Below are 72,089 nucleotides of genomic sequence, written 5' to 3'. Positions count from 1 at the left end.
TCATGCCATACACCAAGTATGCATACTATGTTTATCTATGATCTTTACTTTGTAAAATAGATCAATTGAACATCACTCCAATGATCCTCTTTTCACAGTCCCAAATCCTTACTGCAAATGCAAGAATTCCAAATTCATGCCATTTACTGAAATCTGTTAGATTCTAAACTTATATGCATTGATCCTCTTAATGATTATGCACAAAGTCAGAAAGACTTGACAACAATCATTACAGAGCATTCCAAAGGAGATCAGCTCCTTGGAAACATCCTTCTTTCATTAAGTTTCCTAATCTTACACAGATTGAATAATTTCTAACTTTGAAACATTTCCATATTCCATTTTGACTATCACTTCTGAACAAGAGTTACCTCCTTACAGATTATGTCAATATGGTCCTTCCAGAATTAACATTATACTTCCAACTGTCCTTGAGCAACCAATCTTTGGTAAACCTTAGATTGTCCTCGACAATTGCTTAATCATTTTTAGTCATATCCAATTCTAGACCTTTTCCCTTCATAATGCCCCAGGTATTTGGAAAATTTTAGAAGGGATGAATATAGCACATGTAATCGATCCTATATCGGAAGCATTTGAGACACGATTCATGATGTATCACATAAAGACTAAACCAGTCTTTTGCTATAATATTTCCATTTCAATTTGCCAAGTTCTCAAAAATTCAGATTATGAAAAGGGATGCCGTAATCATAATCGAATTTTAGAACGCAAATAATGGACCCATATATAGAATTTCCTTATGTTGAGCCATTCCAACATGAAATTCATATATATATATCCTTGATTAAATATGATTAAAATCTCAATCTAAGCTTTTAGAATTGAAATGAAGTATAATTTCCTCTCCCTTAATTATAGCAAAACAACTTTTTCAACCCCTGCAACCTCACGAATTGAAACTTTTGTTTTCTATAATTAACATTGCTAACTTGCAACCTTTGTCATAATTATCATGCTCCCACTAACATGATGATTATTAGCATAACACTTATGCTCCCACTAGCTTTGACATGTACTCAGAAATCAGCTGACTTTCTTACCAAAGTTCAGATTTCTGATACTAGATTGTTTTGATAAAACTTTATCAAAATCATACACCTCTCTTAGATAGCTCACATGTGTGTCTAAACAATTTTAGAACTATGAAAAGGGATGCCGTAATCATAGTCTCAATTGTTTAGACCTTTGCCACTTCTCACAAGTCCATGTTAGTGTGCCGGTAAACCACACACGCTCCACTAACGACTTTGAGAATGCAAATATCACAATTGCTATCTAGCTAAAATCTACTTAGTGAAAGTGTTTCCTCACCATCATTTTCATGAATCGGAGAGAAACCTTATGACACTTAGATTTAATAGTGTATGTGTTCTTATCCATGTGAATTTGTCAAAACCATAATCACAAGACAAGGTTAGTGACAAATCCAAACTCATATTGATTAAACTTGTGCAATCTTAAATTCTTGCCATTTGGCAGCTCAGGTGCCTGCCATTGCTTCCAAGTAGTTGTGCAACCAATTAAGAACTCTCAGAACTCCTATGCAAAGCGAACTTGAATAGGCACAAAAATTTCAACACGATAGGTTATAAACCTCAAGTCGTGTGCTAGTGAAGGACTTTAGGTTTTATTCTTGATTAAGTCTTGAACCTTTCAAGAGCTTTAAGACTCCCACTGTCCTCTTGACATATAAGACTCCCTTGTCAAATATTCAAGAGATAGTGCGGATTCTTTATCAAGACTAACACTTTACACAATTGGCCTAAGTTGGTCTCTGTTTTATCCAAAACATCACAACTTACCAATTTTAAATGTACAAGAGTAGATAACCTTTTAATCTTACATTTGACTAGTGTTAACAAACCCTCTTTAAGATATGTCACTCAAGTTACAATCTTGGAGTATGACTCTAAGAATTGTTTTGGAACGAAGTATGACTCATCTTTTTGATTTAACCATTTCAACAATTCATGACTCCTCTTCTTAGTCATAAGAATGCACTAAGATGACTTTAGAGGACCAATTGTGATTTGGTATCTTAATCATTAAGATGATCATAAACATGATACTAAAGTACTCTCCCATCTTTTCAGATTTGAGAAACTTTTATCTGTCTGCCTAATTTGATTCTTCCCATTCGTTCTGCCATACATTGAGACTTTTTCAATGTTTCAGAATTATACTTAAACTTGTAAGTATAACCATATTTACTAAAATTTAGTAAATCATGACGAATAGTCTTAACGAGCTTTGTGGTGGACTTGACCAGTGCACAAGAATGTGTACTCGATCCCTTTAGTCCTTAACTTGACTCACACATCCATGTGAACAAGTCTTAATTTTCCAATGCTTGAAAGTTCTCATTCATCATACTATTCAACTTGCATGATTCCAAGTTTCAATCCAACTGAAGCCTTGGGAATGAGAATCTTTCCTTATTTGGTAAATTATGACACTACCACAAATGAAAGAATCAAGTCCATTTTTTTTTCAAATATTGTTATCAATGGAATCATATAAACAACCATTTTTCACAAATGCCACTTGTAAGGATATTTAAAATAAATATAAAATTAAAACCTTTATTTTATTTCAAAACTTTGCGGGAAAAACTTATCCTTATAGTGCAAATGCATACGGAAAAACTTGTTGTTATCTATTCCTAAGCAATATATCATAACTCCTAAGTAACAACTTCAAAATTCTGATGCGATCGAAATCCACCTACGCGATCAGAATCAGCATATACTTCCTTTAATCTTTCTCTCTATTCTTTGATTCTTAAAACATCAACATGTGACCCAGTCACATCATGTAATGAGGATCTTAGAATAGAAACTTAATAGAGTTAGATAATGGGCTCTACCGGAAGTAGAGTCAGACTTATTGACTTTAACATCCTTAGGTAAACTTGGCAGCTTTGCAATCAACGCCCTTCCTTTGGCAAAATAAACATATGGACCCTTTGGTAATGGGACTATCTCAGACTTAGCCTTTCTCCTTACCATTTGGTCAACCGGGTTGACTATGGCCAATCCCTTTCCATTGGGAAGAGAATGTTTTTTCTGGATTTCCAGTGTCACCATTGTCACTGTCCATAAAGTTTTTGGGAAGTTGATCTTCTAATCAAATTTGCTTTACTATCGTTCCAAATCATTGCTGATTCAGCAGCACCAAGCAAATAGATATGATCATTAAGGTTCATGTCATAGTCTGTTTCATAGTAGTCCCAAAGGAACTCACTATGTGACTTAGAAAGTGATTGAACATCCAACTTTCTCAAGACTTTGACACCCAACTCTCCCAACTTGTCAATATGTGACTTCATCTCTAAGATGTGATCACACATAGACCTTGCTTGCCATTAGGGCTTGAGTGACCTTGAACTTGTGGGTTAGGGAGAATAATTGGAGGAGGTGGAGGAAGTAAAGTTCCAAGAGATTTGGGAAGATCATAGATGTCTGAACTAGACATCTTTTGGGAGATATTCAAGATAGTTGATCTAAAGTCCTTAATATAACACCCAATATGAAATATTAAGGCTAGGATCCAACAACCTATTTATAACTGGAAGAGGGATGCCGTAATCCGAGTTATAAAATAGTTGAAGGTAGGTAAATGACGATTTACCAATTTCCACCATGAAAAACGAAATAATGTAATTAGGTTTTTAATTGGATTTGAAACTCCTAGATCTTTTGAGATTCATTGAACTTTTCAATGACATGTTTCAATCTCGAGTGTGCCCTTCAGGTTTTGTGACTGGGATGCCGAGGATCACAAAACAAGGTGTGAAGTAACCATGCAAATATACTTGGTACCCTTAATATTTACCCCTCAATCGATGTGCCGGTTAACCACACGAGCTCCACCGATACTATGATAAATATTAAGTTACCCTTTGCCTACCTTGTTAAGTCCAGATTAGTGTGCCGGTTAACCACACATGCTCCACTAACGACTTAAGCAAAGTGCAAAGTGTAATTTCATGGGTTAGCACCAAATTCACATTTTCCTAAGTAACTAAGATTGGGTATTAATAAGAGTTTAGTTACTTAGTATTTATCATTAATACTTTTTAATGAAAGGAGAATTATAGTCCTTGTCCTACCCGTTCGGCTAACGACCCTCCACCAGTCAAGGAAGCGGTGGGTGAGAGTGGACACCCATTAAACTGCCATTTTATAGGCAGTAACCTTATACCCCCCTTATAGACCGGCTTCGTGAATGAGGCCTACTAACGGTAAGACTGACTTTACTCTTATACTTATATATAAATATTATTAACTTATAATATTATAAAGTATAAGGGTTGAATTTTAACTTTTAAAATTCTAAGGGCTAACTTGGAATTAAAGTATTCATAAGTGAAAACTTTTCAAATTCCAAAACTTGAGGGCAAGTTTTGAAACTATTCAAAAATAATTAATTCCATAACTTATGAGTTTAAAGTAGTTTTAATTAAAACTACTTTAAACTAATTAATAAAAAAAATAACTTTTTTTATTGTAACTTATGGAACTAATTAAGGTTACACTTTTTTTTTAATTTAATGAAGAGACTCTTGAACCTCCATAACTTGAGGACAAGTTATTGAGTCATAAAACCATTTAATTAGAACTAGACTCTTCATTTTGTAACCTTTGCCAACTTTTATGAGTTTTATGATTCTTAAATGTGACTTTTCATATAACTTGAGGACAAGTTACAAAAACACACTTTGGAATCAACTCTTAGATTAAAATGGATTAAAAACAACTATTTCACACAACTTTTCTATTAATCTAAGAACCTCATAAGAACAAGATAATTCAAATCATCAATCTTCAAGAAATTAGCATGAACATACAAACTAATACAAATCTTGAAATTATGACAATTATCTTAGAAATTGGATTAGCATGAACATTACCACATCAAAAACAAGTTTATAAGTCCAAAAACATCTTAGGGTAATGTTCCTAGTCCAATTCCAGCCAAAACAATCGAATATATGCATCCAACTCGATTTTTTCAGCTAATTTTGCAAGTATAATAAGAAAACAAGCCTAGGCTCTGATACCACTGTTGGGTTATGAGCATTCTAACACTCCTAAGTGTACATGCAACCCTAAATTCCTTGGATCTATGTTTTCTCTATTATACATACAATTATGAACATCCAAGGTATTATCCTAATCTAGCATACAAAATAATAAATATAACAAGATAGAATACATACCTCTTTGATGTAGAATGTCTTCATGAAGCTTGAGTGCCTAGTGCCCCAAGTGTGACACCTCAAATGGTTCACACAACACCAAATACACTTGGAATAACTTGAGAGAAACTTGAACACTCCTTGAAATCGTCTAGCCCTCACACTCACACATTAGTGCACGATTTCTTGAGCCATGGGATTCTTTTATATGGTGGCTATTAGGGTTACACCATGTAACTCATAACTTTACCCATTCCTTATGCTCCATGGATTTTAACCTCCATGGAGTATCCATGGGTCACCCCATGGACTTAGTCCAACATAAGGAATCTTGGATCACAAGCCCACATATATAAGAATGAATGATTTACACAATCAACCCATATATTTAATTAGTCTCCTTTTGATCACTTAATTAATTCCAAATTAATTCTTGATCAATACTAATTAAATAACCTTATTAATATATTAGAACTTATAATATATTAACCAACCTTAAGTGTTATTTCTCTCATTATAGTCTATCCAAATGCATGATGCCATGCAACCCAAATGGACCATGCCGGGTCGGGTCAAGTCTTACCAATTATAGTTATGGACTTAGACATTAATCCAACAATAAAAACGTAGTAAAAGTAATAATAATAATAATAATAATAATAACAGTAATAGTAATAATAATAATTATAATAATAATAATAATAATAATAATAATAGTAACACTAATAAAACATATAAACTCTTAAGTAATAAAGATAATATTTACGAAATTAGGACTTAGAAAAGCAAAAATGTTTTCAGCCTAGTAGTAGATGTCTTGTTTTCAGTAATGGCGGTAAGGCATCTGCGTTAAAATATCATACGTTGTGAGATCGATCCTCATTGTGCTGCTTTCGTTCATCAGATTTTTTTATTTTGCAAGAAAACAGTACTTGTTGACATGGCCGCCACATAAGCTGTCACCGACACATAAGCATCAAAGTCACCTAGAAACCGGGTATATGGAAAATATGAATAAAAGTTTGCAAATGTGAGGCATAAATGAACATAAAAATCAACTTTGCGTAAAATCGACAATTTGTTGCAAACTTAAGGGCTTTTGCGGCATTAACTAGACGTCTCCCCCTACTACGTACTCTAGGCTAATTCTTATTCCAACTATGAATATACACCATCATCAACAACATTCTTTATCTCTGGAACCTATCTTTTAAAGGATAATCACCAATCCAAATATTCTTCCATTACAAAGTGGTAGAGCGATCTCCAACCCGCTTCCTAATATGAGATTCATTATTTCAAATTTTTTGAAATAAGTTGACAAGTTATATATTTATGGTACAGTTAATGCACCGTTACATCCCAAAAATCTTAGAAATTTAAATTTTTCAAAAACAATCCACTAAACATAAAGTGTTTACAAAACCTTTGTTTCAAAAGTATAATCATAATCAGAATATCCCAAGATTCAATATCATAAAAATAGGAAGATATGCACGCTCATGCCTTCGCTTTCCTATGATCCTCTAAAGTATCTGAAACAATAAACTGAAACCGTAAGCAAAAGCTTAGTGAATTTCCTCAAAGTACCACCACACAACATAACAAACAACAAAATGCAAATATGAGTCTTCATCCTAACTGGACTACTTCACAGGGCCTACAACCTATCTGGACCGCTCTCTGGGCCTTCGGCCTGACTGGACCGCCTCGCAGGGCCTACAACCTATCCGGACTGCCGCAGTTGTGACATCCCCTAATTTCTCGGCCAGAAAAGACCGATTTAATTTATGCTTTTTAAAATAAAGTCAGAGAATCTTTTTAAAAGATGTTGCAGAATTGGTCCCCAAAAACAAAACATGATAAAAGTTTGTCAAAACCTTTCTTTAAGAAATATATAATTTCCTTTTATATCAAAACCTCGGGATGTCATGTTCCGATACAGATCAAAAGCATAAACAAGACATTATAAGCCTTACAACAGTTATTCATAACTACTGGCCTATAATCCATAAATCACTCATCATCATCATCCGACTATGCTCGGGGTCCACTACCTGTAATATAAAAAGCTGAGTGGGTCAGGCTTGGAAGCCTGGTGAGCATATAGAGTTTTCAACCCACAATACATAAATTTATTATGTTTAAACATCAATCAGTCAACCAAATTTCCCCAACCCCATTATCTTATTAATTTCTTAAGGGTTTACCCTAAGATTCAACTATCACTCCTTCCTAAGGATTCATCCTAAGGAATAGGCACGAAGTCACATCGTCACCTAGGTTTATACAATAGGCACTAAGTCCATAGCTCTTATTTATCGACAGTAGTATTGACAGTATTCACCCCTGTCATACATGTCAATGGGTTTTTAGAGTACACCTTATGAACATATAGTTCACCCACCTACAGGTTGCAAGCCTGCTAGTGTTCCACAGACCATCTAGAATAGTCCATGGTTGTCATCCATACTCTGTGGAATGACGGGGATCACCGTTTGGGTAAGGGCTTTTCTCATATTTCACCACTCACCCTCAACTTATGATCAATATTGCTGATCATCTCCTTTATCCAACTCACCTTTCATCACACACCCATTATTTCATCTACCCATGTTTTACCCAACATTTTTGTAGATAAAAATACATATACAGTTTAAATTATTTAAAAACATGTATAAATCACACCTTTAACATCCAACTCAAATAAACAAACAATAAATATTCACACAGCACGTATTTTATGTAAAATACTTCATATCTATGTGTAAGGTGAAAGTAACTACACACTCGCTTGATTTAATGAAAATCGTGCAACAATTTGTTTCCTAAAACGATCGTTTCTAATAAAACCGAGAGTTTTATTGAGAAATCGGGCTCTGCAAAGGGTCGGGCTTCGAAACCGAAAAGATAAATTTTCCGGGCTTCACGGGCACTTCGTGGCGTATTCCAGGGGTTATAATTGATACCGGGCCTTTGGGGGAAGTTAGAATGAAAGAAATATGAAATTTAGGGTGAAAGGTGGCAAATTTCCAAAGTTACCCGGGAAGGCTCGCAGCCTTCTGTTTATAGGGAGGAGCTTCTGATCGGACGGCTGAGAAGCCTCCAGGTGGCGAAGATCCGAAGCTCGCAGGACATAGGCTTGCACGTGGCTGCGCATGCGAGGGGGCTGCTGGCAGCCTCTGATTGGACCGAAGTCTGGATCCGAGGAGGGAAGCTCGTGGCTTCTGCGAGGGTTCGGACACAAGGAAAAGGGGGCACGCGTCGGATGACTCAACAACATTCCGGACACGCGTCGGATTCCTAGTGGACCCCTTCGGATGACTCAGCAGCTCGGATGACTCATCCAAATTTTGGACACGTGGCATGCTCTAAGCGAAGGTGACGTGGCCGAAGCCACCTATGCGAAATTTTTCGGTTTTCGCGCCAAAACTTCTAAAATCCATAACTTTCGCATACGAGCTCCGTTTTTGACGTTCTTTATATGCACGCGTAGGTAAAATTACGCTCTACAACTTTCGTTTAGACCTCGTCGGCTAATTTTGGCTTTAATTTTTATATTATTATTTTTAACAGACCGGGACAGGAAATCCGTTAAAAATTCATAACTTCTTCATCCGACGTCCATTTTCGTCAGACTTTTTTACCATTGTGCTACTAATGACGAGACCTTCGATTCTCATTTAGGTCGTGTCGGCTAAAAATCAATCGATCTAAAATTCGAGTTTTTAGCTGTCTACTGCTAAGCTGAAACTTCGAAAAATCATAACTTCCTCATACGAAGTCAGATTTGGGCGTTGTTTTTATACCTACTCTCGGTTTAACGAACACTACGAGTTTTGTTTAGATCACTAAGGCCAAAAAGTAGTTTATCAAAAACTCACTTTTTACGACATTCGGCACCGTGTCGATTTTGTCGCGAAACTTCGACAGATCATAACTTCTTCGTTATAACTCGGATTTCGGCATTCTTTATATATCTGTAATCCTTGTCACGCCCACTACAAGTTTCTTAATAGATATCGGCTTTATCTAAAATTTAATTTTTGACGCTCATTTTTATTCTTAATTAATTAAACCCTAATAATTAAGCATAAAACACATAAAACACATAATATTCACATAATTCCTTTTCATTTCTTCAAAATGAGTCACAAAGGTTAACCTAGACTATCATGTCAATATTAATGCCTAGCCTAGAAATACGGGCATTACATCGGGTATCTTGGCCTTCATCACAAAGCAAGACCGTCTCAACCCATCCACAATATGTTAACATATACAACAAATAAACATAAACACATATCCAAAAAATATAGGTAATCATACACATCTACTAATATATCATATAACTTGCAAACATCATCCTATATACCACGATACATAACCTAGTAGGTCGGCATTGGTGCCTTCGACCCACAAGTACAATGAGAAAAACTCACCTCTCAGTCTGAACAAATAGTTTAATACGTCTCTGCTTCGAATCTCAGCTCTACCCGTCACTTATTTATCAAATAGTGACCAATATCAACTACAACTCAAAATACCCTTAGGTCAAACATGGTCAAATCCTGGTCAAGGTCAAAAAGTCAAACTTGGTTAACAGAGCTGAGTACGCCTAACGTACTCAGCTGGTACGCATGGTGTACACGAAGCTTGACTAAAATGCAAGGAGTTGACCTCGTATGCCCAGCATACCTGGGTTACGCCCAACGTACGCGATGTGTTCCTTCTTTTCTTATTAAGAGCTTAATCCTTAAGCTCTATTGTCCATATTCCAGATCTAGCCCTAAAATAACATCCTTGACCATAAAGTTTCCAACTTTATGGTCTTGCATGGCCAATAAGTGCCCAATAACAAAAACCATAACTACTTAACTTATTAAGACCTTGTAACTCATGCATGGAAGGAAACTAACAATCAAGATTATATTTTATGCTTCTAAATGCTCCAAAATGTTTGAAAGGACAACTTATATGGACTAGAGTCATCCATACTCATAATACCAAGCTTATGGGACCAAAATAACACAATTTCATGGATAAACAAGATCTAATCAATGCTTCATCAAGTTCAGAGCTTTTTACCTTCAAATGGTGTCAAATGATGTTGTTATTTTGGATCCAAAGAGTTCCACTTCTCCAAGATGACCTTCTCTTCTTTCTTGCTACTTCAAAATCACAAAAACACACTAATGCTCTCAAATGGATTAGGGGTTGCAAGGGGGGTCAAAATGGGCTTGGAGGCTAATGAAAGGAAGAAGACTTGGGGGTTAAGGATGTTTAAATATGGTCCAAACTTTAAAAATTAGGGTTTGCACCCTGACCACGTACGCCCAGCGTACGCACCCCACTTCCAAAAATTATGAAAATGTCACTAACGGCCCAAAATGCAATTAATTCTCATACTTAGGGTTAAGATGGAAAGACCTCAATATCAAGATGTTACAATTGCACATACTTCAGTTTATCATAAAATGAACTAATTAACTTTGATTATAACCACTTAGCCAAGAGTACTACTAAAATTTGAAAGAAGTTTTTAAATAACAAATCAACATGTATTAAAACCTAATAAGAAGCTACACAATTATTACAAAAAAGACAGAGTTAAAGTTCAATTTTGCACCTATCCAACCTAGTTAACCTTTATTTTTTTTTGCTGCTGTAGAAAAAAGCCAAAAATGCAATTGTGTTACAGTTTTCTCCGATAAACAAAATTTTCTTGGATTTGGTAGATTAATTCAACCTAGCTAATGCCCTACTATAAGGAAATCTAGTCCAACCATACAAATATAAATGCTTCGTTCTCTACACATCTAATTCCTATGACACGTGTCCAAGACTATTTCCACTTTGTGGAAACATCTATAACCACAATAGAACCATATAAATTGTCTTGTGGAAGAATGTGAATACTCTTTGGTCGGCTCCAACTGGAAATTCCACCTATCTTTCTTGCACGAAAGTATAGTTGAATAAATAATGACCTTCAAATTACCAAAATTGAGCAGACTCAAGTCCCCCACGAGTAGGTCTACTCTAAACAAATCAGAAACTAACAGAAATACAAAATATCACAACATCAGCAGTTCTTATTAATCAAGAACTAGTTGGTTTTCAGAACTTACACAAAAACCTCACTACAATTCTCTCAAATCGGTCAATACATCAATTCTCACTACAACTCTCACCTATTCTACTCACACGTAGTCTAAAACAAGAACTTGTAGAAGAAGATAGAATAAGAACGATTGTGAACAAACCCTAATAAGAGAGAAACCCAAGTCTAGATTAAAGAGTGTTGGATAAAGTGTCTAAGTCTATAACTATATTTGGTATGTACTTGACCCGATTTAGCATGGTCCATTTGGGTTGCACTTCACCGGAACAATTTGGATTTTTGAGAAGAGGATAATTATGATTTATTAATATATTATAAGTTCTAATATATTAATATGAAATCATATTATTTAACTAGTATTGATCAAGAATTAATTTGGAATTAATTTTGTGATCAAAGGAGACTAATTAAATATATAGGGATTGATTGTGTAAATCATTCATTCTTATAAAGTGGGCTAATGATCCATGATTCCTTAAGTTGGGCTAAACCCATGTGGTGACCCATGGATACTCCATGGAGGTTAAAACCCATGGAGCACGAGGAATGTGGAAAGACATGCACATTAGGGTTTGCATGGTGTAACCCTAATGTAGCCACACTATATAAGAAACCCTTTGGTTAATGAAATTGGCACCTAAAGTCTTTGTAAGAGTGTGGCCGATTTTTGTGAGCTAAAGAGTCCTCTTCCAAGTTTCCAAGTGTTAGTGGTGATTTGTGATTCCACTTGAGGCATTCACATTATTGGTGCTAGGCTCTTGAAGCTCCAAGCAACAAGCTACAACAAAAGGTATGTTATCTACCTTGTTTTATTACCCAAGTATCAAAGTTTTTTTTATGCTAGTTAGGGTAATACCTTGGAAAATGAAATTTTGCATGTAGAATAGAGAAAACATAGATGAAAGGTATTTAGGGTTTCATGTACACCTTAGGAGTGTTAGAATGCTCAAAACCCATCAGCGGTATCAGAGCCTAGGCTTGTTTTCATTTATACTTGATGCTACTTGCTTGAAAATGCTTTAAAAATAAAAAATATGTTGTCTGGACAGTGGACTAGCCAAGTCCACTGGGGGACTCGCCGAGTCCCTTCACAAAACAGCCCAACTCGCCAAGTTTGTTCATACACTCGACGAGTCGGAGCCCCTGAGTGCAGATTTTATAGTTTTAAGGCTGGAATTGGACTAAGATCATTACCCTAAACTGTTTTTAAACTTATAAACCTGTTTTTGATGTGGTATTGATCATGCTTATCCAATTCAAAAGATAAATGTCAAAATTTCATGTTTTGTATTCGTTTATATGATTAGTCTAATTACATGGAATTTGTTTGATTTGAATTATCTTGTTCATATGAGTTTAATCAAGAACTTGAACATGCTTGTTAGTTTAATTGATGATCTTGATGATTTTAATGGGCTCCATAACTTGTCCTAAAGTTATGGAATTCCAAAAGTTTTTCATTTAAATGAATCATTAAAAGTCATAGGTTATAGAAAAATAAAGAGTCTCATTTTAAAAGAGCATTAAACTCATATGTTATGAAGTTGAAAATTTTTGAAGAGTTTCAAAACTTGCCATCAAGTTTTGGAATTTGTAAAGTCACACATTAATACTTTAATTCCAAACTCTAGAATTTTAAAAGTTTAAAATTCAACCCTTATACTATTATAATATTATAAGTTCAATAATATATATATATATATATATATATATATATATATATATATATATATAAGAAAAAGTCAGTTTTACCGTTAGTAGGCCTCATTCACGAAGTCGGTCTATAAGGGGGTATAAGGTTACTACCTATAAAATGGCAGTTTAATGGGTGTCCACTCTCACCCACCACTTCCTTGACTGGTGGAGGGTCGTTAGCCAAACGGGTAGGACAAAGACTATAATTCTCATTAAAAGTGTAATGATAGTAATAAAGTAACTAAACCTTTTATAAATTCCCATTCTTAGTTACTTTAGGAAAATGTGAAATTGATGCTAATCCATGAAATTACACTTTGCACCTTACCAAGTCATTGATGGAGCGTGTGTGGTTAACCGACACATTAACTTAGACTAGTAAGGGTGGCAAAGGGTAGCTTAATGTTTATCATAAGGTCAATGGAGTGTGTATGGTTTACCGGCACATCAGGATGGTCACTCGCTACGAGGACAAGGAATATGTCCTCGCCAAGGAGCTTAAGGAAATCGATGAGTCTGCTGCTACTCCTCAGGAGATTGCTGATTTCAGGTCACATGAGGAAGATGCCACCAAGGTAGCTTGTATCATGCTTGCCACCATGTCTCCTGAACTCCAAAAGTCCTATGAGGACTTATACCCTTTTGAGATGCACCAAGACCTGATGGAAAGATACCATCAGAGTGCTTGTCAAGAGCGGTATGAAATCATCTGCTCCATGATTACAACAAAGATGAAGGATGGTGAACCCATCACTGGCCACTTGTAGAAAATGCAAAGGTTTGTGGACCGTCTGCTCAAATTGAATGTGAACTTTGATGAGGAGCTGGCTATAGACATTATTCTACACTCCTTACCTCCATGTTATGATCATTTCCGCATGACATATCATATGAACAAGGAGGAAGTCCCCCTGAGCAAACTTCAGGGCCTTTTGAGGACTGCCGAAAGTGGTCTCAAAGGTAAATCTGTTGTAACACTCGTACTGCTAATGCCCCTGTTCTGGCAATTGGGCAAGGTAAGGGGAAGAAGAGGAAGGCTCCTTCCAAGAGCCGCAAGGGAAAGTCTCTTGATGGATCCTCTTCAAGTGGAACCAAATGAGGTTCTGCTACTCCCTCGGCCATCCCAAAAGAAATAGAGTGTTTCTATTGCCATAAAAAAGGGGCACTGGAAGCGAAGCTGCCCCAAGTACTTGCAGGATGTTAAGGATGGGAAGGTTAAACCCACCCATGCAGGTACTTATACTATTCTATCTAAAAACTCATCACATTATAACTCTTGGGTTCTTGACACAGGTTGTGGAATTCACATTTGTTCTGATGTGTAGGGCCTAAAAAGAAGTAAGGATGTGGAGCACGGGAAGATAAACTTGATCATGGGTAATAGGAAGGTTTCACCTGTCACCAAGATTGGAGTTTACACTTTATTGCTTAGTAGTGGGTTAGAAATAGATTTGAATAATTGCTGCTACTCGTCTGAAATGGCGAGAAATGTTATTTCTTTTCATGGTTTGTACAAACAAGGTTTCACATTTTCGTTTGATAATGAAATTGGTGCAATAAATGCTTATTATAATGGTATTTTTCATTTTAAAGCATTACCTTGTAATGGTGTATATGAAACTGTGATGGTTGTAGACAACTTAGGAAATAATATGTTGCATATCGATTCTTCTAATGATTTGGATAAGGCATCCTTGTGGCATTGTCGTCGTGGACATGTCAACAAGAAGCGCATAGGCCAACTCCAGAAGGCTGGAGTCTTGGATTCATTCGACTTAAGGTCGGATGACACTTGCGAGTCTTGTTTTCTTGGAAAAATGACTAAGTCACCCTTCATTGGTTCTTGTGAAAGGGGTGAGGGTTTGTTGGATCTCATACACACCGATGTGTGTGGGCCCTTCAGAACTGCCACATGGGATGCTAACCGCTTCTATGTGACTTTTACTGATGATTACAGCAAATATGGCTATATCTACTTAATCAAGCATAAGTCATAAACCTTTGAGAAATTCAAAGAGTTTAAGAAAGAAGTGGAGAATCAGCTGGGCGGGAAGATAAAGATGCTCCGATCCGATCGAGGTGGTAAGTATCTTAGTATTGAATTCCTGGACTATCTTAAGGAGTGTGGAATTGTTTCACAGTTGACGCCACCTAGTACTTTATAGATTATACTTTTAATCTGATTATGTACTATCGAACTCGTTCAACTAATAACCCTCCACCGCACAGGAGAGCGGTGGGTGAAAAGGACACCCATTGAACGGTTATTTTATAGATCGTTGCCTTATACTATCTTTCTAGCATGACTTCGTGAATGAGGCATACTAGCGGTTCAACTGACTTTTCTTATAAATAAAATAATTAATCTTATAATACATATATATATATATATATATATATATATATATATATATATATATATATATATATATATATATATATATATATATATATATATATATATATATATATATATATATATATACTAGTAGGCTACCCGCGCGATGCAACGGACGGCGATTAATTTCATTCCGGAGATTAGTAAATTTTTCCGAACAACGAATAATTTGCTTTCGATGTATTACGGGCTGTCTTGACCGTTTGTTTTTTGTACCGGTCTTTTTCCTGACTCATCTTTTTTTTTTTTGTGAAATCTATAGAAAAGTCTCAAACTTTTGTAAAAAATTTTAAAAAAATCCTAATTTTTTTAACAGAAAAGTCATATTATTTTGAGTAAATCACATAATATGTTATTTGTTGTTCAAATATAAAAAAGATCTTTTTAGTTAATTTGGTCAAATGTTAAATAATCAGGACTATAAAATTAGAACGAAAATAGTTTTTTCCGCAATTTGTTTTGTTTCGGAAACTTATTTCTAGAATATATTCTTATGTGCAATTAGTTTACTTTCGACCGGCAAAAGATTAGTAAATATGCATCGTTATTTTGGTTTTAAAATAAAATTGTGTTTTTTAGTTTTTAAATATACTTAAAATGAGGGCAATACAAATAGTTGAAATAATGGGTCCACAGATGGTAATTTTCATGTTTGATGATGTGTTACTTTGTAGTTGTAATCCAAATCCAAATACAAATTGTATAGTTGGATTTTGGATGAATATTAGATATACCTTATTATTTTGATTTAAAAGTAAAAATATGTTATTGTTTCATTTTTAAGTGTCAATAAGTTATTTTTGTGAGATGAAAAAAAATTGTATGTTTTCAATTAAAAATATAAATAATTTACTTTTTAAGTCACTGTTAAAAAATAATATTTTTTAGGTTAGCTAAATAACTTGTATAATAAACTATAATAGACGAACATATTTATTTTTATAAGTTTCTTCTAAAAAAAATCTAGACAAATCTATTATCTTAGTCTAATTTAAAAATAAATGATGATGATTATAGATTAGTAGGTAGAACTCAACTACTATATATAGGTTGAGTGTCTGACTTTAAAAGTTATCTTCCCCACATAAAATCTAGATGATTGATATGTATATATGATGATTAAAATTTCTAACTAAAAGTTTGATAATTTCTTATAAATTGTTTTAAGTTAAAATAGTATTATATGATTATAAAAAGATATAACTAAATACATTTAAAGTTATCAATTTATTTGGATGTTAAAATTCAATAAGTTAGAATTTTTTTAATTCGTTCATTTATTATCAAGAAAATAAGTGTGTTAGATATTTGGATAAAAATAGTACTTCAAAATCATTTTATTTTATTCAGAGATTGAAAAAACGAAAACTCTCTTCCAAAAAGAGTTATTAACCCATTATTTAAATATGAAATATCATAAAAAATATGTACAAAGTTATATAACATTTAATCACTTCTTTTCCTTATACATATCACTTTTTTTTTTTAAAAACTCACTTATTGTTTTTCACTTGTATTAATCTTTCAAGTGTTTATATTTTTGTGGTTTCTTCATTCTTAATAAATTTTGCAAAACAAAACCCATTAAAACAACATAATCATATATCTAGATATTCAAAAAAATTTAAAATATCTTGCATTAATATTATGTTAGTTTAACTTATAGTTTATATAACATTTTTTATGTTAGCATATTTATTTAGAGATAAATTTCTTTCAAATCATCCTAAACTGTTGTTTTTATAAAAACCAATTATTTATAAATTTAGATATACCTTATACATAATTGATTTCATTTTTTAAGATGAAAAGTCTTCTATTTTGCTATATTAATCGAAAGTTTTCTAATTAAATATAAACTAAATGTAAAATGAATAATACTATTAAAAATAAAAAATCATTTTTTAGTGAAAAGACGTATTTTACAAACCGATAAGACTTTTACCCTTCTTTTTCTTGTAAACCATGATATAGCCACCCTTCTATTTACAAACCTAATTTTTTTTTTGTTAAAACTGTTAGAATACCCAAAACTCTTTGTACCAATCGCAACATTTATGATAATCACCATATTTGAAAGAATCTTAACTCTTTTTACTTTGTTGCAACTCCATCTTTATCTTTGATTTTTTTTCCCTTATAATTCTGTTTACAAAAGTCATTTATTAATTTAGTTAATCATTTATTATCAGAAAACAGTTTTCCGTATTTAATATTACATACTCAAACATAATACTTTTTTTCTATAAACAAAATTTACAGCCTCTTAAAAATATATCCTTTGTTATGTATTTTTTGTCTCGAAAAATATTTTTTTTTTTGTAAATAGAATAGTTACAATATCTCATTCAACTTTTTTATATAAAAAGTATAACTCCAAATATTTAAAAATAGAAAGACTATTCTACACAAAAAAAAGGTAAACAAATTTTCTTGTTTAAGATCGTATATATAAAAATAAACAAATAATCCATTCTATACTAATACAAATAGATAGAATATACAAATCATACTAAATCATTGAACAACATTTTTTGCACCTTTAGGTTTTAACATCAAAACCTTACATCTAAAGAGAAAAACAAAAACCGGAAATTAGTTTTGTTGTGTTTTTATATCCTTCACTTGTGCATCTAAATATAAAATCATTAAAAATCTAGATGTAAAAATCAAACGTAAATAATGCAATACAAATCTTAATCTGTGACATACAGTTCCTAGTTCTTATTCCAAATCATTGAAATCCATTATACATATATAAATAATAATAAAAAAACATAGACCTAATTAATTCATTTATCTTTAAACAAAATATAGATACTTACAAAATACAACAAAAAACACATCTGAAACACATATTCACACGCTTTAAGTAACTAAGACCTACAAATATCTACAACAGATTATAAGAGATCCAGATCTGAAAATATGAAATATAAAACTCTTAGAACATTAAAATCGAAAATATATTAAACATAAATACACAAATTTATACATATAAACAGGTTTACATACATATAGATCCTTAAAACACACAAATAAAGATTTGAAATTTTTTATCCTACCCGTGTCTGAGAATGGAGGTGGCGTTGAAGAAAGAGAGAGGGAGAATGTAATGAGCAACTCCATTGTTGGTGTGGGGGTTTGATGGCGGTAAGATAATGGCGAATGGGTTAGCAGTAAGTAAAGGTAAGGATGACATTGATCTCCAGGGTCGTTAATGGAGAAGATGGTGATGAGATTCTAGAGAGACGACAATGCGAGAAGATGAGAAATGTGATTTTAAATGAAAGGTGATTTTTTTCCATGTAAATAAAGAAGGCACAACACTTTAAATACGGAAGACATAAACTTTAAGGAATTGAAAATCCAAAATACTTATTTGTGATTGGTTTAAACATGTTTACTTGGATCACCAACAACAATATAATCTCCACCATTCAATAAAAATCTAAGGTCAAAATTAACTCCCCTTGTTTTTAAGACTTTGTCTTAAATTTGATGGTCCCCACCAAGATGTATGCATTATAAAGTAGTAAGATATATATATATATATATATATATATATATATATATATATATATATATATATATATATATATATATATATATATATATAGCTAGGTTCAAATGTGGAATGACATCTATTGTGCGGATGTGTGTACATTGTTATTCTGTACGAATGACAAAGAAAATATTGTGTTTGATAATGTGAATACGTTCAATATTACATAACTATTGTCATTATCACATATTCTCACTAATTAAATCGTCAATAAGGTTATTATATACTTTTTATTATTATTCTCATTCTGTAAGAATGTTGTCAGAATGTTTATTGAGTCGTATCCTGTAAGAATGAAAATGAATAAGAATTAGTGAGAATGCATGAAAATGACGATAGTTGTGTGAGGTTGAACGTATTCACATTAGCAAACAACATATTCTCTTAGTAATTCTCATAGAATGTCATTGTCCACACGTCCGCACAATAGTTGTCCATCCACATTATAACCTAGCCCTATATATATATATATATATATATATATATATATATATATATATATATATATATATATATATATATAAGGGCGTATTTTAAAGCTTTAAAATACTAGATTTAAGATTAATTATCTGAATTAATTGATTATTTAATTAAACATTTAAACATTTAAAACTAATTATTTAAATCAATAAATTAATTAGTCATTTAAACCATTTATGCATTTATAATGATCTTTTAATTAGTCTTATAATTGAACTAATCATTTAGATCCATTAGGATAATATTAATCAAGCTCATAAATCAAATTAGACAGAAAATCCCGAAAATATGGATTTGAGTTATGTTCACGTCGTGATAGAGCCTGTGTCACGTCGTGATCTCAGTCTGACAGAAAAAAAAATTGTTCAATTTAACTAATGTACTTTCAATGTTAGACACACCAACTAGACCCTGAAACCACTGATGGGTTTATTAGGTTACCACAAAATGTTCAATGTGGAAAACCACTTAACAATTAAGAAGGGCACATGCAACCTAAAAGGATCTAGGTCTTCACATTAAGGCAACATACTTTGAATAACAAAACCTAATATGCATCCTTGTAATTTCAAAACTCAAAAACTAAAGATACATACATCAAAATTGTTATAGCAAACAAGTTACTTCAATCCTTCATTTGAAGAGCTTGGAAAAATAGCAGCAAAAGGATGATGCCTCTAATAGCTCACACTCAAACCCTAGAACTAGAAGACACTTGAGGAGAGAGGAGAAGAGTGGAAATTTTTGTTCGTAAGCTTCTACGAAAGAGTAATCCGGAAAATTGATGCCCAATGGATCCTATTTATAATTTAGGTAACTTAGGGACAAAACAAGATTTGAATAATTAAATAATAGATTTAATTCCAATTCAATCATTTCTTTATCAATATCGAGGAGACTTCTATAAACCCTAGTATGGCTCCTAAAACCGTCCATCGTTGGATGGTTATAAAATTGTCTCTTTTGTTCAACTATTGAACAATTACAATTCACCACTTGCACATTTAATTAATTTGAATTAATCCCAAATTAATTCCAAATTAATTTTGATTAATAGTTAATTAATTCTAATTGATTTCTTATTAATTTATTAATCATATAAATTACAAAATCAATTACTTTAACAATTGATCTCATATTAATTTAATAATCACATAATAAATTAACAAATCACCTATCTATTTCCAATTAATATATTAATCATATCATATATTATCAAATCATTTCCTCATAATTTCTAATTAGTTTATTAATCATATAATAATCTAATAATTCTATCATCTCTTTATAAATGTCATTCTAATCAAGTTCTAGTTATGATGATAACCCAAAAAGGATTTTGCTTCTAGTTACAAGAATATACCAATTTAGTTACTTGCCTAGACACATTAATCCAACATCCTCTTCATCAGAAATATCATCAACAATAGCAGCATTCCCATTATTTCTTGATTCAACTTTGAAATTCACATTCTCTCGATGTAGGCAATGTCTTATGTAGTGCCCATTTTCTTTGTAGTTATAACATTTAATCTTAGTTGATATTTTAGATTTGGAACGTGACTTTCCCAATTTCCACCATCTCTCTTTATTGTTCTTTTTCTGCCTACAAACAGACATATATCATTAACACCTTCATTCGTGGAAACCCTTCGTTTCAGTTCTTTGCACAACAAAGAATCATCCACGTCATTAACTGTAACATCTCAAATTTAGGGTAAGATTTTTTTTTTATAATTTTTTAGATAATAATAAAATAATAATAATGAATTATTTAATTAACAAAATAAATAAAACAAAAAACATTACTAATTTAGGAGATAATAAAACATTTTATAAGTATAAAATGTTGAATTTTCAACATTTACGTATTTAGGGACTAAAAATGTACAAGTTTTGAAAGGTGGAAGTTGACCACGACTTTCACCCACTTAAATGATTTCGGATTGGATTACTCATCCTTTGGATGGAGAGGGACTTGGAATGTCCTCTATCATTTTTGTATCCTATTTGATAAAACTTTGGGTTTATTTTGTTGAAAAGCATAAATAGATGGCCAACTTCCATTCAACAGGAGATATCGATTGGGAGGTGTAGGATGCTTTGAAGATGGTGATTTCATCATATGAAAACCCTAGGATTCGATCTCAAGCTTTCATGGTTCATGTAGTAAAAGTTGTGAAGTAATCAAGTGGTTAAAGGTAAATTTTCTTCCTCCATTTGTGTTGAATGTGAGTTTCACATTTAGATTGAGAGTTGAATCCCATTTTTCATCTCATTTGAGGATTAGCGTTTTGTGCTCTAAGCAAGTCATGTTTATTATGTTGGTTTCTAACTCAAATTCATCATCCCATGGTATATTTGATGCTAGAATCACTAAACCTCCACAAACCCTAGATTTTCCAATAATAATGATGAAGTGATAATTTATCATTTATATGATTCCATGATCATTGAAGAATTTTGATTGCATATCCTCCATGGAAAAGGACAACTTAAAGAAATGGTAGAATGAATTACTTGCATCATATGGTATATGTACATTTGTTTGCTATGTAGATTAATCGTGGATTTATGAAATGATTTTTTGAAATGTTTTGATAATTGAATCTAAGGAACTTGAAAAAATTGGAAATCTTTTACTCATCCATATGTTTCTGCCCTATTTTATATGAATAAATTTGAGAATTGAAATCGTAAAAAGAATAATTTAATAAAGTCAAATATTCAAATAGATAGCCTGCTACCCAATGTTTTAAAAACCGGTTTTTAGTTGAACCGGTATGGTGATCGGTTCCTGGTTCAACTGGTTTAACCAGTTCGACTGTCGGATCAACCGGTTTCTATAGTTTTCATGTTTTTTTCTATTTTCCTATACATACATACATATATAAATCATGAATTTGATGTTTACAAATTCAAACAATAAAAATACACATAAAAATAAGTTGTGGATGAATCCAAATACATTAAAATAACAGATAACCATAAGTTTTAGTGTTTTACATCAATCTATATACGTCAAAAAGAAAATAAAGTATAATAACGTAACGAAATATAGTTTTAAATGAATACAAACACATCAAAAAACTTTATAGCATTTATCATATGTTTTTATTTAGAAAAAACTAAATAGATATGTAAACCAATCACCAAAGTTTATTATGTAAATTGTTTTTTTTCATGTGTTTTTATTCGGTTTAACCGGTTCAACCAGTTTTTTCTAAAAACCGGCTGGTTCAATCCGGTTCAGAAATCAATATAAAACCGGTGATAGTTGAACCGCTCCCTCCTCCGGTTCCCGATCCAACCGGTTCAAACCGGTTTTTAAAACATTGTTGCTACCTATCGTTTTACGCATTCAAATTGCCGATTAATATGTTCTTTATTTGATGATCCTTTGAAACATTATTAATGATAACTAAAACCATGCATATAGCAATCTATTAGTTTCAGGTATAAGAGTTTAACAAATAAAATAATATAAATAGCAATCTATTCAGGTATAAGACTTTAACAAATAAAAAATAAAAGCAAGCATTATGATTTTATCATTGATGGCATTGCAAATACTGGTTTGTTGAGTACGTGGGACCTTTTTTTTTTTCTCTTCATATCCCTCAGAACTACATTGTGATCTTATCGTTTGACACTTTGACGTGATTTTTGTATAATCTCCAACAAAAAAAAGTGAACAAATTAATAGAGAACATAATATTCGTTGGAGCACTGGTGTTGTAAAATAATATCTCGTGTATATTTTCTCTAGAATTAGGATCAATTAGTATCTCCTATTTTAGGTTGTGTAGATTTTGTTTCCATATCTCTCATATTCTCCCCTGTATATATTTGTATTGCTCGATTGAATGAATAAAATATACAATTCCCAAATTGCTCTGTGTCTTCATGGTATCAGAGCCGATCCAATTCACACAAAAACCCTAAATTGTATTCTGAATCATTCACCCTTGTATTCCTTGAAATCCAAACCCAAAATTTTCAAGGATGTCTGACGAAAATCAATCCTCTGAAGAACCAAATACCCAATTATCCTCACAAATCATCCACCACCACTACACCCAACATGATAATTCTGCTTTTCCAAAAACCCTTTCATTGGACGAATCCAACTATACCATTTGGGCGCAGCTCATGAGAATGCGTACCGGAGCAAGAGGGAAGATTGGATACCTAACCGGTGCAAAAGTTGAACCCTCAAAGAACTCTCCTGAATATGAAACATGGTCCACAGAAAATGAGAAGGTAAAAAGCTGGTTAATTGATTCCATGGAAACTTCCCTTATGAATAGGTACATTCGTCTCCCAAGTGCTAAAGACATTTGGGATGCAGTAGAGAAAACCTTTTATGATGACTCAGATGAAACTCGAATCTTTGAATTGAACAAAAAGTGTTTTGAAGCAAATCAAAATGGTCGCCCTATTACTACCTACTACAATGAATTGGTAGCCATGTTCCAGGAGATCGACCAAAGAGTGATGTCTCAAAACAATGATGTAACAACAGTTGTTCTTGAGACATCAATGATGGCGCGGTTGCGGGTGCATATGTTTCTGAGTGGACTTGATCATGAATATGACCAGGTAAGAGGAGAAATACTACAAACGGATCCTAAGTTCTCACTGGAACAAAGTTATGCATACATTAGGAAAGTTCAATCTGAAAAACAAGCCATGGGACACTCAATTCCTACTGAAGCCTCCGTGTTAGCTGTTCAACGCAGGTCTGCTCCTATACCTGATGGTCTTCACACTCGTCGTCCCACCGGTAAAACAAACTCCTATGCTAATAAAAAATGTAATGTGTGCGGAGAATTAGGTCACAGCAAGGAGAGATGCTATGAAGTGATCGGATATCCTGATTGGTTTGATTTCACTAAGAAACCACGAAAGAATGTGAGCAGAGTTGCTGTGGCTACTACTGAAGATGAACAACCGAACGCAACTGCAAACATAGCACACTCAGGTACAAATCATGATGTTATTTTGAATAGTACATGGATAATTGATTCAGGTGCGTCTGACCATATGACTAATGATCCAAAATTTATAAAAAACCTTAAAACCTCTTCCCAAAACGGTGTCTCAACAGCTGATGGTTCAATATCTAAGGTCAATGGTGAAGGCCCGGTAGTGTTATCTGATTCCTTAACACTAGACTGTGTCCTTGTGGTTCCATCCCTCTCATATAACCTCCTATCTGTCAGTCAAATTGTCCTCGAACTTGCATGTACAGTGACATTCCATCCCTCTTTCTGCGTATTTCAGGACATTCTAACTCGTCAGACTCTTGGTTATGGTGTTAGAAAAGGGAAAATGTATTACTTGGACCTAACAGAGACTGGAGAAAAATGCAAACGTTTAGGTCATGCTAATCAAATCAAAGGAGTGAAGAATGAAAGAGAAATTGTATGGTTATGGCATCGCCGATTAGGACATCTATCTTTTGGTTACCTTAGGAAGTTGCAACCTCATTTATTTACAAGTATAAGTGATTCTGAATTTCATTGTAACATTTGTGAACTTGCTAAAAGTCACCGTGTTTCATATTTACCAAGTAATAATAAATGTCCTATTCCTTTTATGAAAATTCATTCGGATGTGTGGGGTCCTGCAAAGATTCCTTCTTTTTCTGGATCCCGATACTTTGTAACATCTATCGATGACTGTACCCGCATGACATGGGTAGTTGTATTGAAAAAGAAAAATGAGGTCTTTGACAGGTTTGTTGATTTTTACAAAATGGTGGCAAATCAGTATCAACAACGTATCAGAGTTTTTCAATCTGATAATGGAGGAGAGTTTATGAATAGTTGCATGTCAGAGTTTTGTCGTGACAACGGGATCCACCATCAGACCTCAAACTCTGTTACACCCCAACAGAATGGTCTCGCAGAACGAAAAAGTAGACAACTGCTAGAAATCGTCCGTGCTTTCTTGTTTGGCATGAATGTCCCCAAGTCATACTGGGGTGAAGCGGTTAAATCAGCAACATGCGTTCTTAATCGCACCCCTTCACGAGTAATCGAGTTTCAAAATCCCCACCAGAAACTTCATCAACTGTTGGCTGTTCCTTCTATGCCAAACTTAGAACCTCGAGTATTTGGATGCACAGCCTTTGTTCACATCCCAAAACAACAACGTGGAAAACTTGATCCACGTGCGACGAAATGCATTTTTGTGGGTTATGCAGAGTTCCAAAAGAGGTATAGATGTTATGACCCACTCACTAACCAGATGCACATATCTCTTGATGTCTCTTTTCGTGAATCTGAACCCTACTACACAGGGGGAGTTTCTGAGTCTTCCCTTCAGGAGGAGAGTAACGGTGAAGGAAATCCTAATTCTCATGTGTTGTTTGATGTTTTTGAGGAAGTAGAGAACTTGGAAGAACAACTCCTCAACACAGCAACAAGATCAACGATACCCCAAGAGATAAATAACACAACGGATCCAGGTGATTCAGTTAATCACGAAACCGAACCCGTTCATCACGAAACTGAACCCACTAGTCAAATCAACCCTGAAAATCAAAATATTTCTTCCCCTACACCAGAACCTGAAAATAATGACAGAATCGACCCTCCACATGTTCCTTTAACCCATGTAATAGAGAACCATGAACCTCGAATCTCTAATCGAATCACAAAAGGAGTTCCCAAAAAACAGTATGAACCAGACTTCAAATCTAAAACAAAATACCCCATAGCTAACTTTATGTCGAACCACATGATCTCTGAGTCACATGCACTTATCATTAATCACTTATCTACTGTATCTATTCCTAATAACGTGCAGGATGCATTGAATGATCCAAAATGGAAGAATGCGATAAATGAAGAATTAGAGGCTCTTCAAAAGAACGCAACTTGGGATATTGTAGAGAAGCCTGCTGGAACGAAAACGGTGGGTTGTCGATGGATATTCACCATAAAACTTAATACAGACGGAAAGATTGACAGATACAAAGCAAGGCTCGTTGCTAAGGGATACACACAACACCATGGAATCGATTATAAAGAGACATTTGCACCAGTAGCTAAAATCAACACCATCCGAATTCTCATCTCTCTAGCAGCAAATAAAGTTTGGCCGTTGCATCAACTTGATGTGAAAAACGCATTCTTGAATGGAAACTTAGAAGAAGAAGTATACATGGATATCCCTCTGGGTGTAAAAACCAACCCAAGTAATGTTGATAAGGTGTGTAAGTTGAGGAAGTCATTGTACGGGTTGAAGCAATCTCCAAGAGCTTGGTTTGGAAGATTCTCAAAATCAATGAAAGCTTTTGGGTACAAACAGAGCAGCTGCGACCATACTTTGTTCATCAAACAAAAGAATGGTAAGATCACAACTCTGATTGTATATGTTGATGATATTGTCATCACTGGAGATGATCCAAAGGAAATAAATGAGCTGAAAAAGTATTTATCGAAAGAATTTGAAATCAAAGACCTTGGACAACTAAAATACTTCTTAGGTATTGAAGTTGCAAGGTCAAAGAAGGGAATCTCTTTCTCACAAAGGAAGTATGTTCTCGATTTACTCACTGAATCGGGGATGTTAGATTGCAAACCTGCAAAGACTCCTATTGAAATGAATCACGGGTTGGCCATTTTCCCTGATCAAGTCCCTACAAATAAAGACAGGTATCAACGGCTGGTTGGAAGGTTGATCTACCTATCTCATACGAGGCCTGATATTGCGTACACGGTGAGTGTGGTTAGTCAATTTATGCATTGCCCCAACGAAGAACACATGAAAGCGGTATATCGTATATTAAAGTACTTGAAGATGAGTCCAGGAAAAGGTCTTTTGTTTACTAAAAATAATAATGCTTCCAACGAAGTAGATGTTGTTGGATATACAGATGTAAGTTGGGCTGGTGACAAGACAGATAGCCGGTCCACTTCTGGGTATTTCACATTTATTGGTGGCAACCTTGTAACATGGCGTAGCAAAAAGCAAAAAGTAGTGGCAAGGTCAAGTGCAGAAGCTGAATTCCGAGGCATGGCCCATGGAGTTTGTGAAATGTTGTGGATCCGGAATATAATTAAGGAATTGGGTTTCAAGATGAATCGCCCAATGAACCTTTTTTGTGATAACACTGCTGCCATTCAGATTGCACATAACCCTGTCCAACACGATCGAACTAAGCATGTTGAAGTAGACCGTCATTTCATTAAAGAAAACTTGGATAATAAAGTTATCTGTTTTCCGTTTGTTAGATCAGAAGAACAACTAGCAGACGTCCTTACTAAGGGAGTATCTCAAAAACTGTTTGATACATCAGTTGACAAGTTGGGCATGATAGATATCTATGCACCAACTTGAGGGGGAGTGTAGAATAATATCTCGTGTATATTTTCTCTAGAATTAGGATCAATTAGTATCTCCTATTTTAGGTTGTGTATATTTTGTTTCCATATCTCTCATATTCTCCCATGTATATATTTGTATTGCTCGATTGAATGAATAAAATATATAATTCCCAAATTGCTCTGTGTCTTCAGGTGTGACATGGACGAATACTTGGAGAAGATGCAGCGTAGAGCAAGCTGATTTATGAGGATACATATAGTTTTATATTAGGTTGAGGGTGAATTGGTAATGTTTTGTCTAAGAGTTATAAAAGTTGTCATTTATTTTCTCTCTAAATCATTACGAGGGAAGATTATCATCAATGTTTCCTTCTCTTATCTTCTCTCCACTTCTTTCCTAAAATGAAGAAAACAAAAGAAGCTAATCAACATGGACTTTCGCTGTTTATTCAAATTGCTTTAATTTCTCTTGTTAAAATGGACTTGTTTTTTCCAAATTGCTTTAATTTCTCGCGTTAAAAAGGACTTGTTTTAACTTCACTCGTTAAAATATCAAGTAAGTAGTTACAATATGCTATTAAATAGAATCCAATTGGTCATGAATTATAATGTTATGACCCCTACAGCTATAAATGTAAAAATGATTAGAGACACAACTTGTTTCTCGTCTACCCGCTATGTCTATGTAAATTTTTATGATTTTGTGTGGACTAAATTGGCCAAATTAAATGAACCTTAACTGAAAGCAATATTAAATAGTACAAAACACATACTATCCACAATTTCGATACAAAATTTGATATCAAAATTATGTATTCAAAAGGATATGCGACAATGAACCTAAACTTAGTTGATGCTAGTCCTCTTAATTGAAGCATAGTAGCTGTAAAATCTCACACACGTTCAAAATATTGTTGGTGTCCTGCAATACGTAACTCCTTGGATGGTTAACATATGTCATTCAGATTGGACGATTATCCATTTTTTTTTTGTAAAACATGGTGGACGCTTCAGTCTGATAGTGGGGTCCAACATTATTACGATTAAGTAAACTCCGAGTAAGGACTAAGAAAACTTTTACAACTAGTTTGTTGCAATTCTTGTGACTCGTCATAACTTACGATTCTTGTTTGTTTATAAGAGGATGACCACACGGTTTGAATAATTTCATAACTTAAATGAAGTAATACTTTGTTGGCAGATCAAAACGTAACATTCAAGTGGCTATATCTTTTAGAAAGATTTTGAGTAATTGTTACAAATGTTATTGAGGTGGGTGGGCCTCATATCATAGTGATGGAAACATCGGAGACAGCTAATGAGAATGGCCTCCTAGTAGCCGAGGCCATACCATGCCTGCATGACAGATGATGACATTTGTTTTGAAGAAAAGATTCCACGTGATATCTAAATATTCCTGCCTATTGCAAACCAATGTTTTGCATGTCCTTCAGACTATTTAATGAAATAAGTTACAAATTTATTAAGTTGCGTTGATAATTAATTTGGAAAAGGCAAACTTTTTTAACCAATAACAGCTTCTTTTATGTTAAAATAAAATGACATCAAAGAAGGGGTTCCACACCATTTTGATAATTTGTGTAATTTGAAATTTTTATTTATTTTGGGAATAATGATATCCAAATAAAAGTAACGGTGTTAAGCAGACGACTTGAAGATTCCCGTAATCCAAGACCGAGGACACAGTAATCTAGCCAGACGTTTGTAGGTTATTCACTTTGATGGTGTATTCCAAGGTTTCGGATCCCAGTATAGATTTCGTTATATAGAACTTCTGAATTGTTGAATTTTACGTTACACGAGAAACAAGGAATGATTCCCTCTAACTAGGATAGATCTTCAAGTCGATTATATATATTTTGTTATGATTAAATGAGATTCATTTTTGTAAATGCTGGATTTTAGAAACTATAATTTGACTAGAAAAAAAGCACAAAACAACTTACAAAGGAATAGTCAACATTATGATTTGTAACAAGAAACCCAATTGATTTTAATTTTATTATATTTATATGAACAAACGAACCAAAAGAAAAAGAAATATACTATCAAATTTGGAGTCATAATATCCCGTCAACGACCAATATGAATCCATAAATGAGCTGCAACTTTGCCAATAATGAAGCGATGATCAACATTCTCAGCATAATTCGAACACAAAGGGTACAAAATTGAATCAATTAACATCATTATTTTCCATATTCAATCTCGCCGGTATCTGGTTTCAAAAGAACCTCCCGGATGAAATGTTAAACTTTTTTAGGACAATCACATCCCACCTAGTTGAACAATTTCCAACTTCTAAAGTCACTTCACCAACATATATTGTCTAGCAAACTGATTGTACGATATTCATAATTATCTAAATAAAAAATCCATATGTTTGCTTGATTTGATGGAACATATGAACCAAAAAAACTACGGCGTAAGTATTTTTTATATTCATTTATGTCTCACATTTGAATAAGACTTGTCATTTATACCTTTTTATTCGGTTTCAACCGGTCACCAAGCCAACTGGGGCGAGGACTAGACTGAAATCGCTCACATGTGAGCTGACGAGGTGTCATTTATGCCCTTTTATTCGGTTTCAACCGGTCAACAAGCCAACTGGGACGCTGACTAGACTGAAATTGCTCACATCTGAGCTGACGAGGCAAGCTCCTTTACACCAAAAGAGTTGACGCCGAGGGAGATAACGAGAATCGAACTAAAGACCTTGGAATCAACTCGTCAGCGTCTACTCTATTGAGCTACATCGATTCTTTGTTTATTAACCCTTTAAATTAATATATGATTAGATATAACAGCTAAACGATGTGTTATTGCACATATTTTTTTGTATACATTTTTTTTGTATTATTAATGTATTGTATATATTTCTTTTGTATTATTATTGTATTAAATACATATTTTTTTCCGAATTATTCATGTATAAAATAAATATTGTATACATTTTTTTGTATTATTAATGTATTAAATACATATTTTTTCCATATTATTCGTGTATTAAATAAATATTATTATGTATAAATGTATTTCTATATGTAAAAAACTCACACAAAATACATATTTTTCGTATATATCGGATAAATTCACACCAAATATATTTTAAATGTATAATTACATATTTAAATACATTTCAAATGTTTAAATATATTTTCAAAGGTATTTATATATTTAAACTTATATTTATATATTTAAAATTATATTCATGTAATTAAAATAATATTCATACATTTAAAAGCATATTTTTCTTTAAAATATATTTTTAAAAGTATAAATGTGTATTTTTTAGCAGTTTAAAAGATTTATATATATATATATATATATATATATATATATATATATATATATATAGTTAAAATATCTTTTAAAATGTATTTAAAGCTTTAAAACGTAGTTTAACATATAAATGTTAGGTTATGAGCATTCTAACACTCCTAAGTGTACATGCAACCCTAAATACCTTGGATCTATGTTTTCTCTATTATACATACAATTATGAACATCCAAGGTATTATCCTAATCTAGCATACAAAATAATAAATATAACAAGATAGAATACATACCTCTTTGATGTAGAATGTCTTCATGAAGCTTGAGTGCCTAGTGCCCCAAGTGTGACACCTCAAATGGTTCACACAACACCAAATACACTTGGAATAACTTGAGAGAAACTTGAACACTCCTTGAAATCGTCTAGCCCTCACACTCACACATTAGTGCACGATTTCTTAAGCCATGAGATTCTTTTATATGGTGGCTATTAGGGTTACACCATGTAACTCATAACTTTACCCATTCCTTATGCTCCATGGATTTTAACCTCCATGAAGTATCCATGGGTCACCCCATGGACTTAGTCCAACATAAGGAATCTTGGATCACAAGCCCACATATATAAGAATGAATGAGTTACACAATCAACCCATATATTTAATTAGTCTCCTTTTGATCACTTAATTAATTCCAAATTAATTCTTGATCAATACTAATTAAATAACCTTATTAATATATTAGAACTTATAATATATTAACCAACCTTAAGTGTTATTTCTCTCATTATAGTCTATCCAAATGCATGATGCCATGCAACCCAAATGGACCATACCGGGTCGGGTCAAGTCTTACCAATTATAGTTATGGACTTAGACATTAATCCAACAGTCTCCCACTTGGATAAGTCTAAAACTATTATTGCGTATGACTTCAGGAACCGATCAGCAATCGTAGCTCTCAAAAGCTTCTGTCGAACTCTGACCTTGTCGATGAACTCTGACCTTTGTCAATGACTTGTCCATTAGATAAGGGATCATATATTCCTCCATTCTAGATATCATATGGACTGAGACATGGATTATCAATCATTCTCTCTGTCCATTTGTTGTTTCCCGATTTCCGATTCATGATGACTGACTGATTGAACAAATCAAATCAGTCCTGGCTTGGCCAAGCACTCACATGTATCATCTTTAAATCATCGAGGGGCCCACAGATATCGCTTTTATCCCGAAGGTAAAAGGAATGGATAAACTTCGACTCATATGGCTTGTTCTACTACTTGTTGAATCATACACAAAGGCACGTTTTATAACATCGAGTTACCAATGCGTTTCGTGCAATCAATGTATAACCAACTCATAGTAACAACTCATATCTCTAGGTTTGAAGAATATAAGATATTATCGTCTCATGATCACTCGTGATAAAATCCATGAAGTGATTCAAATGAGCGCGGGTTGAATCCAATACTCAGAACTTATGAGCACTCATGAGTGTTGTAGCACCACTTTGTCCACCAACTTGGACCTCTACAAACCAACCCATGACAGTCTTGATTCATATCTACTTCCAACATATGACCGACTGTGGATGGTTTGAATAACTTAATCATTCAGGAAGAGCGACTTAGTTATTCTGGAAGTCAAAACATGCAAAGTGAAACACAAGAATAAATGAATCAAATATGGTATTAAACCCTATGAATATAAATAAACACTTTTATTTATCACCATACTGATTACTCATTATTCATTGTTTCGGTTTTATCAACTTTATACTTGAATTAAAAACACTAGTTGTCCCATGCTCCAAGCATGTACACTATGTTTTCTAAACACTAGTCATGCCATACACCAAGTATGCATACTATGTTTATCTATGATCTTTACTTTGTAAAATAGATCAATTGAACATCACTCCAATGATCCTCTTTTCACAGTCCCAAATCCTTACTGCAAATGCAAGAATTCCAAATTCATGCCATTTACTGAAATCTGTTAGATTCTAAACTTATATGCATTGATCCTCTTAATGATTATGCACAAAGTCAGAAAGACTTGACAACAATCATTACAGAGCATTCCAAAGGAGATCAGCTCCTTGGAAACATCCTTCTTTCATTAAGTTTCCTAATCTTACACAGATTGAATAATTTCTAACTTTGAAACATTTCCATATTCCATTTTGACTATCAATTCTGAACAAGAGTTACCTCCTTACAGATTATGTCAATATGGTCCTTCCAGAATTAACATTATACTTCCAACTGTCCTTGAGCAACCAATCTTTGGTAAACCTTAGATTGTCCTCGACAATTGCTTAATCATTTTTAGTCATATCCAATTCTAGACCTTTTCCCTTCATAATGCCCCAGGTATTTGGAAAATTTTAGAAGGGATGAATATAGCACATGTAATCGATCCTATATCGGAAGCATTTGAGACACGATTCATGATGTATCACATAAAGACTAAACCAGTCTTTTGCTATAATATTTCCATTTCAATTTGCCAAGTTCTCAAAAATTCAGATTATGAAAAGGGATGTCGTAATCATAATCGAATTTTAGAACGCAAATAATGGACCCATATATAGAATTTCCTTATGTTGAGCCATTCCAACATGAAATTCATATATATATATCCTTGATTAAATATGATTAAAATCTCAATCTAAGCTTTTAGAATTGAAATGAAGTATAATTTCCTCTCCCTTAATTATAGCAAAACAACTTTTTCAACCCCTGCAACCTCACGAATTGAAACTTTTGTTTTCTATAATTAACATTGCTAACTTGCAACCTTTGTCATAATTATCATGCTCCCACTAACATGATGATTATTAGCATAACACTTATGCTCCCACTAGCTTTGACATGTACTCAGAAATCAGCTGACTTTCTTACCAAAGTTCAGATTTCTGATACTAGATTGTTTTGATAAAACTTTATCAAAATCATACACCTCTCTTAGATAGCTCACATGTGTGTCTAAACAATTTTAGAACTATGAAAAGGGATGCCGTAATCATAGTCTCAATTGTTTAGACCTTTGCCACTTCTCACAAGTCCATGTTAGTGTGCCGGTAAACCACACACGCTCCACTAACGACTTTGAGAATGCAAATATCACAATTGCTATCTAGCTAAAATCTACTTAGTGAAAGTGTTTCCTCACCATCATTTTCATGAATCGGAGAGAAACCTTATGACACTTAGATTTAATAGTGTATGTGTTCTTATCCATGTGAATTTGTCAAAACCATAATCACAAGACAAGGTTAGTGACAAATCCAAACTCATATTGATTAAACTTGTGCAATCTTAAATTCTTGCCATTTGGCAGCTCAGGTGCCTGCCATTGCTTCCAAGTAGTTGTGCAACCAATTAAGAACTCTCAGAACTCCTATGCAAAGCGAACTTGAATAGGCACAAAAATTTCAACACGATAGGTTATAAACCTCAAGTCGTGTGCTAGTGAAGGACTTTAGGTTTTATTCTTGATTAAGTCTTGAACCTTTCAAGAGCTTTAAGACTCCCACTGTCCTCTTGACATATAAGACTCCCTTGTCAAATATTCAAGAGATAGTGCGGATTCTTTATCAAGACTAACACTTTACACAATTGGCCTAAGTTGGTCTCTGTTTTATCCAAAACATCACAACTTACCAATTTTAAATGTACAAGAGTAGATAACCTTTTAATCTTACATTTGACTAGTGTTAACAAACCCTCTTTAAGATATGTCACTCAAGTTACAATCTTGGAGTATGACTCTAAGAATTGTTTTGGAACGAAGTATGACTCATCTTTTTGATTTAACCATTTCAACAATTCATGACTCCTCTTCTTAGTCATAAGAATGCACTAAGATGACTTTAGAGGACCAATTGTGATTTGGTATCTTAATCATTAAGATGATCATAAACATGATACTAAAGTACTCTCCCATCTTTTCAGATTTGAGAAACTTTTATCTGTCTGCCTAATTTGATTCTTCCCATTCGTTCTGCCATACATTGAGACTTTTTCAATGTTTCAGAATTATACTTAAACTTGTAAGTATAACCATATTTACTAAAATTTAGTAAATCATGACGAATAGTCTTAACGAGCTTTGTGGTGGACTTGACCAGTGCACAAGAATGTGTACTCGATCCCTTTAGTCCTTAACTTGACTCACACATCCATGTGAACAAGTCTTAATTTTCCAATGCTTGAAAGTTCTCATTCATCATACTATTCAACTTGCATGATTCCAAGTTTCAATCCAACTGAAGCCTTGGGAATGAGAATCTTTCCTTATTTGGTAAATTATGACACTACCACAAACGAAAGAATCAAGTCCATTTTTTTTTCAAATATTGTTATCAATGGAATCATATAAACAACCATTTTTCACAAATGCCACTTGTAAGGATATTTAAAATAAATATAAAATTAAAACCTTTATTTTATTTCAAAACTTTGCGGGAAAAACTTATCCTTATAGTGCAAATGCATACGGAAAAACTTGTTGTTATCTATTCCTAAGCAATATATCATAACTCCTAAGTAACAACTTCAAAATTCTGATGCGATCGAAATCCACCTACGCGATCAGAATCAGCATATACTTCCTTTAATCTTTCTCTCTATTCTTTGATTCTTAAAACATCAACATGTGACCCAGTCACATCATGTAATGAGGATCTTAGAATAGAAACTTAACAGAGTTAGATAATGGGCTCTACCTGAAGTAGAGTCAGACTTATTGACTTTAACATCCTTAGGTAAACTTGGCAGCTTTGCAATCAACGCCCTTCCTTTGGCAAAATAAACATATGGACCCTTTGGTAATGGGACTATCTCAGACTTAGCCTTTCTCCTTACCATTTGGTCAACCGGGTTGACTATGGCCAATCCCTTTCCATTGGGAAGAGAATGTTTTTTCTGGATTTCCAGTGTCACCATTGTCACTGTCCATAAAGTTTTTGGGAAGTTGATCTTCTAATCAAATTTGCTTTACTATCGTTCCAAATCATTGCTGATTCAGCAGCACCAAGCAAATAGATATGATCATTAAGGTTCATGTCATAGTCTGTTTCATAGTAGTCCCAAAGGAACTCACTATGTGACTTAGAAAGTGATTGAACATCCAACTTTCTCAAGACTTTGACACCCAACTCTCCCAGCTTGTCAATATGTGACTTCATCTCTAAGATGTGATCACACATAGACCTTGCTTGCCATTAGGGCTTGAGTGACCTTGAACTTGTGGGTTAGGGAGAATAATTGGAGGAGGTGGAGGAAGTAAAGTTCCAAGAGATTTGGGAAGATCATAGATGTCTGAACTAGACATCTTTTGGGAGATATTCAAGATAGTTGATCTAAAGTCCTTAATATAACACCCAATATGAAATATTAAGGCTAGGATCCAACAACCTATTTATAACTGGAAGAGGGATGCCGTAATCCGAGTTATAAAATAGTTGAAGGTAGGTAAATGACGATTTACCAATTTCCACCATGAAAAACGAAATAATGTAATTAGGTTTTTAATTGGATTTGAAACTCCTAGATCTTTTGAGATTCATTGAACTTTTCAATGACATGTTTCAATCTCGAGTGTGCCCTTCAGGTTTTGTGACTGGGATGCCGAGGATCACAAAACAAGGTGTGAAGTAACCATGCAAATATACTTGGTACCCTTAATATTTACCCCTCAATCGATGTGCCGGTTAACCACACGAGCTCCACCGATACTATGATAAATATTAAGTTACCCTTTGCCTACCTTGTTAAGTCCAGATTAGTGTGCCGGTTAACCACACATGCTCCACTAACGACTTAAGCAAAGTGCAAAGTGTAATTTCATGGGTTAGCACCAAATTCACATTTTCCTAAGTAACTAAGATTGGGTATTAATAAGAGTTTAGTTACTTAGTATTTATCATTAATACTTTTTAATGAAAGGAGAATTATAGTCCTTGTCCTACCCGTTCGGCTAACGACCCTCCACCAGTCAAGGAAGCGGTGGGTGAGAGTGGACACCCATTAAACTGCCATTTTATAGGCAGTAACCTTATACCCCCCTTATAGACCGGCTTCGTGAATGAGGCCTACTAACGGTAAGACTGACTTTACTCTTATACTTATATATAAATATTATTAACTTATAATATTATAAAGTATAAGGGTTGAATTTTAACTTTTAAAATTCTAAGGGCTAACTTGGAATTAAAGTATTCATAAGTGAAAACTTTTCAAATTCCAAAACTTGAGGGCAAGTTTTGAAACTATTCAAAAATAATTAATTCCATAACTTATGAGTTTAAAGTAGTTTTAATTAAAACTACTTTAAACTAATTAATAAAAAAAATAACTTTTTTTATTGTAACTTATGGAACTAATTAAGGTTACACTTTTTTTTTAATTTAATGAAGAGACTCTTGAACCTCCATAACTTGAGGACAAGTTATTGAGTCATAAAACCATTTAATTAGAACTAGACTCTTCATTTTGTAACCTTTGCCAACTTTTATGAGTTTTATGATTCTTAAATGTGACTTTTCATATAACTTGAGGACAAGTTACAAAAACACACTTTGGAATCAACTCTTAGATTAAAATGGATTAAAAACAACTATTTCACACAACTTTTCTATTAATCTAAGAACCTCATAAGAACAAGATAATTCAAATCATCAATCTTCAAGAAATTAGCATGAACATACAAAGTAATACAAATCTTGAAATTATGACAATTATCTTAGAAATTGGATTAGCATGAACATTACCACATCAAAAACAAGTTTATAAGTCCAAAAACATCTTAGGGTAATGTTCCTAGTCCAATTCCAGCCAAAACAATCGAATATATGCATCCAACTCGATTTTTTCAGCTAATTTTGCAAGTATAACAAGAAAACAAGCCTAGGCTCTGATACCACTGTTGGGTTATGAGCATTCTAACACTCCTAAGTGTACATGCAACCCTAAATTCCTTGGATCTATGTTTTCTCTATTATACATACAATTATGAACATCCAAGGTATTATCCTAATCTAGCATACAAAATAATAAATATAACAAGATAGAATACATACCTCTTTGATGTAGAATGTCTTCATGAAGCTTGAGTGCCTAGTGCCCCAAGTGTGACACCTCAAATGGTTCACACAACACAAAATACACTTGGAATAACTTGAGAGAAACTTGAACACTCCTTGAAATCGTCTAGCCCTCACACTCACACATTAGTGCACGATTTCTTGAGCCATGGGATTCTTTTATATGGTGGCTATTAGGGTTACACCATGTAACTCATAACTTTACCCATTCCTTATGCTCCATGGATTTTAACCTCCATGGAGTATCCATGGGTCACCCCATGGACTTAGTCCAACATAAGGAATCTTGGATCACAAGCCCACATATATAAGAATGAATGATTTACACAATCAACCCATATATTTAATTAGTCTCCTTTTGATCACTTAATTAATTCCAAATTAATTCTTGATCAATACTAATTAAATAACCTTATTAATATATTAGAACTTATAATATATTAACCAACCTTAAGTGTTATTTCTCTCATTATAGTCTATCCAAATGCATGATGCCATGCAACCCAAATGGACCATGCCGGGTCGGGTCAAGTCTTACCAATTATAGTTATGGACTTAGACATTAATCCAACAATAAAAACGTAGTAAAAGTAATAATAATAATAATAATAATAATAATAACAGTAATAGTAATAATAATAATTATAATAATAATAATAATAATAATAATAATAGTAACACTAATAAAACATATAAACTCTTAAGTAATAAAGATAATATTTACGAAATTAGGACTTAGAAAAGCAAAAATGTTTTCAGCCTAGTAGTAGATGTCTTGTTTTCAGTAATGGCGGTAAGGCATCTGCGTTAAAATATCATACGTTGTGAGATCGATCCTCATTGTGCTGCTTTCGTTCATCAGATTTTTTTATTTTGCAAGAAAACAGTACTTGTTGACATGGCCGCCACATAAGCTGTCACCGACACATAAGCATCAAAGTCACCTAGAAACCGGGTATATGGCAAATATGAATAAAAGTTTGCAAATGTGAGGCATAAATGAACATAAAAATCAACTTTGCGTAAAATCGACAATTTGTTGCAAACTTAAGGGCTTTTGCGGCATTAACTAGACGTCTCCCCCTACTACGTACTCTAGGCTAATTCTTATTCCAACTATGAATATACACCATCATCAACAACATTCTTTATCTCTGGAACCTATCTTTTAAAGGATAATCACCAATCCAAATATTCTTCCATTACAAAGTGGTAGAGCGATCTCCAACCCGCTTCCTAATATGAGATTCATTATTTCAAATTTTTTGAAATAAGTTGACAAGTTATATATTTATGGTACAGTTAATGCACCGTTACATCCCAAAAATCTTAGAAATTTAAATTTTTCAAAAACAATCCACTAAACATAAAGTGTTTACAAAACCTTTGTTTCAAAAGTATAATCATAATCAGAATATCCCAAGATTCAATATCATAAAAATAGGAAGATATGCACGCTCATGCCTTCGCTTTCCTATGATCCTCTAAAGTATCTGAAACAATAAACTGAAACCGTAAGCAAAAGCTTAGTGAATTTCCTCAAAGTACCACCACACAACATAACAAACAACAAAATGCAAATATGAGTCTTCATCCTAACTGGACTACTTCACAGGGCCTACAACCTATCTGGACCGCTCTCTGGGCCTTCGGCCTGACTGGACCGCCTCGCAGGGCCTACAACCTATCCGGACCGCCGCAGTTGTGACATCCCCTAATTTCTCGGCCAGAAAAGACCGATTTAATTTATGCTTTTTAAAATAAAGTCAGAGAATCTTTTTAAAAGATGTTGCAGAATTGGTCCCCAAAAACAAAACATGATAAAAGTTTGTCAAAACCTTTCTTTAAGAAATATATAATTTCCTTTTATATCAAAACCTCGGGATGTCATGTTCCGATACAGATCAAAAGCATAAACAAGACATTATAAGCCTTACAACAGTTATTCATAACTACTGGCCTATAATCCATAAATCACTCATCATCATCATCCGACTATGCTCGGGGTCCACTACCTGTAATATAAAAAGCTGAGTGGGTCAGGCTTGGAAGCCTGGTGAGCATATAGAGTTTTCAACCCACAATACATAAATTTATTATGTTTAAACATCAATCAGTCAACCAAATTTCCCCAACCCCATTATCTTATTAATTTCTTAAGGGTTTACCCTAAGATTCAACTATCACTCCTTCCTAAGGATTCATCCTAAGGAATAGGCACGAAGTCACATCGTCACCTAGGTTTATACAATAGGCACTAAGTCCATAGCTCTTATTTATCGACAGTAGTATTGACAGTATTCACCCCTGTCATACATGTCAATGGGTTTTTAGAGTACACCTTATGAACATATAGTTCACCCACCTACAGGTTGCAAGCCTGCTAGTGTTCCACAGACCATCTAGAATAGTCCATGGTTGTCATCCATACTCTGTGGAATGACGGGGATCACCGTTTGGGTAAGGGCTTTTCTCATATTTCACCACTCACCCTCAACTTATGATCAATATTGCTGATCATCTCCTTTATCCAACTCACCTTTCATCACACACCCATTATTTCATCTACCCATGTTTTACCCAACATTTTTGTAGATAAAAATACATATACAGTTTAAATTATTTAAAAACATGTATAAATCACACCTTTAACATCCAACTCAAATAAACAAACAATAAATATTCACACAGCACGTATTTTATGTAAAATACTTCATATCTATGTGTAAGGTGAAAGTAACTACACACTCGCTTGATTTAATGAAAATCGTGCAACAATTTGTTTCCTAAAACGATCGTTTCTAATAAAACCGAGAGTTTTATTGAGAAATCGGGCTCTGCAAAGGGTCGGGCTTCGAAACCGAAAAGATAAATTTTCCGGGCTTCACGGGCACTTCGTGGCGTATTCCAGGGGTTATAATTGATACCGGGGCTTTGGGGGAAGTTAGAATGAAAGAAATATGAAATTTAGGGTGAAAGGTGGCAAATTTCCAAAGTTACCCGGGAAGGCTCGCAGCCTTCTGTTTATAGGGAGGAGCTTCTGATCGGACGGCTGAGAAGCCTCCAGGTGGCGAAGATCCGAAGCTCGCAGGACATAGGCTTGCACGTGGCTGCGCATGCGAGGGGGCTGCTGGCAGCCTCTGATTGGACCGAAGTCTGGATCCGAGGAGGGAAGCTCGTGGCTTCTGCGAGGGTTCGGACACAAGGAAAAAGGGGGCACGCGTCGGATGACTCAACAACATTCCGGACACGCGTCGGATTCCTAGTGGACCCCTTCGGATGACTCAGCAGCTCGGATGACTCATCCAAATTTTGGACACGTGGCATGCTCTAAGCGAAGGTGACGTGGCCGAAGCCACCTATGCGAAATTTTTCGGTTTTCGCGCCAAAACTTCTAAAATCCATAACTTTCGCATACGAGCTCCGTTTTTGACGTTCTTTATATGCACGCGTAGGTAAAATTACGCTCTACAACTTTCGTTTAGACCTCGTCGGCTAATTTTGGCTTTAATTTTTATATTATTATTTTTAACAGACCGGGACAGGAAATCCGTTAAAAATTCATAACTTCTTCATCCGACGTCCATTTTCGTCAGACTTTTTTACCATTGTGCTACTAATGACGAGACCTTCGATTCTCATTTAGGTCGTGTCGGCTAAAAATCAATCGATCTAAAATTCGAGTTTTTAGCTGTCTACTGCTAAGCTGAAACTTCGAAAAATCATAACTTCCTCATACGAAGTCAGATTTGGGCGTTGTTTTTATACCTACTCTCGGTTTAACGAACACTACGAGTTTTGTTTAGATCACTAAGGCCAAAAAGTAGTTTATCAAAAACTCACTTTTTACGACATTCGGCACCGTGTCGATTTTGTCGCGAAACTTCGACAGATCATAACTTCTTCGTTATAACTCGGATTTCGGCATTCTTTATATATCTGTAATCCTTGTCACGCCCACTACAAGTTTCTTAATAGATATCGGCTTTATCTAAAATTTAATTTTTGACGCTCATTTTTATTCTTAATTAATTAAACCCTAATAATTAAGCATAAAACACATAAAACACATAATATTCACATAATTCCTTTTCATTTCTTCAAAATGAGTCACAAAGGTTAACCTAGACTATCATGTCAATATTAATGCCTAGCCTAGAAATACGGGCATTACATCGGGTATCTTGGCCTTCATCACAAAGCAAGACCGTCTCAACCCATCCACAATATGTTAACATATACAACAAATAAACATAAACACATATCCAAAAAATATAGGTAATCATACACATCTACTAATATATCATATAACTTGCAAACATCATCCTATATACCATGATACATAACCTAGTAGGTCGGCATTGGTGCCTTCGACCCACAAGTACAATGAGAAAAACTCACCTCTCAGTCTGAACAAATAGTTTAATACGTCTCTGCTTCGAATCTCAGCTCTACCCGTCACTTATTTATCAAATAGTGACCAATATCAACTACAACTCAAAATACCCTTAGGTCAAACATGGTCAAATCCTGGTCAAGGTCAAAAAGTCAAACTTGGTTAACAGAGCTGAGTACGTCTAACGTACTCAGCTGGTACGCATGGTGTACACGAAGCTTGACTAAAATGCAAGGAGTTGACCTCGTATGCCCAGCATACCTGGGTTACGCCCAACGTACGTAATGTGTTCCTTCTTTTCTTATTAAGAGCTTAATCCTTAAGCTCTATTGTCCATATTCCAGATCTAGCCCTAAAATAACATCCTTGACCATAAAGTTTCCAACTTTATGGTCTTGCATGGCCAATAAGTGCCCAATAACAAAAACCATAACTACTTAACTTATTAAGACCTTGTAACTCATGCATGGAAGGAAACTAACAATCAAGATTATATTTTATGCTTCTAAATGCTCCAAAATGTTTGAAAGGACAACTTATATGGACTAGAGTCATCCATACTCATAATACCAAGCTTATGGGACCAAAATAACACAATTTCATGGATAAACAAGATCTAATCAATGCTTCATCAAGTTTAGAGCTTTTTACCTTCAAATGGTGTCAAATGATGTTGTTATTTTGGATCCAAAGAGTTCCACTTCTCCAAGATGACCTTCTCTTCTTTCTTGCTACTTCAAAATCACAAAAACACACTAATGCTCTCAAATGGATTAGGGGTTGCAAGGGGGGTCAAAATGGGCTTGGAGGCTAATGAAAGGAAGAAGACTTGGGGGTTAAGGATGTTTAAATATGGTCCAAACTTTAAAAATTAGGGTTTGCACCCTGACCACGTACGCCCAGCGTACGCACCCCACTTCCAAAAATTATGAAAATGTCACTAACGGCCCAAAATGCAATTAATTCTCATACTTAGGGTTAAGATGGAAAGACCTCAATATCAAGATGTTACAATTGCACATACTTCAGTTTATCATAAAATGAACTAATTAACTTTGATTATAACCACTTAGCCAAGAGTACTACTAAAATTTGAAAGAAGTTTTTAAATAACAAATCAACATGTATTAAAACCTAATAAGAAGCTACACAATTATTACAAAAAAGACAGAGTTAAAGTTCAATTTTGCACCTATCCAACCTAGTTAACCTTTATTTTTTTTTGCTGCTGTAGAAAAAAGCCAAAAATGCAATTGTGTTACAGTTTTCTCCGATAAACAAAATTTTCTTGGATTTGGTAGATTAATTCAACCTAGCTAATACCCTACTATAAGGAAATCTAGTCCAACCATACAAATATAAATGCTTCGTTCTCTACACATCTAATTCCTATGACACGTGTCCAAGACTATTTCCACTTTGTGGAAACATCTATAACCACAATAGAACCATATAAATTGTCTTGTGGAAGAATGTGAATACTCTTTGGTCGGCTCCAACTGGAAATTCCACCTATCTTTCTTGCACGAAAGTATAGTTGAATAAATAATGACCTTCAAATTACCAAAATTGAGCAGACTCAAGTCCCCCACGAGTAGGTCTACTCTAAACAAATCAGAAACTAACAGAAATACAAAATATCACAACATCAGCAGTTCTTATTAATCAAGAACTAGTTGGTTTTCAGAACTTACACAAAAACCTCACTACAATTCTCTCAAATCGGTCAATACATCAATTCTCACTACAACTCTCACCTATTCTACTCACACGTAGTCTAAAACAAGAACTTGTAGAAGAAGATAGAATAAGAACGATTGTGAACAAACCCTAATAAGAGAGAAACCCAAGTCTAGATTAAAGAGTGTTGGATAAAGTGTCTAAGTCTATAACTATATTTGGTATGTACTTGACCCGATTTAGCATGGTCCATTTGGGTTGCACTTCACCGGAACAATTTGGATTTTTGAGAAGAGGATAATTATGATTTATTAATATATTATAAGTTCTAATATATTAATATGAAATCATATTATTTAACTAGTATTGATCAAGAATTAATTTGGAATTAATTTTGTGATCAAAGGAGACTAATTAAATATATAGGGATTGATTGTGTAAATCATTCATTCTTATAAAGTGGGCTAATGATCCATGATTCCTTAAGTTGGGCTAAACCCATGTGGTGACCCATGGATACTCCATGGAGGTTAAAACCCATGGAGCACGAGGAATGTGGAAAGACATGCACATTAGGGTTTGCATGGTGTAACCCTAATGTAGCCACACTATATAAGAAACCCTTTGGTTAATGAAATTGGCACCTAAAGTCTTTGTAAGAGTGTGGCCGATTTTTGTGAGCTAAAGAGTCCTCTTCCAAGTTTCCAAGTGTTAGTGGTGATTTGTGATTCCACTTGAGGCATTCACATTATTGGTGCTAGGCTCTTGAAGCTCCAAGCAACAAGCTACAACAAAAGGTATGTTATCTACCTTGTTTTATTACCCAAGTATCAAAGTTTTTTTTATGCTAGTTAGGGTAATACCTTGGAAAATGAAATTTTGCATGTAGAATAGAGAAAACATAGATGAAAGGTATTTAGGGTTTCATGTACACCTTAGGAGTGTTAGAATGCTCAAAACCCATCAGCGGTATCAGAGCCTAGGCTTGTTTTCATTTATACTTGATGCTACTTGCTTGAAAATGCTTTAAAAATAAAAAATATGTTGTCTGGACAGTGGACTAGCCAAGTCCACTGGGGGACTTGCCGAGTCCCTTCACAAAACAGCCCAACTCGCCAAGTTTGTTCATACACTCGACGAGTCGGAGCCCCTGAGTGCAGATTTTATAGTTTTAAGGCTGGAATTGGACTAAGATCATTACCCTAAACTGTTTTTAAACTTATAAACCTGTTTTTGATGTGGTATTGATCATGCTTATCCAATTCAAAAGATAAATGTCAAAATTTCATGTTTTGTATTCGTTTATATGATTAGTCTAATTACATGGAATTTGTTTGATTTGAATTATCTTGTTCATATGAGTTTAATCAAGAACTTGAACATGCTTGTTAGTTTAATTGATGATCTTGATGATTTTAATGGGCTCCATAACTTGTCCTAAAGTTATGGAATTCCAAAAGTTTTTCATTTAAATGAATCATTAAAAGTCATAGGTTATAGAAAAATAAAGAGTCTCATTTTAAAAGAGCATTAAACTCATATGTTATGAAGTTGAAAATTTTTGAAGAGTTTCAAAACTTGCCATCAAGTTTTGGAATTTGTAAAGTCACACATTAATACTTTAATTCCAAACTCTAGAATTTTAAAAGTTTAAAATTCAACCCTTATACTATTATAATATTATAAGTTCAATAATATATATATATATATATATATATATATATATATATATATATATATATATATATATATATAAGAAAAAGTCAGTTTTACCGTTAGTAGGCCTCATTCACGAAGTCGGTCTATAAGGGGGTATAAGGTTACTACCTATAAAATGGCAGTTTAATGGGTGTCCACTCTCACCCACCACTTCCTTGACTGGTGGAGGGTCGTTAGCCAAACGGGTAGGACAAAGACTATAATTCTCATTAAAAGTGTAATGATAGTAATAAAGTAACTAAACCTTTTATAAATTCCCATTCTTAGTTACTTTAGGAAAATGTGAAATTGATGCTAATCCATGAAATTACACTTTGCACCTTACCAAGTCATTGATGGAGCGTGTGTGGTTAACCGACACATTAACTTAGACTAGTAAGGGTGGCAAAGGGTAGCTTAATGTTTATCATAAGGTCAATGGAGTGTGTATGGTTTACCGGCACATCAGGATGGTCACTCGCTACGAGGACAAGGAATATGTCCTCGCCAAGGAGCTTAAGGAAATCGATGAGTCTGCTGCTACTCCTCAGGAGATTGCTGATTTCAGGTCACATGAGGAAGATGCCACCAAGGTAGCTTGTATCATGCTTGCCACCATGTCTCCTGAACTCCAAAAGTCCTATGAGGACTTATACCCTTTTGAGATGCACCAAGACCTGATGGAAAGATACCATCAGAGTGCTTGTCAAGAGCGGTATGAAATCATCTGCTCCATGATTACAACAAAGATGAAGGATGGTGAACCCATCACTGGCCACTTGTAGAAAATGCAAAGGTTTGTGGACCGTCTGCTCAAATTGAATGTGAACTTTGATGAGGAGCTGGCTATAGACATTATTCTACACTCCTTACCTCCATGTTATGATCATTTCCGCATGACATATCATATGAACAAGGAGGAAGTCCCCCTGAGCAAACTTCAGGGCCTTTTGAGGACTGCCGAAAGTGGTCTCAAAGGTAAATCTGTTGTAACACTCGTACTGCTAATGCCCCTGTTCTGGCAATTGGGCAAGGTAAGGGGAAGAAGAGGAAGGCTCCTTCCAAGAGCCGCAAGGGAAAGTCTCTTGATGGATCCTCTTCAAGTGGAACCAAATGAGGTTCTGCTACTCCCTCGGCCATCCCAAAAGAAATAGAGTGTTTCTATTGCCATAAAAAAGGGGCACTGGAAGCGAAGCTGCCCCAAGTACTTGCAGGATGTTAAGGATGGGAAGGTTAAACCCACCCATGCAGGTACTTATACTATTCTATCTAAAAACTCATCACATTATAACTCTTGGGTTCTTGACACAGGTTGTGGAATTCACATTTGTTCTGATGTGTAGGGCCTAAAAAGAAGTAAGGATGTGGAGCACGGGAAGATAAACTTGATCATGGGTAATAGGAAGGTTTCACCTGTCACCAAGATTGGAGTTTACACTTTATTGCTTAGTAGTGGGTTAGAAATAGATTTGAATAATTGCTGCTACTTGTCTGAAATGGCGAGAAATGTTATTTCTTTTCATGGTTTGTACAAACAAGGTTTCACATTTTCGTTTGATAATGAAATTGGTGCAATAAATGCTTATTATAATGGTATTTTTCATTTTAAAGCATTACCTTGTAATGGTGTATATGAAACTGTGATGGTTGTAGACAACTTAGGAAATAATATGTTGCATATCGATTCTTCTAATGATTTGGATAAGGCATCCTTGTGGCATTGTCGTCGTGGACATGTCAACAAGAAGCGCATAGGCCAACTCCAGAAGGCTGGAGTCTTGGATTCATTCGACTTAAGGTCGGATGACACTTGCGAGTCTTGTTTTCTTGGAAAAATGACTAAGTCACCCTTCATTGGTTCTTGTGAAAGGGGTGAGGGTTTGTTGGATCTCATACACACCGATGTGTGTGGGCCCTTCAGAACTGCCACATGGGATGCTAACCGCTTCTATGTGACTTTTACTGATGATTACAGCAAATATGGCTATATCTACTTAATCAAGCATAAGTCATAAACCTTTGAGAAATTCAAAGAGTTTAAGAAAGAAGTGGAGAATCAGCTGGGCGGGAAGATAAAGATGCTCCGATCCGATCGAGGTGGTAAGTATCTTAGTATTGAATTCCTGGACTATCTTAAGGAGTGTGGAATTGTTTCACAGTTGACGCCACCTAGTACTTTATAGATTATACTTTTAATCTGATTATGTACTATCGAACTCGTTCAACTAATAACCCTCCACCGCACAGGAGAGCGGTGGGTGAAAAGGACACCCATTGAACGGTTATTTTATAGATCGTTGCCTTATACTATCTTTCTAGCATGACTTCGTGAATGAGGCATACTAGCGGTTCAACTGACTTTTCTTATAAATAAAATAATTAATCTTATAATACATATATATATATATATATATATATATATATATATATATATATATATATATATATATATATATATATATATATATATATATATATACTAGTAGGCTACCCGCGCGATGCAACGGACGGCGATTAATTTCATTCCGGAGATTAGTAAATTTTTCCGAACAACGAATAATTTGCTTTCGATGTATTACGGGCTGTCTTGACCGTTTGTTTTTTGTACCGGTCTTTTTCCTGACTCATCTTTTTTTTTTTGTGAAATCTATAGAAAAGTCTCAAACTTTTGTAAAAAATTTTAAAAAAATCCTAATTTTTTTAACAGAAAAGTCATATTATTTTGAGTAAATCACATAATATGTTATTTGTTGTTCAAATATAAAAAAGATCTTTTTAGTTAATTTGGTCAAATGTTAAATAATCAGGACTATAAAATTAGAACGAAAATAGTTTTTTCCGCAATTTGTTTTGTTTCGGAAACTTATTTCTAGAATATATTCTTATGTGCAATTAGTTTACTTTCGACCGGCAAAAGATTAGTAAATATGCATCGTTATTTTGGTTTTAAAATAAAATTGTGTTTTTTAGTTTTTAAATATACTTAAAATGAGGGCAATACAAATAGTTGAAATAATGGGTCCACAGATGGTAATTTTCATGTTTGATGATGTGTTACTTTGTAGTTGTAATCCAAATCCAAATACAAATTGTATAGTTGGATTTTGGGTGAATATTAGATATACCTTATTATTTTGATTTAAAAGTAAAAATATGTTATTGTTTCATTTTTAAGTGTCAATAAGTTATTTTTGTGAGATGAAAAAAAATTGTATGTTTTCAATTAAAAATATAAATAATTTACTTTTTAAGTCACTGTTAAAAAATAATATTTTTTAGGTTAGCTAAATAACTTGTATAATAAACTATAATAGACGAACATATTTATTTTTATAAGTTTCTTCTAAAAAAAATCTAGACAAATCTATTATCTTAGTCTAATTTAAAAATAAATGATGATGATTATAGATTAGTAGGTAGAACTCAACTACTATATATAGGTTGAGTGTCTGACTTTAAAAGTTATCTTCCCCACATAAAATCTAGATGATTGATATGTATATATGATGATTAAAATTTCTAACTAAAAGTTTGATAATTTCTTATAAATTGTTTTAAGTTAAAATAGTATTATATGATTATAAAAAGATATAACTAAATACATTTAAAGTTATCAATTTATTTGGATGTTAAAATTCAATAAGTTAGAATTTTTTTAATTCGTTCATTTATTATCAAGAAAATAAGTGTGTTAGATATTTGGATAAAAATAGTACTTCAAAATCATTTTATTTTATTCAGAGATTGAAAAAACGAAAACTCTCTTCCAAAAAGAGTTATTAACCCATTATTTAAATATGAAATATCATAAAAAATATGTACAAAGTTATATAACATTTAATCACTTCTTTTCCTTATACATATCACTTTTTTTTTTTAAAAACTCACTTATTGTTTTTCACTTGTATTAATCTTTCAAGTGTTTATATTTTTGTGGTTTCTTCATTCTTAATAAATTTTGCAAAACAAAACCCATTAAAACAACATAATCATATATCTAGATATTCAAAAAAATTTAAAATATCTTGCATTAATATTATGTTAGTTTAACTTATAGTTTATATAACATTTTTTATGTTAGCATATTTATTTAGAGATAAATTTCTTTCAAATCATCCTAAACTGTTGTTTTTATAAAAACCAATTATTTATAAATTTAGATATACCTTATACATAATTGATTTCATTTTTTAAGATGAAAAGTCTTCTATTTTGCTATATTAATCGAAAGTTTTCTAATTAAATATAAACTAAATGTAAAATGAATAATACTATTAAAAATAAAAAAATCATTTTTTAGTGAAAAGACGTATTTTACAAACCGATAAGACTTTTACCCTTCTTTTTCTTGTAAACCATGATATAGCCACCCTTCTATTTACAAACCTAATTTTTTTTTTGTTAAAACTGTTAGAATACCCAAAACTCTTTGTACCAATCGCAACATTTATGATAATCACCATATTTGAAAGAATCTTAACTCTTTTTACTTTGTTGCAACTCCATCTTTATCTTTGATTTTTTTTCCCTTATAATTCTGTTTACAAAAGTCATTTATTAATTTAGTTAATCATTTATTATCAGAAAACAGTTTTCCGTATTTAATATTACATACTCAAACATAATACTTTTTTTCTATAAACAAAATTTACAGCCTCTTAAAAATATATCCTTTGTTATGTATTTTTTGTCTCGAAAAATATTTTTTTTTTTGTAAATAGAATAGTTACAATATCTCATTCAACTTTTTTATATAAAAAGTATAACTCCAAATATTTAAAAATAGAAAGACTATTCTACACAAAAAAAAGGTAAACAAATTTTCTTGTTTAAGATCGTATATATAAAAATAAACAAATAATCCATTCTATACTAATACAAATAGATAGAATATACAAATCATACTAAATCATTGAACAACATTTTTTGCACCTTTAGGTTTTAACATCAAAACCTTACATCTAAAGAGAAAAACAAAAACCGGAAATTAGTTTTGTTGTGTTTTTATATCCTTCACTTGTGCATCTAAATATAAAATCATTAAAAATCTAGATGTAAAAATCAAACGTAAATAATGCAATACAAATCTTAATCTGTGACATACAGTTCCTAGTTCTTATTCCAAATCATTGAAATCCATTATACATATATAAATAATAATAAAAAAACATAGACCTAATTAATTCATTTATCTTTAAACAAAATATAGATACTTACAAAATACAACAAAAAACACATCTGAAACACATATTCACACGCTTTAAGTAACTAAGACCTACAAATATCTACAACAGATTATAAGAGATCCAGATCTGAAAATATGAAATATAAAACTCTTAGAACATTAAAATCGAAAATATATTAAACATAAATACACAAATTTATACATATAAACAGGTTTACATACATATAGATCCTTAAAACACACAAATAAAGATTTGAAATTTTTTATCCTACCCGTGTCTGAGAATGGAGGTGGCGTTGAAGAAAGAGAGAGGGAGAATGTAATGAGCAACTCCATTGTTGGTGTGGGGGTTTGATGGCGGTAAGATAATGGCGAATGGGTTAGCAGTAAGTAAAGGTAAGGATGACATTGATCTCCAGGGTCGTTAATGGAGAAGATGGTGATGAGATTCTAGAGAGACGACAATGCGAGAAGATGAGAAATGTGATTTTAAATGAAAGGTGATTTCTTTCCATGTAAATAAAGAAGGCACAACACTTTAAATACGGAAGACATAAACTTTAAGGAATTGAAAATCCAAAATACTTATTTGTGATTGGTTTAAACATGTTTACTTGGATCACCAACAACAATATAATCTCCACCATTCAATAAAAATCTAAGGTCAAAATTAACTCCCCTTGTTTTTAAGACTTTGTCTTAAATTTGATGGTCCCCACCAAGATGTATGCATTATAAAGTAGTAAGATATATATATATATATATATATATATATATATATATATATATATATATATATATATATATATATATATATATATATATATATATAGCTAGGTTCAAATGTGGATGGACATCTATTGTGCGGATGTGTGTACATTGTTATTCTGTACGAATGACAAAGAAAATATTGTGTTTGATAATGTGAATACGTTCAATATTACATAACTATTGTCATTATCACATATTCTCACTAATTAAATCGTCAATAAGGTTATTATATACTTTTTATTATTATTCTCATTCTGTAAGAATGTTGTCAGAATGTTTATTGAGTCGTATCCTGTAAGAATGAAAATGAATAAGAATTAGTGAGAATGCATGAAAATGACGATAGTTGTGTGAGGTTGAACGTATTCACATTAGCAAACAACATATTCTCTTAGTAATTCTCATAGAATGTCATTGTCCACACGTCCGCACAATAGTTGTCCATCCACATTATAACCTAGCCCTATATATATATATATATATATATATATATATATATATATATATATATATATATATATATATATATATATATATAAGGGCGTATTTTAAAGCTTTAAAATACTAGATTTAAGATTAATTATCTGAATTAATTGATTATTTAATTAAACATTTAAACATTTAAAACTAATTATTTAAATCAATAAATTAATTAGTCATTTAAACCATTTATGCATTTATAATGATCTTTTAATTAGTCTTATAATTGAACTAATCATTTAGATCCATTAGGATAATATTAATCAAGCTCATAAATCAAATTAGACAGAAAATCCCGAAAATATGGATTTGAGTTATGTTCACGTCGTGATAGAGCCTGTGTCACGTCGTGATCTCAGTCTGACAGAAAAAAAAATTGTTCAATTTAACTAATGTACTTTCAATGTTAGACACACCAACTAGACCCTGAAACCACTGATGGGTTTATTAGGTTACCACAAAATGTTCAATGTGGAAAACCACTTAACAATTAAGAAGGGCACATGCAACCTAAAAGGATCTAGGTCTTCACATTAAGGCAACATACTTTGAATAACAAAACCTAATATGCATCCTTGTAATTTCAAAACTCAAAAACTAAAGATACATACATCAAAATTGTTATAGCAAACAAGTTACTTCAATCCTTCATTTGAAGAGCTTGGAAAAATAGCAGCAAAAGGATGATGCCTCTAATAGCTCACACTCAAACCCTAGAACTAGAAGACACTTGAGGAGAGAGGAGAAGAGTGGAAATTTTTGTTCGTAAGCTTCTACGAAAGAGTAATCCGGAAAATTGATGCCCAATGGATCCTATTTATAGTTTAGGTAACTTAGGGACAAAACAAGATTTGAATAATTAAATAATAGATTTAATTCCAATTCAATCATTTCTTTATCAACATCGAGGAGACTTCTATAAACCCTAGTATGGCTCCTAAAACCGTCCATCGTTGGATGGTTATAAAATTGTCTCTTTTGTTCAACTATTGAACAATTACAATTCACCACTTGCACATTTAATTAATTTGAATTAATCCCAAATTAATTCCAAATTAATTTTGATTAATAGTTAATTAATTCTAATTGATTTCTTATTAATTTATTAATCATATAAATTACAAAATCAATTACTTTAACAATTGATCTCATATTAATTTAATAATCACATAATAAATTAACAAATCACCTATCTATTTCCAATTAATATATTAATCATATCATATATTATCAAATCATTTCCTCATAATTTCTAATTAGTTTATTAATCATATAATAATCTAATAATTCTATCATCTCTTTATAAATGTCATTCTAATCAAGTTCTAGTTATGATGATAACCCAAAAAGGATTTTGCTTCTAGTTACAAGAATATACCAATTTAGTTACTTGCCTAGACACATTAATCCAACATCCTCTTCATCAGAAATATCATCAACAATAGCAGCATTCCCATTATTTCTTGATTCAACTTTGAAATTCACATTCTCTCGATGTAGGCAATGTCTTATGTAGTGCCCATTTTCTTTGTAGTTATAACATTTAATCTTAGTTGATATTTTAGATTTGGAACGTGACTTTCCCAATTTCCACCATCTCTCTTTATTGTTCTTTTTCTGCCTACAAACAGACATATATCATTAACACCTTCATTCGTGGAAACCCTTCGTTTCAGTTCTTTGCACAACAAAGAATCATCCACGTCATTAACTGTAACATCTCAAATTTAGGGTAAGATTTTTTTTTATAATTTTTTAGATAATAATAAAATAATAATAATGAATTATTTAATTAACAAAATAAATAAAACAAAAAACATTACTAATTTAGGAGATAATAAAACATTTTATAAGTATAAAATGTTGAATTTTCAACATTTACGTATTTAGGGACTAAAAATGTACAAGTTTTGAAAGGTGGAAGTTGACCACGACTTTCACCCACTTAAATGATTTCGGATTGGATTACTCATCCTTTGGATGGAGAGGGACTTGGAATGTCCTCTATCATTTTTGTATCCTATTTGATAAAACTTTGGGTTTATTTTGTTGAAAAGCATAAATAGATGGCCAACTTCCATTCAACAGGAGATATCGATTGGGAGGTGTAGGATGCTTTGAAGATGGTGATTTCATCATATGAAAACCCTAGGATTCGATCTCAAGCTTTCATGGTTCATGTAGTAAAAGTTGTGAAGTAATCAAGTGGTTAAAGGTAAATTTTCTTCCTCCATTTGTGTTGAATGTGAGTTTCACATTTAGATTGAGAGTTGAATCCCATTTTTCATCTCATTTGAGGATTAGCGTTTTGTGCTCTAAGCAAGTCATGTTTATTATGTTGGTTTCTAACTCAAATTCATCATCCCATGGTATATTTGATGCTAGAATCACTAAACCTCCACAAACCCTAGATTTTCCAATAATAATGATGAAGTGATAATTTATCATTTATATGATTCCATGATCATTGAAGAATTTTGATTGCATATCCTCCATGGAAAAGGACAACTTAAAGAAATGGTAGAATGAATTACTTGCATCATATGGTATATGTACATTTGTTTGCTATGTAGATTAATCGTGGATTTATGAAATGATTTTTTGAAATGTTTTGATAATTGAATCTAAGGAACTTGAAAAAATTGGAAATCTTTTACTCATCCATATGTTTCTGCCCTATTTTATATGAATAAATTTGAGAATTGAAATCGTAAAAAGAATAATTTAATAAAGTCAAATATTCAAATAGATAGCCTGCTACCCAATGTTTTAAAAACCGGTTTTTAGTTGAACCGGTATGGTGATCGGTTCCTGGTTCAACTGGTTTAACCGGTTCGACTGTCGGATCAACCGGTTTCTATAGTTTTCATGTTTTTTTCTATTTTCCTATACATACATACATATATAAATCATGAATTTGATGTTTACAAATTCAAACAATAAAAATACACATAAAAATAAGTTGTGGATGAATCCAAATACATTAAAATAACAGATAACCATAAGTTTTAGTGTTTTACATCAATCTATATACGTCAAAAAGAAAATAAAGTATAATAACGTAACGAAATATAGTTTTAAATGAATACAAACACATCAAAAAACTTTATAGCATTTATCATATGTTTTTATTTAGAAAAAACTAAATAGATATGTAAACCAATCACCAAAGTTTATTATGTAAATTGTTTTTTTTCATGTGTTTTTATTCGGTTTAACCGGTTCAACCAGTTTTTTCTAAAAACCGGCTGGTTCAATCCGGTTCAGAAATCAATATAAAACCGGTGATAGTTGAACCGCTCCCTCCTCCGGTTCCCGATCCAACCGGTTCAAACCGGTTTTTAAAACATTGTTGCTACCTATCGTTTTACGCATTCAAATTGCCGATTAATATGTTCTTTATTTGATGATCCTTTGAAACATTATTAATGATAACTAAAACCATGCATATAGCAATCTATTAGTTTCAGGTATAAGAGTTTAACAAATAAAATAATATAAATAGCAATCTATTCAGGTATAAGACTTTAACAAATAAAAAATAAAAGCAAGCATTATGATTTTATCATTGATGGCATTGCAAATACTGGTTTGTTGAGTACGTGGGACCTTTTTTTTTTCTCTTCATATCCCTCAGAACTACATTGTGATCTTATCGTTTGACACTTTGACGTGATTTTTGTATAATCTCCAACAAAAAAAAAGTGAACAAATTAATAGAGAACATAATATTCGTTGGAGCACTGGTGTTGTAAAATAATATCTCGTGTATATTTTCTCTAGAATTAGGATCAATTAGTATCTCCTATTTTAGGTTGTGTAGATTTTGTTTCCATATCTCTCATATTCTCCCCTGTATATATTTGTATTGCTCGATTGAATGAATAAAATATACAATTCCCAAATTGCTCTGTGTCTTCATGGTATCAGAGCCGATCCAATTCACACAAAAACCCTAAATTGTATTCTGAATCATTCACCCTTGTATTCCTTGAAATCCAAACCCAAAATTTTCAAGGATGTCTGACGAAAATCAATCCTCTGAAGAACCAAATACCCAATTATCCTCACAAATCATCCACCACCACTACACCCAACATGATAATTCTGCTTTTCCAAAAACCCTTTCATTGGACGAATCCAACTATACCATTTGGGCGCAGCTCATGAGAATGCGTACCGGAGCAAGAGGGAAGATTGGATACCTAACCGGTGCAAAAGTTGAACCCTCAAAGAACTCTCCTGAATATGAAACATGGTCCACAGAAAATGAGAAGGTAAAAAGCTGGTTAATTGATTCCATGGAAACTTCCCTTATGAATAGGTACATTCGTCTCCCAAGTGCTAAAGACATTTGGGATGCAGTAGAGAAAACCTTTTATGATGACTCAGATGAAACTCGAATCTTTGAATTGAACAAAAAGTGTTTTGAAGCAAAACAAAATGGTCGCCCTATTACTACCTACTACAATGAATTGGTAGCCATGTTCCAGGAGATCGACCAAAGAGTGATGTCTCAAAACAATGATGTAACAACAGTTGTTCTTGAGACATCAATGATGGCGTGGTTGCGGGTGCATATGTTTCTGAGTGGACTTGATCATGAATATGACCAGGTAAGAGGAGAAATACTACAAACGGATCCTAAGTTCTCACTGGAACAAAGTTATGCATACATTAGGAAAGTTCAATCTGAAAAACAAGCCATGGGACACTCAATTCCTACTGAAGCCTCCGTGTTAGCTGTTCAACGCAGGTCTGCTCCTGTACCTGATGGTATTCACACTCGTCGTCCCACCGGTAAAACAAACTCCTATGCTAATAAAAAATGTAATGTGTGCGGAGAATTAGGTCACAGCAAGGAGAGATGCTATGAAGTGATCGGATATCCTGATTGGTTTGATTTCACTAAGAAACCACGAAAGAATGTGAGCAGAGTTGCTGTGGCTACTACTGAAGATGAACAACCGAACGCAACTGCAAACATAGCACACTCAGGTACAAATCATGATGTTATTTTGAATAGTACATGGATAATTGATTCAGGTGCGTCTGACCATATGACTAATGATCCAAAATTTATAAAAAACCTTAAAACCTCTTCCCAAAACGGTGTCTCAACAGCTGATGGTTCAATATCTAAGGTCAATGGTGAAGGCCCGGTAGTGTTATCTGATTCCTTAACACTAGACTGTGTCCTTGTGGTTCCATCCCTCTCATATAACCTCCTATCTGTCAGTCAAATTGTCCTCGAACTTGCATGTACAGTGACATTCCATCCCTCTTTCTGCGTATTTCAGGACATTCTAACTCGTCAGACTCTTGGTTATGGTGTTAGAAAAGGGAAAATGTATTACTTGGACCTAACAGAGACTGGAGAAAAATGCAAACGTTTAGGTCATGCTAATCAAATCAAAGGAGTGAAGAATGAAAGAGAAATTGTATGGTTATGGCATCGCCGATTAGGACATCTATCTTTTGGTTACCTTAGGAAGTTGCAACCTCATTTATTTACAAGTATAAGTGATTCTGAATTTCATTGTAACATTTGTGAACTTGCTAAAAGTCACCGTGTTTCATATTTACCAAGTAATAATAAATGTCCTATTCCTTTTATGAAAATTCATTCGGATGTGTGGGGTCCTGCAAAGATTCCTTCTTTTTCTGGATCCCGATACTTTGTAACATCTATCGATGACTGTACCCGCATGACATGGGTAGTTGTATTGAAAAAGAAAAATGAGGTCTTTGACAGGTTTGTTGATTTTTACAAAATGGTGGCAAATCAGTATCAACAACGTATCAGAGTTTTTCAATCTGATAATGGAGGAGAGTTTATGAATAGTTGCATGTCAGAGTTTTGTCGTGACAACGGGATCCACCATCAGACCTCAAACTCTGTTACACCCCAACAGAATGGTCTCGCAGAACGAAAAAGTAGACAACTGCTAGAAATCGTCCGTGCTTTCTTGTTTGGCATGAATGTCCCCAAGTCATACTGGGGTGAAGCGGTTAAATCAGCAGCATGCGTTCTTAATCGCACCCCTTCACGAGTAATCGAGTTTCAAAATCCCCACCAGAAACTTCATCAACTGTTGGCTGTTCCTTCTATGCCAAACTTAGAACCTCGAGTATTTGGATGCACAGCCTTTGTTCACATCCCAAAACAACAACGTGGAAAACTTGATCCACGTGCGACGAAATGCATTTTTGTGGGTTATGCAGAGTTCCAAAAGAGGTATAGATGTTATGACCCACTCACTAACCAGATGCACATATCTCTTGATGTCTCTTTTCGTGAATCTGAACCCTACTACACAGGGGGAGTTTCTGAGTCTTCCCTTCAGGAGGAGAGTAACGGTGAAGGAAATCCTAATTCTCATGTGTTGTTTGATGTTTTTGAGGAAGTAGAGAACTTGGAAGAACAACTCCTCAACACAGCAACAAGATCAACGATACCCCAAGAGATAAATAACACAACGGATCCAGGTGATTCAGTTAATCACGAAACCGAACCCGTTCATCACGAAACTGAACCCACTAGTCAAATCAACCCTGAAAATCAAAATATTTCTTCCCCTACACCAGAACCTGAAAATAATGACAGAATCGACCCTCCACATGTTCCTTTAACCCATGTAATAGAGAACCATGAACCTCGAATCTCTAATCGAATCACAAAAGGAGTTCCCAAAAAACAGTATGAACCAGACTTCAAATCTAAAACAAAATACCCCATAGCTAACTTTATGTCGAACCACATGATCTCTGAGTCACATGCACTTATCATTAATCACTTATCTACTGTATCTATTCCTAATAACGTGCAGGATGCATTGAATGATCCAAAATGGAAGAATGCGATAAATGAAGAATTAGAGGCTCTTCAAAAGAACGCAACTTGGGATATTGTAGAGAAGCCTGCTGGAACGAAAACGGTGGGTTGTCGATGGATATTCACCATAAAACTTAATACAGACGGAAAGATTGACAGATACAAAGCAAGGCTCGTTGCTAAGGGATACACACAACACCATGGAATCGATTATAAAGAGACATTTGCACCAGTAGCTAAAATCAACACCATCCGAATTCTCATCTCTCTAGCAGCAAATAAAGTTTGGCCATTGCATCAACTTGATGTGAAAAACGCATTCTTGAATGGAAACTTAGAAGAAGAAGTATACATGGATATCCCTCTGGGTGTAAAAACCAACCCAAGTAATGTTGATAAGGTGTGTAAGTTGAGGAAGTCATTGTACGGGTTGAAGCAATCTCCAAGAGCTTGGTTTGGAAGATTCTCAAAATCAATGAAAGCTTTTGGGTACAAACAGAGCAGCTGCGACCATACTTTGTTCATCAAACAAAAGAATGGTAAGATCACAACTCTGATTGTATATGTTGATGATATTGTCATCACTGGAGATGATCCAAAGGAAATAAATGAGCTGAAAAAGTATTTATCGAAAGAATTTGAAATCAAAGACCTTGGACAACTAAAATACTTCTTAGGTATTGAAGTTGCAAGGTCAAAGAAGGGAATCTCTTTCTCACAAAGGAAGTATGTTCTCGATTTACTCACTGAATCGGGGATGTTAGATTGCAAACCTGCAAAGACTCCTATTGAAATGAATCACGGGTTGGCCATTTTCCCTGATCAAGTCCCTACAAATAAAGACAGGTATCAACGGCTGGTTGGAAGGTTGATCTACCTATCTCATACGAGGCCTGATATTGCGTACACGGTGAGTGTGGTTAGTCAATTTATGCATTGCCCCAACGAAGAACACATGAAAGCGGTATATCGTATATTAAAGTACTTGAAGATGAGTCCAGGAAAAGGTCTTTTGTTTACTAAAAATAATAATGCTTCCAACGAAGTAGATGTTGTTGGATATACAGATGTAAGTTGGGCTGGTGACAAGACAGATAGCCGGTCCACTTCTGGGTATTTCACATTTATTGGTGGCAACCTTGTAACATGGCGTAGCAAAAAGCAAAAAGTAGTGGCAAGGTCAAGTGCAGAAGCTGAATTCCGAGGCATGGCCCATGGAGTTTGTGAAATGTTGTGGATCCGGAATATAATTAAGGAATTGGGTTTCAAGATGAATCGCCCAATGAACCTTTTTTGTGATAACACTGCTGCCATTCAGATTGCACATAACCCTGTCCAACACGATCGAACTAAGCATGTTGAAGTAGACCGTCATTTCATTAAAGAAAACTTGGATAATAAAGTTATCTGTTTTCCGTTTGTTAGATCAGAAGAACAACTAGCAGACGTCCTCACTAAGGGAGTATCTCAAAAACTGTTTGATACATCAGTTGACAAGTTGGGCATGATAGATATCTATGCACCAACTTGAGGGGGAGTGTAGAATAATATCTCGTGTATATTTTCTCTAGAATTAGGATCAATTAGTATCTCCTATTTTAGGTTGTGTATATTTTGTTTCCATATCTCTCATATTCTCCCATGTATATATTTGTATTGCTCGATTGAATGAATAAAATATATAATTCCCAAATTGCTCTGTGTCTTCAGGTGTGACATGGACGAATACTTGGAGAAGATGCAGCGTAGAGCAAGCTGATTTATGAGGATACATATAGTTTTATATTAGGTTGAGGGTGAATTGGTAATGTTTTGTCTAAGAGTTATAAAAGTTGTCATTTATTTTCTCTCTAAATCATTACGAGGGAAGATTATCATCAATGTTTCCTTCTCTTATCTTCTCTCCACTTCTTTCCTAAAATGAAGAAAACAAAAGAAGCTAATCAACATGGACTTTCGCTGTTTATTCAAATTGCTTTAATTTCTCTTGTTAAAATGGACTTGTTTTTTCCAAATTGCTTTAATTTCTCGCGTTAAAAAGGACTTGTTTTAACTTCACTCGTTAAAATATCAAGTAAGTAGTTACAATATGCTATTAAATAGAATCCAATTGGTCATGAATTATAATGTTATGACCCCTACAACTATAAATGTAAAAATGATTAGAGACACAACTTGTTTCTCGTCTACCCGCTATGTCTATGTAAATTTTTATGATTTTGTGTGGACTAAATTGGCCAAATTAAATGAACCTTAACTGAAAGCAATATTAAATAGTACAAAACACATACTATCCACAATTTCGATACAAAATTTGATATCAAAATTATGTATTCAAAAGGATATGCGACAATGAACCTAAACTTAGTTGATGCTAGTCCTCTTAATTGAAGCATAGTAGCTGTAAAATCTCACACACGTTCAAAATATTGTTGGTGTCCTGCAATACGTAACTCCTTGGATGGTTAACATATGTCATTCAGATTGGACGATTATCCATTTTTTTTTGTAAAACATGGTGGACGCTTCAGTCTGATAGTGGGGTCCAACATTATTACGATTAAGTAAACTCCGAGTAAGGACTAAGAAAACTTTTACAACTAGTTTGTTGCAATTCTTGTGACTCGTCATAACTTACGATTCTTGTTTGTTTATAAGAGGATGACCACACGGTTTGAATAATTTCATAACTTAAATGAAGTAATACTTTGTTGGCAGATCAAAACGTAACATTCAAGTGGCTATATCTTTTAGAAAGATTTTGAGTAATTGTTACAAATGTTATTGAGGTGGGTGGGCCTCATATCATAGTGATGGAAACATCGGAGACAGCTAATGAGAATGGCCTCCTAGTAGCCGAGGCCATACCATGCCTGCATGACAGATGATGACATTTGTTTTGAAGAAAAGATTCCACGTGATATCTAAATATTCCTGCCTATTGCAAACCAATGTTTTGCATGTCCTTCAGACTATTTAATGAAATAAGTTACAAATTTATTAAGTTGCGTTGATAATTAATTTGGAAAAGGCAAACTTTTTTAACCAATAACAGCTTCTTTTATGTTAAAATAAAATGACATCAAAGAAGGGGTTCCACACCATTTTGATAATTTGTGTAATTTGAAATTTTTATTTATTTTGGGAATAATGATATCCAAATAAAAGTAACGGTGTTAAGCAGACGACTTGAAGATTCCCGTAATCCAAGACCGAGGACACAGTAATCTAGCCAGACGTTTGTAGGTTATTCACTTTGATGGTGTATTCCAAGGTTTCGGATCCCAGTATAGATTTCGTTATATAGAACTTCTGAATTGTTGAATTTTACGTTACACGAGAAACAAGGAATGATTCCCTCTAACTAGGATAGATCTTCAAGTCGATTATATATATTTTGTTATGATTAAATGAGATTCATTTTTGTAAATGCTGGATTTTAGAAACTATAATTTGACTAGAAAAAAAGCACAAAACAACTTACAAAGGAATAGTCAACATTATGATTTGTAACAAGAAACCCAATTGATTTTAATTTTATTATATTTATATGAACAAACGAACCAAAAGAAAAAGAAATATACTATCAAATTTGGAGTCATAATATCCCGTCAACGACCAATATGAATCCATAAATGAGCTGCAACTTTGCCAATAATGAAGCGATGATCAACATTCTCAGCATAATTCGAACACAAAGGGTACAAAATTGAATCAATTAACATCATTATTTTCCATATTCAATCTCGCCGGTATCTGGTTTCAAAAGAACCTCCCGGATGAAATGTTAAACTTTTTTAGGACAATCACATCCCACCTAGTTGAACAATTTCCAACTTCTAAAGTCACTTCACCAACATATATTGTCTAGCAAACTGATTGTACGATATTCATAATTATCTAAATAAAAAATCCATATGTTTGCTTGATTTGATGGAACATATGAACCAAAAAAACTACGGCGTAAGTATTTTTTATATTCATTTATGTCTCACATTTGAATAAGACTTGTCATTTATACCTTTTTATTCGGTTTCAACCGGTCACCAAGCCAACTGGGGTGAGGACTAGACTGAAATCGCTCACATGTGAGCTGACGAGGTGTCATTTATGCCCTTTTATTCGGTTTCAACCGGTCAACAAGCCAACTGGGACGCTGACTAGACTGAAATTGCTCACATCTGAGCTGACGAGGCAAGCTCCTTTACACCAAAAGAGTTGACGCCGAGGGAGATAACGAGAATCGAACTAAAGACCTTGGAATCAACTCGTCAGCGTCTACTCTATTGAGCTACATCGATTCTTTGTTTATTAACCCTTTAAATTAATATATGATTAGATATAACAGCTAAACGATGTGTTATTGCACATATTTTTTTGTATACATTTTTTTTGTATTATTAATGTATTGTATATATTTCTTTTGTATTATTATTGTATTAAATACATATTTTTTTTCCGAATTATTCATGTATAAAATAAATATTGTATACATTTTTTTGTATTATTAATGTATTAAATACATATTTTTTCCATATTATTCGTGTATTAAATAAATATTGTTATGTATAAATGTATTTCTATATGTAAAAAACTCACACAAAATACATATTTTTCGTATATATCGGATAAATTCACACCAAATATATTTTAAATGTATAATTACATATTTAAATACATTTCAAATGTTTAAATATATTTTCAAAGGTATTTATATATTTAAACTTATATTTATATATTTAAAATTATATTCATGTAATTAAAATAATATTCATACATTTAAAAGCATATTTTTCTTTAAAATATATTTTTAAAAGTATAAATGTGTATTTTTTAGCAGTTTAAAAGATTTATATATATATATATATATATATATATATATATATATATATATATATATATATATATATATATATATATATATATATATATATATATATATAGTTAAAATATCTTTTAAAATGTATTTAAAGCTTTAAAACGTAGTTTAACATATAAATGTTAGGTTATGAGCATTCTAACACTCCTAAGTGTACATGCAACCCTAAATACCTTGGATCTATGTTTTCTCTATTATACATACAATTATGAACATCCAAGGTATTATCCTAATCTAGCATACAAAATAATAAATATAACAAGATAGAATACATACCTCTTTGATGTAGAATGTCTTCATGAAGCTTGAGTGCCTAGTGCCCCAAGTGTGACACCTCAAATGGTTCACACAACACCAAATACACTTGGAATAACTTGAGAGAAACTTGAACACTCCTTGAAATCGTCTAGCCCTCACACTCACACATTAGTGCACGATTTCTTAAGCCATGAGATTCTTTTATATGGTGGCTATTAGGGTTACACCATGTAACTCATAACTTTACCCATTCCTTATGCTCCATGGATTTTAACCTCCATGAAGTATCCATGGGTCACCCCATGGACTTAGTCCAACATAAGGAATCTTGGATCACAAGCCCACATATATAAGAATGAATGAGTTACACAATCAACCCATATATTTAATTAGTCTCCTTTTGATCACTTAATTAATTCCAAATTAATTCTTGATCAATACTAATTAAATAACCTTATTAATATATTAGAACTTATAATATATTAACCAACCTTAAGTGTTATTTCTCTCATTATAGTCTATCCAAATGCATGATGCCATGCAACCCAAATGGACCATACCGGGTCGGGTCAAGTCTTACCAATTATAGTTATGGACTTAGACATTAATCCAACAGTCTCCCACTTGGATAAGTCTAAAACTATTATTGCGTATGACTTCAGGAACCGATCAGCAATCGTAGCTCTCAAAAGCTTCTGTCGAACTCTGACCTTGTCGATGAACTCTGACCTTTGTCAATGACTTGTCCATTAGATAAGGGATCATATATTCCTCCATTCTAGATATCATATGGACTGAGACATGGATTATCAATCATTCTCTCTGTCCATTTGTTGTTTCCCGATTTCCGATTCATGATGACTGACTGATTGAACAAATCAAATCAGTCCTGGCTTGGCCAAGCACTCACATGTATCATCTTTAAATCATCGAGGGGCCCACAGATATCGCTTTTATCCCGAAGGTAAAAGGAATGGATAAACTTCGACTCATATGGCTTGTTCTACTACTTGTTGAATCATACACAAAGGCACGTTTTATAACATCGAGTTACCAATGCGTTTCGTGCAATCAATGTATAACCAACTCATAGTAACAACTCATATCTCTAGGTTTGAAGAATATAAGATATTATCGTCTCATGATCACTCGTGATAAAATCCATGAAGTGATTCAAATGAGCGCGGGTTGAATCCAATACTCAGAACTTATGAGCACTCATGAGTGTTGTAGCACCACTTTGTCCACCAACTTGGACCTCTACAAACCAACCCATGACAGTCTTGATTCATATCTACTTCCAACATATGACCGACTGTGGATGGTTTGAATAACTTAATCATTCAGGAAGAGCGACTTAGTTATTCTGGAAGTCAAAACATGCAAAGTGAAACACAAGAATAAATGAATCAAATATGGTATTAAACCCTATGAATATAAATAAACACTTTTATTTATCACCATACTGATTACTCATTATTCATTGTTTCGGTTTTATCAACTTTATACTTGAATTAAAAACACTAGTTGTCCCATGCTCCAAGCATGTACACTATGTTTTCTAAACACTAGTCATGCCATACACCAAGTATGCATACTATGTTTATCTATGATCTTTACTTTGTAAAATAGATCAATTGAACATCACTCCAATGATCCTCTTTTCACAGTCCCAAATCCTTACTGCAAATGCAAGAATTCCAAATTCATGCCATTTACTGAAATCTGTTAGATTCTAAACTTATATGCATTGATCCTCTTAATGATTATGCACAAAGTCAGAAAGACTTGACAACAATCATTACAGAGCATTCCAAAGGAGATCAGCTCCTTGGAAACATCCTTCTTTCATTAAGTTTCCTAATCTTACACAGATTGAATAATTTCTAACTTTGAAACATTTCCATATTCCATTTTGACTATCACTTCTGAACAAGAGTTACCTCCTTACAGATTATGTCAATATGGTCCTTCCAGAATTAACATTATACTTCCAACTGTCCTTGAGCAACCAATCTTTGGTAAACCTTAGATTGTCCTCGACAATTGCTTAATCATTTTTAGTCATATCCAATTCTAGACCTTTTCCCTTCATAATGCCCCAGGTATTTGGAAAATTTTAGAAGGGATGAATATAGCACATGTAATCGATCCTATATCGGAAGCATTTGAGACACGATTCATGATGTATCACATAAAGACTAAACCAGTCTTTTGCTATAATATTTCCATTTCAATTTGCCAAGTTCTCAAAAATTCAGATTATGAAAAGGGATGCCGTAATCATAATCGAATTTTAGAACGCAAATAATGGACCCATATATAGAATTTCCTTATGTTGAGCCATTCCAACATGAAATTCATATATATATATCCTTGATTAAATATGATTAAAATCTCAATCTAAGCTTTTAGAATTGAAATGAAGTATAATTTCCTCTCCCTTAATTATAGCAAAACAACTTTTTCAACCCCTGCAACCTCACGAATTGAAACTTTTGTTTTCTATAATTAACATTGCTAACTTGCAACCTTTGTCATAATTATCATGCTCCCACTAACATGATGATTATTAGCATAACACTTATGCTCCCACTAGCTTTGACATGTACTCAGAAATCAGCTGACTTTCTTACCAAAGTTCAGATTTCTGATACTAGATTGTTTTGATAAAACTTTATCAAAATCATACACCTCTCTTAGATAGCTCACATGTGTGTCTAAACAATTTTAGAACTATGAAAAGGGATGCCGTAATCATAGTCTCAATTGTTTAGACCTTTGCCACTTCTCACAAGTCCATGTTAGTGTGCCGGTAAACCACACACGCTCCACTAACGACTTTGAGAATGCAAATATCACAATTGCTATCTAGCTAAAATCTACTTAGTGAAAGTGTTTCCTCACCATCATTTTCATGAATCGGAGAGAAACCTTATGACACTTAGATTTAATAGTGTATGTGTTCTTATCCATGTGAATTTGTCAAAACCATAATCACAAGACAAGGTTAGTGACAAATCCAAACTCATATTGATTAAACTTGTGCAATCTTAAATTCTTGCCATTTGGCAGCTCAGGTGCCTGCCATTGCTTCCAAGTAGTTGTGCAACCAATTAAGAACTCTCAGAACTCCTATGCAAAGCGAACTTGAATAGGCACAAAAATTTCAACACGATAGGTTATAAACCTCAAGTCGTGTGCTAGTGAAGGACTTTAGGTTTTATTCTTGATTAAGTCTTGAACCTTTCAAGAGCTTTAAGACTCCCACTGTCCTCTTGACATATAAGACTCCCTTGTCAAATATTCAAGAGATAGTGCGGATTCTTTATCAAGACTAACACTTTACACAATTGGCCTAAGTTGGTCTCTGTTTTATCCAAAACATCACAACTTACCAATTTTAAATGTACAAGAGTAGATAACCTTTTAATCTTACATTTGACTAGTGTTAACAAACCCTCTTTAAGATATGTCACTCAAGTTACAATCTTGGAGTATGACTCTAAGAATTGTTTTGGAACGAAGTATGACTCATCTTTTTGATTTAACCATTTCAACAATTCATGACTCCTCTTCTTAGTCATAAGAATGCACTAAGATGACTTTAGAGGACCAATTGTGATTTGGTATCTTAATCATTAAGATGATCATAAACATGATACTAAAGTACTCTCCCATCTTTTCAGATTTGAGAAACTTTTATCTGTCTGCCTAATTTGATTCTTCCCATTCGTTCTGCCATACATTGAGACTTTTTCAATGTTTCAGAATTATACTTAAACTTGTAAGTATAACCATATTTACTAAAATTTAGTAAATCATGACGAATAGTCTTAACGAGCTTTGTGGTGGACTTGACCAGTGCACAAGAATGTGTACTCGATCCCTTTAGTCCTTAACTTGACTCACACATCCATGTGAACAAGTCTTAATTTTCCAATGCTTGAAAGTTCTCATTCATCATACTATTCAACTTGCATGATTCCAAGTTTCAATCCAACTGAAGCCTTGGGAATGAGAATCTTTCCTTATTTGGTAAATTATGACACTACCACAAACGAAAGAATCAAGTCCATTTTTTTTTCAAATATTGTTATCAATGGAATCATATAAACAACCATTTTTCACAAATGCCACTTGTAAGGATATTTAAAATAAATATAAAATTAAAACCTTTATTTTATGTCAAAACTTTGCGGGAAAAACTTATCCTTATAGTGCAAATGCATACGGAAAAACTTGTTGTTATCTATTCCTAAGCAATATATCATAACTCCTAAGTAACAACTTCAAAATTCTGATGCGATCGAAATCCACCTACGCGATCAGAATCAGCATATACTTCCTTTAATCTTTCTCTCTATTCTTTGATTCTTAAAACATCAACATGTGACCCAGTCACATCATGTAATGAGGATCTTAGAATAGAAACTTAACAGAGTTAGATAATGGGCTCTACCTGAAGTAGAGTCAGACTTATTGACTTTAACATCCTTAGGTAAACTTGGCAGCTTTGCAATCAACGCCCTTCCTTTGGCAAAATAAACATATGGACCCTTTGGTAATGGGACTATCTCAGACTTAGCCTTTCTCCTTACCATTTGGTCAACCGGGTTGACTATGGCCAATCCCTTTCCATTGGGAAGAGAATGTTTTTTCTGGATTTCCAGTGTCACCATTGTCACTGTCCATAAAGTTTTTGGGAAGTTGATCTTCTAATCAAATTTGCTTTACTATCGTTCCAAATCATTGTTGATTCAGCAGCACCAAGCAAATAGATATGATCATTAAGGTTCATGTCATAGTCTGTTTCATAGTAGTCCCAAAGGAACTCACTATGTGACTTAGAAAGTGATTGAACATCCAACTTTCTCAAGACTTTGACACCCAACTCTCCCAGCTTGTCAATATGTGACTTCATCTCTAAGATGTGATCACACATAGACCTTGCTTGCCATTAGGGCTTGAGTGACCTTGAACTTGTGGGTTAGGGATAATAATTGGAGGAGGTGGAGGAAGTAAAGTTCCAAGAGATTTGGGAAGATCATAGATGTCTGAACTAGACATCTTTTGGGAGATATTCAAGATAGTTGATCTAAAGTCCTTAATATAACACCCAATATGAAATATTAAGGCTAGGATCCAACAACCTATTTATAACTGGAAGAGGGATGCCGTAATCCGAGTTATAAAATAGTTGAAGGTAGGTAAATGACGATTTACCAATTTCCACCATGAAAAACGAAATAATGTAATTAGGTTTTTAATTGGATTTGAAACTCCTAGATCTTTTGAGATTCATTGAACTTTTCAATGACATGTTTCAATCTCGAGTGTGCCCTTCAGGTTTTGTGACTGGGATGCCGAGGATCACAAAACAAGGTGTGAAGTAACCATGCAAATATACTTGGTACCCTTAATATTTACCCCTCAATCGATGTGCCGGTTAACCACACGAGCTCCACCGATACTATGATAAATATTAAGTTACCCTTTGCCTACCTTGTTAAGTCCAGATTAGTGTGCCGGTTAACCACACATGCTCCACTAACGACTTAAGCAAAGTGAAAAGTGTAATTTCATGGGTTAGCACCAAATTCACATTTTCCTAAGTAACTAAGATTGGGTATTAATAAGAGTTTAGTTACTTAGTATTTATCATTAATACTTTTTAATGAAAGGAGAATTATAGTCCTTGTCCTACCCGTTCGGCTAACGACCCTCCACCAGTCAAGGAAGCGGTGGGTGAGAGTGGACACCCATTAAACTGCCATTTTATAGGCAGTAACCTTATACCCCCCTTATAGACCGGCTTCGTGAATGAGGCCTACTAACGGTAAGACTGACTTTACTCTTATACTTATATATAAATATTATTAACTTATAATATTATAAAGTATAAGGGTTGAATTTTAACTTTTAAAATTCTAAGGGCTAACTTGGAATTAAAGTATTCATAAGTGAAAACTTTTCAAATTCCAAAACTTGAGGGCAAGTTTTGAAACTATTCAAAAATAATTAATTCCATAACTTATGAGTTTAAAGTAGTTTTAATTAAAACTACTTTAAACTAATTAATAAAAAAAATAACTTTTTTTATTGTAACTTATGGAACTAATTAAGGTTACACTTTTTTTTAATTTAATGAAGAGACTCTTGAACCTCCATAACTTGAGGACAAGTTATTGAGTCATAAAACCATTTAATTAGAACTAGACTCTTCATTTTGTAACCTTTGCCAACTTTTATGAGTTTTATGATTCTTAAATGTGACTTTTCATATAACTTGAGGACAAGTTACAAAAACACACTTTGGAATCAACTCTTAGATTAAAACGGATTAAAAACAACTATTTCACACAACTTTTCTATTAATCTAAGAACCTCATAAGAACAAGATAATTCAAATCATCAATCTTCAAGAAATTAGCATGAACATACAAAGTAATACAAATCTTGAAATTATGACAATTATCTTAGAAATTGGATTAGCATGAACATTACCACATCAAAAACAAGTTTATAAGTCCAAAAACATCTTAGAGTAATGTTCCTAGTCCAATTCCAGCCAAAACAATCGAATATATGCATCCAACTCGATTTTTTCAGCTAATTTTGCAAGTATAACAAGAAAACAAGCCTAGGCTCTGATACCACTGTTGGGTTATGAGCATTCTAACACTCCTAAGTGTACATGCAACCCTAAATTCCTTGGATCTATGTTTTCTCTATTATACATACAATTATGAACATCCAAGGTATTATCCTAATCTAGCATACAAAATAATAAATATAACAAGATAGAATACATACCTCTTTGATGTAGAATGTCTTCATGAAGCTTGAGTGCCTAGTGCCCCAAGTGTGACACCTCAAATGGTTCACACAACACCAAATACACTTGGAATAACTTGAGAGAAACTTGAACACTCCTTGAAATCGTCTAGCCCTCACACTCACACATTAGTGCACGATTTCTTGAGCCATGGGATTCTTTTATATGGTGGCTATTAGGGTTACACCATGTAACTCATAACTTTACCCATTCCTTATGCTCCATGGATTTTAACCTCCATGGAGTATCCATGGGTCACCCCATGGACTTAGTCCAACATAAGGAATCTTGGATCACAAGCCCACATATATAAGAATGAATGATTTACACAATCAACCCATATATTTAATTAGTCTCCTTTTGATCACTTAATTAATTCCAAATTAATTCTTGATCAATACTAATTAAATAACCTTATTAATATATTAGAACTTATAATATATTAACCAACCTTAAGTGTTATTTCTCTCATTATAGTCTATCCAAATGCATGATGCCATGCAACCCAAATGGACCATGCCGGGTCGGGTCAAGTCTTACCAATTATAGTTATGGACTTAGACATTAATCCAACAATAAAAACGTAGTAAAAGTAATAATAATAATAATAATAATAATAATAATAATAATAACAGTAATAGTAATAATAATAATTATAATAATAATAATAATAATAATAATAGTAACACTAATAAAACATATAAACTCTTAAGTAATAAAGATAATATTTACGAAATTAGGACTTAGAAAAGCAAAAATGTTTTCAGCCTAGTAGTAGATGTCTTGTTTTCAGTAATGGCGGTAAGGCATCTGCGTTAAAATATCATA

Source organism: Lactuca virosa, chromosome 2, assembly GCF_052849685.1.
Source record: "Lactuca virosa cultivar CGN04683 chromosome 2, Lactuca_virosa_CGN04683_v6, whole genome shotgun sequence".
In the NCBI taxonomy this organism is placed as follows: Eukaryota; Viridiplantae; Streptophyta; class Magnoliopsida; order Asterales; family Asteraceae; genus Lactuca; species Lactuca virosa.
Note: the sequence above shows the minus strand (reverse complement) of the source record.